The 72089-nt window shown below is 42.5% G+C and overlaps 2 protein-coding genes across 2 annotated transcripts in view; one reads left to right on the top strand and one right to left on the bottom strand.

The window, feature by feature from the left end:
* LOC123771637 (uncharacterized) overlaps positions 1-1345 on the top strand; it is a 751293-nt gene extending 749948 nt beyond the window's left edge. Inside the window, exon 9 of the mRNA XM_045764252.2 lies at positions 16-1345. Within this exon, the coding sequence (XP_045620208.1) occupies positions 16-149 (134 nt within the window). The 3' untranslated portion in view covers positions 150-1345. The remainder of the gene's footprint in view (positions 1-15) is intronic.
* Positions 1346-49030: 47685 nt separating this feature from the next.
* LOC138356985 (nucleolar protein dao-5-like) lies at positions 49031-64958 on the bottom strand. The gene is made up of 2 exons (XM_069313516.1): positions 63212-64958; positions 49031-49563 (listed from the first exon to the last, which is right to left on the bottom strand). The coding sequence occupies exons 1-2, from the start codon at positions 64956-64958 to the stop codon at positions 49031-49033; spliced, it is 2280 nt and encodes a 759-aa protein (XP_069169617.1).
* Between the last annotated feature and the right edge of the window lie 7131 nt (positions 64959-72089).

The following is a 72089-nucleotide window of genomic DNA, read 5'->3' as shown; positions in this document are numbered from 1 at the left end:
CTCCCTTACACCCAGGTGACGCTCCAGCAGCGATGCAAGTATCGGGGACAAGTCGCCGGGGTCCAGACCAGCTGCTGCGACTGTTGCTGGTGGTGGTGGTGGTGCTGTGGGGGACCACCACCACTGTCCTCCCCCACCACATGTTGTGATAGACATGTGGGTGAGTGCGGTGGCACAGGACGGGACAGCTTCTCCTTGATCCACAACTGGCTAGTGTACAGTAGCTTTTAGAGACACATGTTGTGAAAATCAATTTTCCGTGTATATACTGAGGATTCGGGACAGACATTGGAGTCAGTGTATATAGTACATATCACATCTATAACTACTAGCATCCTAAACTTGTGTAAATAGAGTGAGATATATATAAAGCCAAATTCACACAATGTACAAAAGTTCTTCAATAGAAGAGTAGAGAAACTACCAAAGAAAATAATGTAAACTAGCATATGTAATTAGGAATAGTAAAATATCAAAAAGGTAAACTTGCAAAATGTAATTATTGAACAACTGTATGAATAGTCCAAATGTGGTTATGTTGTGACAGGATGGAGACATTGTTTATGTCAAGACCTTAATTGAAAGAAAACGCAAGTGTAATGGTATATAATTAATGTGATAAATACCCAATAATACATGTATATGGTTCCTGCAGGGCATAGGTCTCCAATCTTTTAAAATTTCAAAGCCTCAGTCATATTGATGCAGCATTGTTCAAGTTAGCTTGGGAGTGTTCAGTATGAACACCCTGACAAGGGCATGCGAGGATCAAACAGCTGTCATCAATTGTAAAGACCTAATGAACGAGTACGGAATCAGTGAACAAACGCGGGCACTATAGTAACGTGATTGGCGAGATACGGGATGTAATTGTGTTGATTAGGATTAATGGTGGTCCTTAATCTACTTGATAACAATGAAGTGATCGCAATGTCTCCCCCTATGATGTTTTCTTTATATAAACAACTTTGGTGTCAATCAATTTTGGCTCAGTTCTTTAACGCGAAGAACATTGTTTTATCGGTAACTTCCATGATTATCAGGACTATGTTAACCATTGCTCCTTTGGCCGTCACTGGCTCATCACTACAACAATCTACTGTGTTACTCTGGCCTATATTTTCTGGATCACGTAGTGATGGTCATTATTTTGTCTACTGTGACCTTTACTGTGATGGTAAGTACTACGGCGGCCGCTGTTGTATAGGCCATCACTGTCCTGGCCACTGTTATCTCAACTACTGCTGTATTGACATCTTGCAATGAGAGTGACATCATCTATTTGATCATTTATCACGCCCTCGAATTTGACTTAAATTTAGCTACTGGTAGAATATATTAGTATCAGCAATGTTTACCTCGAGCACCGCTGCGATGTCCACCATTATATAGATCAACACTATTGAGTCTGGTCTCTATTGAGTCAACAGTATAGATTACTATTTAGTGACTGTTACTCCGTCGATCAATGCTGAAGAGACCATTGTCTCTCTGACCACTGTTTCCTTGGTCTCTGTTGTAATGAATACTTAAATGGCAGCCACTGTTTCCTTGGTCTCTGTTGTAATGAATACTTAAATGGCAGCCACTGTTTCTCATAGACGCTGTTGTGTCAAGCAGAACTGCAACGACAGTAGCTAGTTCCGATACACTTCTTATGAGAAAATTCACAGGAGCCGTAATGGGGATTCGAACCTATGCACTGGGTGTTTCCAGGAGCAGAGGTTCGAATCCTTATCACGGCTGCTACGAATTTTCTCACTGATGCATCACGTTAGTGTGATTATTCTCTGTGTATCACTTATTATCTTCCGCAGCAGAGAACAGCACCCTGCCATCGTCTCATTAATCTTGACCACCTGTGTTCACCTAGTTGTGCTTGTGAGGGTTGAGCTCTGGCTCTTTGGTCCCGCCTCTCAACTGTCAATCAACTGGTGTACAGGTTCCTAAGCCTACTGGGCTCTATCATATCTACATTTGAAACTGTCTATGGAGTCTGCCTCTACCACATCACTGCCTAATGCATCCCATCTGTTAACTACTCTGACACTGAGAAAGTTCATTCTAACGTCCCTGTGGCTCATTTGGGTACTCAGTTTCCACATGTTGCCAGTGCGCGAAGCACCTGGTTAGGGCAAGTAGTTCGAGAAAGAACCGGACAGAAGGAGTAAATCCATTTTGCCGCTCGTTAATAAGGAGAGTGTATGTGGAGTGTGACTTCCCGAGCCCATCGTCGCCCTCAAGATAATGTCAGTCTTCAGAGTATCGAGATCGTATATAAGGAAGAGTTTACCTGGGAATATCTCATCATCCTGAATGTGTTGTACGTGATCATGTGTACCTGACGCTTTAAACTGAGTGACAAGACTCAATAATTATATTAATAATAATTATATAAGAAGTCATGTTTGAAGATATTAGTAATATATCTGCATCCCTGTTAATTAATCTCTTTCTACCTTTTTCTCAGACTTTATGTATCTATCTCTTTCTTTAACATATCTCTAGACGGTTTCAGAGGATTATCTATCTTCTTGCTGTCCAGGAAACTGGTCCACGTCTGATGAGGTGAATCTGGACAATGGTAGCGTCTTGACTACTAATGTACTATTGATAAGCTACTTTTGGAAGTCTTATACCTCTTCCAGAAGTCTGGCATAGGACGGGAGACAAGACAGACACGGTAGTGGTAAATACTCGAATTGGATCGTCTTGTGGATCATAAGCAGATTCGCAAGTCGAAGCCTCGAAACAAATCCTCCTTAATTCTTTAGTTTTTTGGTGGTTTAGCAGGAGAATAGCTAAAGAGAGTTCTGTCTGAATCCACGTCACATGCAACACATTAATAAACTTAATATTTTCTAAGTCAAAAACTTGACACGTGTCAATTAGAGACTTTTACACGGATTCCCGTAGCTGAACCTAAGCTTTTGCCATCACAAAACACACACACGCGCGCACACACACACACACACACACACACATCTGTGTGTGTGTGTGTGTGTGTGTGTGTGTGTGTGTGTGTGTGTGTGTATTACTCCGAGTGTGTACATACAAATCGGTTCTATTGACCAACTAACAAAAATAAGGCAAGAAAGAGAAGGGTGGGCAGATTGCATTTTTTTGGACTGTCAGAAAGCCTTTGACACAGTACCCCATAAAAGACTGTTTCAAAAGTTAGAGGAACAGGCAGGAGTAAAAGGTAAGGTGCTCCAGTGGATAAGGGAGTATCTAAGCAACAGGAAACATTGAGTAACTCTGAGGGGAGAGGCATCAGAGTGGCGAGATGTCACCAGCGGAGTCCCACAGCGCTCTGTACTTGGACCCATTATGTTTCTAATATATGTAAATGATCTTCCAAAGGGTATAGACTCATTCCTCTCAATGTTTGCTAATGATGCAAAAATTAAGAGAAGAATCAGAACAGATGAAGATAGACAGAGACTACAGGATGACCTGGACCAACTGGAGGAATGGTCTAGAAAAGGGCTGCTAAAGTTCAACTCAGGAAAGTATAAAGTAATGAAATTAGGCGAAGGGTGCAGAAGACTGAACACAAGGTACCATCTGGGAGGTGAAATTCTGCAAGAGTCAAACAGAGAGAAAGATCTGGGGGTTGCTATCACACAGCACCTGACCCCAGAGGCTCACATCAAAAGATAACATCAGCCGCATATGCTAGGTTGGCCAACATAAGAACTGCCTTTAGCAACTAGTGTAAGGAATCATTCAGGACACTGTATACCACTTATGCCAGACTAATCCTGGAATATGCAGCTCCTGGCTGGAGTCCGTATCTAGTTAAACACAAGACAAAGTTAGAGAAGATGCAGCGGTATGCCACCATACTTGTCCCGGAACTGAGAGGTATGAGCTACGAGGAAAGGTAAAAGGAGCTAAACCTCACGTCCCTGGAAAACAGAAGAGTACGGGGAGACATGATAACCACCTACAAAATTCTCAGGGGAATTGACAGGGTGTACAGAGACAAACTCTTCAGCACGGGTGAAACACGAACAAGGAGACACAGGTGGAAACTTAGTAGCCAGATGAGCCACAGAGACGTTAGAAGAACTTTTTTTAGTGTCAGAGTAGTTAGTAAATGGAATGCACTAGGAAGTAATGTGGCGGAGGCTGACTCCATACACAGTTTCAAATGTAGATATGATAGAACCCAGTAGACTCGGAAATCTGTATACCAGTTGATTGACAGTTGAGAGGCGAGACCAAAGAGTTTGAGCTCAACCCCCGCAAGCACAAACAGGTTAGTACAAATAGGTGAGTTCATAGGTAGGGGGTGGGCCTCGCGGCTGAGTGAACAGCACTCGGGGGTCGTGTGCTGTCTACGGTCGGAAGTCTACAAGATGACCTAGACAGACTGAAGCAGTCCAACAAATGGCTGCTAAAGTTCAACCCGAGTAAATGCAAAGTAAAGAAACTAGGCGGTGGAAACAGGAAGCCAGACACAGGATACATAATAGGAGATGAAGTACTTAATGAAACGAACAGAGAGAAAGATTTAGGAGTTGATATCACACCAGACCTATCTCCTGTAGCCCACATAAAAAGGAATACGCCTGCAGCATATGCGAGGCTGGCTAACATCAGAACAGCGTTCAGGAACCTGAGTAAGGAATCATTCAGAATCTTGTGTACCACATATGTAAGACCAATCCTGGAGTATGCGGCCCCAGCATGGAGCCCGTACCTTGTCAAGCACAAGACGAAGCTGGAAAAAGTTCAAAGGTATGCCACTAGACTAGTCCCAGAACTAAGAGGCATGAGTTACGAGGAAAGGCTGCGGGAAATTGCACCTTACGAAACTGAAAGACAGAAGAGTAAGGAGAGACATGATCACTACCTACAAAATCCTGAGGGGAATTGACAGGGTAGACAAGGATAAACTATTCAACACTGGTGGTACGCGAACGAGGGGACACAGGTGGAAACTGAGTACCCAAATGAGCCACAGGGACGTTAGAAAGAACTTTTTCAGTGTCAGAGTAGTTAGCAGGTGGAATGCATTGGGCTGTGATGTGGTGGAGGCTGACTCCATACACAGTTTCAAATGTAGATAAGATAGAGCCCAGTAGGTTCAGGAATCTGTACACCAGTTGATTGACGGTTGAGAGGCAGGACCAAAGAGCCAAAGCTCAACCCCCGCAAGCACAAATAGGCGAGTACACAGGTAGGGTCTGGGCCTCGCGGCTGAGTGGACAGCACTCGGGGGTCGTAGTTCGAATGGCCCAGATTCGATTCCCGGCGGAGGCGGAAACAAATGGGCAGAGTTTATTTCACCCTGAGGCACCTGTTCACCTAGCAGTAACTAGGCACCTGGGAGTTAGCAAGCTGCTTCCTGGGGATGTGTGTGTAGGTGCATGTGTGTAAGAGAAATATATGTAGCAGACATAATAGAGGAAACATAGATTGGCTAGAAAGGCGGGGTCCAAGAGGCTCTATCAACTGCATTATGAGCAGTCTTAGTAGGGAAAGATTCCAGAAGCAACTAACCGCTGGCCAACAGGAATTTCCAACTTTTCCTAATCACTACTGAAGCTCAGAGGAATTAATGATCCACGTCCACGTCATATAAATTGTCATCTACACTTCCGGGAATATATATATATTTAATACCACCGTACTGCGGTTAACAATTTAAATGTATAATATGTATACCATCTTGAGTGGTAGAAGCCCGTGTACACCTTTTCAGTCAACACAGAATTGCAACGATTTGTATAATTTCTTACGAATAAACATTAGAGCGAAATATAAATCCAAAATTATGCGAGATAAAGCAAAACAAAACAAAACAGGAAACGATGAACCCACTTCGGAGGAACGAGAAACAGACGATACAATATTGGGTACAGTAATGAGGAACTTTCTGATACAGTTTGTTGCTTTGAAACTATAAGAAGTAGTGAAGACTTTTCTGCAATAATGGCTCTGGTGTTCACACAAGTTGGGAATTTTGAAGATAAATTTTGAAGATTTTTGAAGATTTTGAAGATAAATTTTGAAGATATGTTTCATGAAATATCACAAGGGGGAAAGCAGCTATTTCTTGCATTATTAATTCTGTTTAATGCATTTATTTATTTAAGACGTTGAGGGGAGGCGGGTGCAGGCACAAGGTCACCATAAAACTAAGGTCAATTTAATTAGGGTAAATTAGGGTATTAAAAAATAAGAGTAGAGTAAAATTTGGGTAAATAAAAATTAAGGTAAATTTTTTTATCCCTAGATGGAATAAATTTGCAATTGAGTTCACGGTTGAACAAAACAGAACTTGATATATAACAATACCAGAATATTTCCAGAACATGGCCATGGATAAAAAAGTTTAGACTCGTTTCAACAACCTAAATTTGAAATATATATATATTGAAGATATGTTGCACGAATATATATATATATATATATATATATATATATATATATATATATATATATATATATATATATATATATATATATATATATACAACGGAAGGGAGTACCACCTCTAGCTGGAAGAAGGGGGACCCATAGCCTCGGAGGAAACCACGCATAACGCATTAGAGGATATATATATATATACATTATATATATATATATATATATATATATATATATATATATATATATATATATATATATATATATATATATATATATGTCGTACCTAGTAGCCAGAACGCACTTCTCGGCCTACTATGCAGGGCCCGATTTGCCTAATAAGCCAAGTTTTCCTGAATTAATATATTTTCTCTAATTTTTTTCTTATGAAATGATAAAGCTACCCATTTCATTATGTATGAGGTCAATTTTTTTTTATTGGAGTTAAAATTAACGTATATATATGACCGAACCTAACCAACCCTACCTAACCTAACCTAACCTATCTTTATAGGTTAGGTTAGGTTAGGTAGTCGAAAAAGTTAGGTTAGGTAGGTTAGGTAGTCGAAAAACAATTAATTCATGAAAACGTGGCTTATTAGGCAAATCGGGCCTTGCATAGTAGGCTGAGAAGTGCGTTCTGGCTACTAGGTACGACATATATATATATATATATATATATATATATATATATATATATATATATATATATATATATATATATATATATATATATATATATATATATTAAATTAATAACTTCCAATTGACAAGGTACAAAAACATAATTTCAGCCCATGATTTTAAAGACTATGTCGAATAGTAAAATTAAGAAGCAAATATAATTAGAAAAAATAACAAGGAATTAAACTGAAGAGAACCAAAACATCTCCAAAAAAGCAAGGTATGAATAATCAGATACAATTGTAGATGTCTGTAAATAATGTGTGAATGACATAGTTACTAAAGCAAAGGACCAATCTAAGCTTCTGGCCGACCAAATCAGGAGAAAATATATAAATGTTTATGAAGATCATCTAACCAAAAGAAAGATGGAGGACTCGCAGGCAACGCCATCGTGAACATTATGCTAATGAAGCCCTTAATGAACAAGAAAGGGGGAGAGAGGGGAGAGATATTTAATTCAAGACCAGTAAGGAACGCGAGACATTAATTATGAAGAAAATCACAGGACATCTTGAGAACAGTCGCTGATCGACACACTGCTCACTCAGACCATCAGTTCAACAGTCATAAAGAGAAATAAAATAAGACATTAATTAACATATTGATTAATATTAAAAGTGAAAAAAGCTCAACAGATAAGGTCAAGGATGAAGTAAAATTAACTATTTTCAAGACCAAAAGAAACAAACTTCAATGTTTTATTGGACTACTATTCATACAAACGTCATAGTGTTATTGACCCACCTGACTAGATATATCAGTGTCTTATTGAACCACTACAGCTATAAACATTACTGTCACACTGAGCCACTAAACCCGCTAACTGAACCAACAATCATTACTCTCTTACTGAACCAAATATGTATATGATCCAATATAATTGGAGCCAAAAAACTGCAAGCACTGAAAAAAGCGCTGCAAGCAAAAAACTACAAGTCTTACGCCACCACCAGACATGCAAGCAAAAATCTACCAGTCTTATGCTTGCAGGGCTGGTGGTGGCATAAGTCTAATGCAATCACCAGACCTGCAAGCATAACGTCTCATGCAACCACCAGACCTGCAAGCATAACGTCTCATGCAACCACCAAACCTGCAAGAATAAGTCTAATGCAATCACCATACCTGCAAGCATAAGGTCTCATGCAACCACCAGACCTGCAAGCATAAGGTCTCATGCAACCACCAGACCTGCAAGCATAAGGTCTCATGCAACCACCAGACCTGCAAGCATAAGGTCTCATGCAACCACCAGACCTGCAAGCATAAGGTCTCATGCAACCACCAGACCTGCAAGCATAAGGTCTCATGCAACCACCAGACCTGCAGTCACTGGTATTTCAACTACCAATTTAGTCAACCAGCAAATAATTTATTGCTTAACGAGACCAGTAGACCTGAAAGATTCGCTGACTGAAAGGTTTGGTTCTAGTAACCTCTTGCAAGAATGTGAAGAACAACATGAGCTTTCATCTCACAGCTCTCATCTCTCAGCTCTCTTTCCACAGCTCTTCCCACAGCTCTCTTTCCACAGCTCTTATCTCACAGCTCTCATCCCACAGCTCTCTTCCCACAGCTCTCTTCCCACAGCTCTCTTCCCACAGCTCTCATCCCACAGCTCTCATCTCACAGCTCTCATCTCACAGCTCTCATCTCACAGCTCTCTTCCCACAGCTCTCATCTCAAAGCTCTCTTCCCACAGCTCTCTTCCGAGAGCTCTCATCTCACAGCTCTCTTCCCACAGCTCTCTTCCCACAGCTCTCATCTCAAAGCTCTCTTCCCACAGCTCTCTTCCCACAGCTCTCATCTAACAGCTCTCTTCCCACAGCTCTCATCTCACAGCTCTCTTCCCACAGCTCTTTTCCGAGAGCTCTCATCTCACAACTCTCTTCCCGCAGCTCTCATCTCACAACTCTCATCTCAAAGCTCTCTTCCCACAGCTCTCTTTCCACAGCTCTCTTCTCACAGCTCTCTTCCCACAGCTCTCATCTCACAGCTCTCATCTCATAACTCTCTTCCCACAGCTCTCTTCTCACAGCTCTCTTCCCACAGCTCTCATCTCACAGCTCTAATCTAACTGCTCTCTTCCCACAGCTCTCTTCCCACAGCTCTCATCTCACAGCTCTAATCTAACAGCTCTCTTCCCACAGCTCTCTTCCCACAGCTCTCTTCCCACAGCTCTCTTCCCACAGCTCTCTTCCCACAGCTCTCTTCCCACAGCTCTCATCTCACAGCTCTCATCTCACAACTCTCTTCCCACAGCTCTCTTCCCACAGCTCTCTTCCCATAGCTCTCATCCCACAGCTCTCATCCCACAGCTCTCTTCCCACAGCTCTCTTCCCACAGCTCTCATCTCACAGCTCTCATCTCACAGCTCTCATCTCACAGCTCTCTTCCCACACAGAGCATCGAAGGTGTTTGTGAGATGAGTAATGCGTGTTCTCTCAGACGCCGTGAACGCGTTAATTTTGTACACATACACACTCCCTTTAGCGATCAACATTAATAGTTGTATATATAATTCTAGAGATCGTGAACACTTATACCTGTTGTATATACATTGTTCGCTGTGAACACTTATACCTGTTGTATATACATTGTTCGCTGTGAACTCTTATACCTGTTGTATATACATTGTTCGCTGTGAACACTTATACCTGTTGTATATACATTGTTCGCTGTGAACACTTATACCTGTTGTATATACATTGTTCGCTGTGAACTCTTATACCTGTTGTATATACATTGTTCGCTGTGAACACTTATACCTGTTGTATATACATTGTTCGCTGTGAACACTTATACCTGTTGTATATACATTGTTCGCTGTGAACTCTTATACCTGTTGTATATACATTGTTCGCTGTGAACACTTATACCTGTTGTATATACATTGTTCGCTGTGAACACTTATACCTGTTGTATATACATTGTTCGCTGTGAACTCTTATACCTGTTGTATATACATTGTTCGCTGTGAACTCTTATACCTGTTGTATATAAATTATTCGCTGTGAACAGTATTACCTGTTGTATAATAAACATTGCTCCTGTGAACATTAATACCTGTTGTATATACATTGTTCGCTCTGAATAATATTACATATTGAATATACATCTTTCGCTGAGAATAATATTACCTGTTGTATCATAAATATTGCTCCTATGAACATTAATATATGTTGTATATACGTTGTGAGCTTTTTCAACATGCAGTTTAAATGTGTTCATGTTAGTGTATTAAATCTGTATAAATCATTCATTTACAGCTTAATATTGACTGTATGTTTTGTTAAGTGTATTTTGAGTTCCAGAAAACATGAAGTGAAATTAACATTTAAATCCTGGATTTTTTTCGGTCGAGGGGAAGGGGGGGGGGGCGTTTCTTTAGAGGGGGGGGGGGAGGGAGGGGTTTTTCAAAATTAGCACTGAAGATAATGAACATTACACTGTATTGTGGGGTATGTGAACATTACGTCTAGCTCTGGGGTATGTGAACCTTACGTCTAGCTCTGGGGTATGTGAACCTTCCGTCTAGTTCTGGGGTATGTGAACCTTACGTCTAGTTCTGGGGTATGTGAACCTTACGTCTAGTTCTGGGGTATGTGAACCTTACGTCTAGCTCTGGGGGTATGTGAACCTTTCGTCTAGCTCTGGGGTATGTGAACCTTACGTCTAGTTCTGGGGTATGTGAACCTTACGTCTAGTTCTGGAGTATGTGAACCTTCCGTCTAGTTCTGGGGTATGTGAACCTTACGTCTAGTTCTGGAGTATGTGAACCTTACGTCTAGTTCTGGAGTATGTGAACCTTACGTCTAGTTCTGGGGTATGTCAACCTTCCGTCTAGTTCTGGGGTATGTGAACCTTCCGTCTAGTTCTGGGGGTATGTGAACCTTCCGTCTAGCTCTGGGGTATGTGAACCTTACGTCTAGTTCTGGGGTATGTGAACATTACGTCTAGTTTTGGGGTATGTGAACCTTACGTCTAGTTCTGGGGTATGTGAACCTTACATCTAGTTCTGGGGTATGTGAACCTTACGTCTAGTTCTGGGGTATGTGAACATTACGTCTAGTTTTGGGGCATGTGAACCTTACGTCTAGTTCTGGAGTATGTGAACCTTACGTCTAGTTCTGGGGGTATGTGAACTTTACGTCTAGTTCTGGGGGTATGTGAACCTTATATCTAAAATGCAGTGCATAGAAACTTTGCATTTTGTTCTGTCAAATTGAATCCTTGCAATTATTTTTTGGGAAATGATATTTACGTCTTGTCATTATAATACATTTATTTATAAGATATGAGAATCTTACAACTACTTTTGGCATGAAGGAGCCATCAATTTAGTTGCAAAGAATAAAACGATGTCCTTTATCTCTGGACTTTGGGAACCCTACGTATGGTTCTGCCGGAAGGAAACCTGACATTTTCTTCTGGCATTTGGGAAATTAACTTCTTGTTCTGGGAAATGAGAATATTTTAACTTTTCATTTGGTGGACTTGGGACTCTTGCGTCTAGTTCATGGGAATGAACTAGACGCCTTAACCAAGCGATCTAGGGACCATCTGTCCCACAAGAGGCCTCAACCAAGCACTCTAGGGACCATCTGTCCCATACGAGACCTCAACCAAGCACTCTAGGGACCATCTGTCCCACGTGAGGCCCTCAACCAAGCACTCTAGGGACCATCTCTCCCACAAAAGGCCTCAACCAAACACTCTAGGGACCATCTCTCCCACAAGAGGCCTCAACCAAACACTCTAGGGACCATCTGTCCCACAATAGGCCTCAGCTACCCTCCCTCCCCCCCTCTCAGTGTCTTAAAGATTACATTATCAATAGTTATCTCGCAGCCAATCTTGTCTTTCCTTTCTTGCAGTAACATATTTACACACATGAAATAGCATCATCCTAGGCATGGTGTTGAATTTTATTGTTGGTTATATGTATGAAACCTTCAAGAATTTAGATGGTAAAGTGGCTAAACTCTTCCATTCTTTCCCGAACTTGCAACCAAATGTTGTTCTTGTTCGTGATGAGATGTCACATTGTGTTGCTGACGTCATGCTGTGTTTGGAAAAAGTGTTTTTATGAGAATGGCTTTTTTTTCAACTGTAAACATGTGCTTTTCTTGTGCTGAGTCTCCAGTGGAAAGTTGCAAGACAATGTGATGGAAACATAATTTTCAGCATTTGTAAAACAGTTCGTTACTGTTACAGAGTTGATCTGTAACAGCACAATGACCTGGAGTTCCTGTTACTGTGTAACAGAGGACTTGCTGTGACACAAGGACTTATTGAGTTTTAACTATATTGCTGTGACCGAAGTTGCCAGGCTCCAGGTATATTGCGCTCCAATGTGTTACGGGGTTCATGGTGCCTTGCAACACCTGTTACAGGACTCCTGGTGCCTTGCAACACCTGTTACAGGACTCCTGGTGCCTTGCAACACCTGTTACAGGACTCCTGGTGCCTTGCAACACCTGTTACAGGACTCTTGGTGCCTTGCAACACCTGTTACAGGACTCTTGGTGCCTTGCAACACCTGTTACAGGACTCCTGGTGCCTTGCAACACCTGTTACAGGACTCTTGGTGCCTTGCAACACCTGTTACAGGACTCTTGGTGCCTTGCAACACCTGTTACAGGACTCTTGGTGCCTTGCAACACCTGTTAAAGGACTCTTGGTGCCTTGCAACACCTGCTACAGGACTCCTGGTGCCTTGCAACACCTGTTACAGGGTTCACAGAGCGCCACTCTGGAGCTCGTTACGGGCGTCGAGGTGACGATGGTAGAGCTGTTAGCATGCCACAAATTGGCTGTTCGCCGTTTACATCTCCCACACTCCCCATTCCACCAAGGTACGTGGCGACATTCCACCAAGGTACGTGGCGACATTCCACCTAGGTACGTGGCAACATTCCATCAAGGTACGTGGCTACATTCCACCAAGGTTCGTGGCAACATTCCACCAAGGTACGTGGCGACATTCCACCAAGGTACGTGGCAACATTCCACCAAGGTTCGTGGCAACATTCCACCAAGGTTCGTGGCAACATTCCACCAAGGTACGTGGCTACATTCCATCAAGGTACGTGGCAACATTCCACCAAGGTACGTGGCAACATTCCACCAAGGTACGTGGCGACATTCCATCAAGGTACGTGGCAGCATTCCACCAAGGTACGTGGCAACATTCCATCAAGGTACGTGGCAGCATTCCATCAAGGTACGTGGCAACATTCCACCAAGGTACGTGGCGACATTCCATCAAGGTACGTGGCAACATTCCACCAAGGTTCGTGGCAACATTCCACCAAGGTACGTGGCAACATTCCACCAAGGTACGTGGCTACATTCCACCAAGGTACGTGGCTACATTCCACCAAGGTTCGTGGCGACATTCCACCAAGGTTCGTGGCGACATTCCACCAAGGTACGTGGCAACATTCCACCAAGGTTCGTGGCAACATTCCACCAAGGTACGTGGCTACATTCCACCAAGGTACGTGGCAGCATTCCACCAAGGTACGTGGCAGCATTCCACCATGGTAAGCATCAACATTCCACCATGGTAAGCATCAACATTCCACCATAAAGAGCATCAACATTATACTAGGATACTTGTCAACATTCCACTGGGGAACGATGCCAAAGTTCTATCAAGGTGAATTGAATGTTTAAAAATGTATAAATGGCACACAATCGTTCGTGATAATGTTCCACATTCATGTCACGTCATACTATGAGAACGGTAAACATGGTACAATATTATCCGGCGCAGTTTGTTCATGATGAGACTCATGTGCTGGGGAATGTGTCCCATTGTACAGAAGAATGTGTTTACACTATTCTAGAGAATGTTTCCCATTGTATAGAAGAATGTGTTCAAATTATTCTACAGAATATGATCCCATTGAACAGAAGAATGTGACCTCTTTGTACAGGAAAATGTGTCCATACTGTGTTGGAAGGAGGGTCCCCACTGTGCTGGAGAATGTACCCGCACCAGGGTGGAGAATGTGTCTCCACTGGAGTAACTGAGAGACAATGGCCAGCATGAAGCGTTCATGTATCCATCCTAACACATAAAAGTCATGTTTATCTCTATGTGTTCCTTGGGTAACGTTGTGTTCCTTGGGTAACGTTTCGTATCAGAAGATCTTATGTAACTAACAGCAAATGTTATAGTTGTTTTTAGCGATAAATAAAGGTTATTATTACCTATTTAGTGTCAATATTTTCCTTTTTTTATATTTCCTATTTAATGTTGTGCAACAGAAGTTCAGATTCATAAGGCTTTATATAATCTGTGGGCCCAGCTCGGAGACGCTGCCAGCCAGGTCAATGTTGTTGGTAATGGTTTATGAGGATGTTTGTGTTTCTGGCTACGATGAATTGTTTTTTGAGATCTGTGTCAGAAGGCTAAGTTAACTCATCCTACTATGGGGCAAGCACGCACGCACGCAGGCGCACGCACGCAGGCGCACGCACGCAGGCGCACACACACACACACACACACACACACACACACACACACACACACACACACACACACACACATACATACACACACACACACACACACACTGTGTGATGTCCTTGCACATCACGCAGAAGTGCAAGGATGCAGCAAACAAGTTTGTCCCAGTCCAAAAGGAAAACAGTGAAATGAAGATGAGAATCCCATGGTTTAATCAGAGATGTAGGCTAGGTAAGCAGCAAAGTAAAAGGGCATGGAGAAACTATAGGAATAACAGGACACTTGAGAGCAGAGAAAGATACCAGAATGCCAGGAATGAATATGTCAGGATGAGAAGAGAGGCAGAAAGTCAATATGAAAATGACATCGCAAGCAAGGCAAAGACTCAGCCTAAATTGCTGCATAGCCACATCAGGAGAAAAACAACAGTAAAGGAACAGGTTATGAAATTAAGGATAGGGGCAGAAGGATTCACTAAAAACGACAAGGAAGTGTGTGAGGAACTGAATAAGAAATTCCAGGAGGTCTTCACCTTAGAGCAAGGAGAAATTCCAGAGATAAGAGGTGGAATAGCTAATCAGGAACCACTGGAAGAGTTTGGGATTACCAGCAGGGAAGTAAGGAAGTGTTTACTAGAGTTGGATGTGACAAAGGCTATAGGCCCAGATGGAATCTTCCCTTGGATACCAATGGAAGGAGCAGAAGAACTGTGCCTAACGTACGTAAGTCGTAGACGACTTACGTACCGGTCAGGGTGTTGTAGGTGGCAGAGCAGCATCCTCACTGCGATCCACTAAGACTTCTCCCTCTAAGGCTGGAGGTTTCGTAGGTAAGGGAGCCGGTCGGCCGAGCGGACAGCACGCGGGACTTGTGATCCTGTGGTCCCGGGTTCGATCCCAGGCGCCGGCGAGAAACAATGGGCAGAGTTTCTTTCACCCTATGCCCCTGTTACCTAGCAGTAAAATAGGTACCTGGGTGTTAGTCAGCTGTCACGGGCGGCTTCCTGGGGGTGGAGGCCTGGTCGAGGACCGGGCCGCGGGGACACTAAAAAAGCCCCGAAATCATCTCAAGATAACCTCAAGATAACCACTCTCCATAGTGTATAACAAATCACTGGCAACAGGGGAACTCCCAGAAATTTGGAAAGCAGCTAACATAAGTCCCGATATACAAGAAAGGGGGATAGACAGGAGGCACTGAATTACAAGCCAGTGTCCCTAACCTGCATACTATGCAAGCTGATGGAAAAGATTGTGCGAAGAAAGCTAGTGGAGCATCTGGAGCGAAAGAACTTTGTAACACAGCATCAACATGGGTTCAGGGATAGCAGGTTCTGCCTCACAGGGTTACTTGAATTCTACGACCAGGCAAGAAAGAGAAGGGTGGGCAGACTGCATATTTTTGGATTGTCAGAAAGTCTTTGATACAGTGCCACACAAGAGGCTAGTGAAAAAGCTGGATTGAAAAGGAAGGTACTCTATTGGACAAAGGAGTACTTAAGCAACAGGAGACAACGAGTCAGTGTGAGGAGTGAGGTCTCAGATTGGCGAGACGTTACGAGTGGAGTCCCGCAGAGGTCAGTCCTTGGACCTATATTGTTTCTGATATATGTAAATGATCTCCCAGAGGGTATAGAATCGCTTCCTTCAATGTTTGCCGATGATGCAAAAATTATGAGGAGGATTGAAACTGACGACGATAGTAGGAGGCTACAAGATGACCTAGACAGACTGAGTGAATGGTCCAGCAAATGGCTGTTGAAGTTCAACCCGAGTAAATGCAAAGTAATGAAACTAGGCAGTGGAAACAGGAGGCCAGCTACAGAATGCAGAATAGGAGATGAACTACTTAACGAAACGGACAGAGAGAAAGATCTAGAAGTTGATATCACACCAAACCTATCCCCTGAAGCCCACATAAGAAGAATAACGTCTGCGGCATATGCGAGGCTGGCTAACATCAGAACAGCGTTCAAAAACCTGTGTAAGGAATCATTCAGAATCTTGTACACCACATATGTAAGACCAATCCTGGAGTATGCGGCCCCAGCATGGAGCCCGTGCCTTGTCAAGCACAAGACGAAGCTGGAAAAAGTTTAAAGATATGCCACTAGACTAGTCCCAGAACTAAGAGGCATGAGTTACGAGGAAAGGCTGCGGGAAATGCACCTTACGACACTGGAAGACAGAATAGTAGGGGGAGACATGATCACAACCTACAAAATCCTCAAGGGAATCGACGGGTAAACAAGGAAAAACTATTCAACACTGGTGAAACGCAAACAAGGGGACACAGGTGGAAACTGAGTACCCACATGAGCCACAGAGACGTTAGAAGGAACTTTTTCAGTGTCAGAGTAGTTAACGGATGGAATGCATTAGGCAGTGATGTGGTGGAGGCTGACTCCATACACAGTTTCAAATGTAGATATGATAGAGCCCAGTAGGCTCAGGAATCGGTACACCAGTTGATTGACAGTTGAGAGGCGGGACCAAAGATCCAAAGCTTAATCCCCGCAAGCACAAATAGGTGAGTACAAATAGGTGAGTACACACACAAACAATACTTACATACATCTGATATTTACCCTAAATGTGTGGGATATAAGGAAAGTTAAGATGGAAGCACCCTTGGGAATGAGCGACGACAGTGTATTAAACTTTGAGAACCTGGTAGAGCTAGGAAGTATCTCCCCCCCCCCCAAAAAAAAAAGAACTAGGAAACAAAAGACTGGCATACTGAAAGGGGAACTATGAGGAGATGTGACGTTTCCTAAGGGAAATACCTTGGGACACAGACCTCAGAGCTAAGTCTGTACAAGATATGATGGACTATGTCACCCAAAAGTGTCAGGAGGCAGTAAACAGGTTCATCCAGTCCCAAAGGGAAAAATCCGAGAAGCAACAGAAGAATCCATGGTATAATAGGGCATGTATGGAAGCAAGGGGACTGAACAAAAGAGCGTGGAGGAACTTCCGGAGTAACAGAACACCAGAAAGCAGAGAGAGATACCAGAGTACCAGGAATGAGTATGTTAGTGTGAAAAGGGAAGCAGAGAAAAATTATGAAAATGATACAGCAAGCAAAGCCAAGAATGATTCGATGCTACTCCACAGTCATATCAGGAGGAAAACAACAGTGAAAGAACAGGTAATGAAATTTAGAACAGGTGAGGACAGGTATACAGAGAATGACAAAATGGTGTGTGAAGAACTCAACAAGAGGTTCCAGGAGGTCTTCACAATATAACAAAGTGATGTCACTGTGTTAGGAGAAAGGGAAGTAAACCAGGCGGCCTTGGAAGGGTTCGAAATTACAAGAGAGGAGGTCAAGAAACACCTGCTGTATCTGGATGTTAGAAAGGCAAATGGAATACATTAGGCAGTGATGTGGTGGAGGCTGACTCCATACACAGTTTCAAGTGTAGATATGATAGAGTCGAATAGACTCAAGAACCTGTACACCAGTTGATTGACGGTTGAGAGGCGGGACCAAAGAGCCAGAGCTCAACCCCCGCAAGCACAAATAGGTGAGTACAAATAGGTGAGTTGACACACACACACACACACACAGACACAGTCTCTTACCCACCCCCTGTTCCCTCCCCCTCTTACCCACCCCCTGTACCCTCCCCCTCTTACCCACCCCCTGTACCCTCCCCCTCTTATCCACCCCCTGTACCCTCCCCCTCTCCCCCACCACCCCAAGCCCTCCCTCCTCCACCAATCTCCCCGTGCCAAGTCCCCCCAGCTCCCACTCACCCCAGATCCCAAAGGTCCCCCCCAGCAAAGAAGCAGAAGAGAGTCAGTTTCAGGGTGATGTACTCGAACATAGATGGGATCACAAGCAAGACAAGTGAACTAAGGGAAAGAGCACAAGAAGTTAACCCAGATGTAATCGGACTCACTGAAACAAAACTCTCTGGAATCATAACGAATGCCGTGTTTCCCCAGGAGTACACAGTAATAAGGAAAGAGAGGGAAGGTAGGGGAGGAGGCGGAGTGGCCCTACTCATGAGAAGGGAATGGAGTTTTAAGGAGATAGCCATCCCGGGCTGTGAGGAGTTCAGAGACTACATAGCAGGCACCATAACAATGGGAGGACCAAGAATAGTAGTAGCAGTAATATACAACCCTCCACCAAATGACAGGAGACCCAGTCAAGAGTATGAAAACAACAACATGGCAATTAACACTATAATTGAGAGGGCAGCCTCTGCTGCCTGTAGAAATAGATCCCACCTGCTCATCATGGGCGACTTCACTCAAGAAAAGATTGACTGGGAGAACAAGGAACCGCATGGAGGCGAGGATACGTGGAGAGCCAAACTATTGGAGGTGGTGACAAGCAACTTTTTAACCCAGCATGTCGGAGAACCCACAAGGATGAGAGGCAATGACGAACCAGCGAGACTCGACCTAGTCTTCACTCTGAATGACTCTGACATAAGAGAAATCTGTTTTGAGGACCCAGTAGGAATGAGCGACCACAGTGTACTGGTGTTTGAGTACTTGATTGAAGAAGGGTTATTGAACTCGAGGAGGGACACCGAAACCAAAAGGTTAGCATACCGAAAGGGAAACTATGAGGGGATAAGAAAATTCCTAACAGATATAGCATGGGAAACAGAGCTCAGGGAAAAGACGGCCCAAGATATGATGGATTACATCATGCAGAAGTGCAAGGACGCAGCAAACAAGTTTGTCCCAGTCCAAAAGGAAAACAGAGAAATGAAAATGAGAAACCCATGGTTTAATCAGATGTAGGCTAGCTAAGCAGCAAAGTAAAAGGGTATGGAGAAACTATAGGAATAACAGGACAGTGGAGAGCAGAGAAAGATACCAGAATGCCAGGAATGAATACGTCAGGATGAGATGAGAGGCAGAAGGACAATACGAAAATGACATCGCAAGCAAGGCAAAGACTCAGCCTAAATTGTTGCATAGCCACATTAGGAGAAAAACAACAGTAAAGGAACAGGTTATGAGATTAAGGATAGGGGCGGAAGGATTCAATACAAATGACAAGGAAGTGTGTGAGGAATTGAATAAGAAATTCCAGGAGGTCTTCACCTTAGAGCAAGGAGAAATTCCAGAGGTAAGTGAGGGAATAGCTAACCAGGAACCACTGGAAGAGTTTGAGATTACCAGTGGGGAAGTAAGGAAGTGTTTTCTAGAGTTGGACGTGACGAAGGCTATAGGCCCAGATGGAATCTCCCGTTGGGTTCTAAAGGAAGGAGCAAGAGAACTGTGCCTACCACTCTCCACAGTGTATAACAAATCACTGGCAACAGGGGAACTGCCAGATATTTGGAAAGCAGCTAACGTAGTCCCGATATACAAAAAAAGGGGATAGACAGGAGGCACTGAACTACAGGCCAGTGTTCCTAACCTGCATACCATGCAAGCTGATGGAGAAGATTGTGCGAAAAAAACTAGTGGAGCATCTGGAGCGAAGGAACTTTGTAACACAGCATCAACATGGGTTCAGGGATGGCAGGTCCTGCCTCACAGGGTTAATTGAATTCTACGACCAGGCAACAAAAATAAGGCAAGAAAGAGAAGGGTGGGCAGACTGCATATTTTTGGATTGTCAGAAAGCCTTTGATACAGTACCACACAAGAGGCTAGTGCGAAAGTTGGAGATGCAGGCTGGAGTGAAAGGGAAGGTACTCCGGTGGATAGAGGAGTACCTAAGCAACAGGAGACAACGAGTCTGTGTGAGGGGTGAGGTCTCAGATTGACGAGACGTCACAAGTGGAGTCCCGCAGGGGTCAGTTCTTGGACCTATACTGTTTTTGGTATATGTAAATGATCTCCCAGAGGGTATAGATTCGTTCCTCTCAATGTTTGCCGACGATGCAAAAATTATGAGGAGGATTGAAACAGAGGATGATAGTAGGAGGCTACAAGATGACCTGGATAGACTGAGTGAATGGGCCAACAAATGGCTGTTGAAGTTCAACCCGAGTAAATGCAAAGTAATGAAACTAGGCAGTGGAAACAGGAGGCCAGGCACAGGATACAGAATAGGAGATGAAGTACTTAATGAAACAGACAGAGAGAAAGATCTAGGAGTTGATATCACACCAAACCTGTCTCCTGAAGCCCACATAAAGAGAATAACGTCTGCGGCATATGCGAGGCTGGCTAACATCAGAACGGCGTTTAGGAACCTGTGTAAGGAATCATTCAGAATCTTGTACACCACATATGTAAGACCAATCCTGGAGTATGCGGCCCCAGCATGGAGCCCGTACCTTGTCAAGCACAAGACGAAGCTGGAAAAAGTCCAAAGGTATGCTACTAGACTAGTCCCAGAACTAAGAGGCATGAGTTATGAGGAAAGGCTGAGGGAAATGCACCTTACGACACTGGAAGACAGAAGAGTAAGGGGGGACGAGATCACAACCAACAAAATCCTCAGGGGAATCGACCGGGTAAACAAGGATGAACTATTCAACACTGGTGGGACGCGAACAAGGGGACACAGGTGGAAGCTGAGTACCCAAATGAGCCACAGAGACGTTAGAAAGAACTTTTTCAGTGTCTGAGTAGTTAGTAAATGGAATGCACTAGGAAGTGATGTGGTGGAGGCTGACTCCATACACAGTTTCAAATGTAGATATGATAGAGCCCAGTAGGCTCAGGAATCTGTACACCAGTTGATTGACGGTTGAGAGGCGGGACCAAAGAGCCAGAGCTCAACCCCCGCAAGCACAAATAGGTGAGTACAAATAGGTGAGTTCACACACACACACACACACACACACACACACACACACACACACTGAACGTAAAGAAACTTGAAATATACGACCTAGTGTGGGTACTAGTTTCTGTCTTCCAAGTGTCATAAGACCACACCGCCAATCCCCAACCCTCCCCACCATACACCACCCGCCAAACATACACACACATACTCACACTCTCATTCCATTTCCCCCCTCTCTCCCTCGCTCTACCACGCTCTTCCTCGCACTCTCTCTCTCTCTCTCTCTCTCTCTCTCTCTCTCTCTCTCTCTCTCTCTCTCTCTCTCTCTCTCTCTCTCTCTCTCTCTCTCTCTCTCTCTCCCCTTCTCTCCCTCCCTCCCTCTCCCTCCCTTCTGCCACTGGCTGACCCTCCTCCGTACCACCCCCTTTCACCATACACACACACACACACACCTTCCACCCTCCACTCCCAAACCCTCCCCCACCCTCCCGCCAACATCACTCCTATCCCCCCCCCCCGCTCTGACTCCCTTGTCTTCTCACACACTTCCAACTCTCACACACTTCCAACTCTCACACACTCCCAACTCTCACACACTCCCAACTCTCACACACTCCCAACTCTCACACACTCCCAACTCTCACACACTCCCAACTCTCACACACTCCCAACTCTCACACACTCCCAACTCTCACACACTCCCAACTCTCACACACTCCCAACTCTCACACACTCCCAACTCTCACACACTCCCAACTCTCACACACTCCCAACTCTCACACACTCCCAACTCTCACACACTCCCAACTCTCACACACTCCCAACTCTCACACACTCCCAACTCTCACACACTCCCAACTCTCACACACTCCAACTCTCACACACTCCCTCTCACACACTCCCTCTCACATACTTTCACTCATACACACTCGCACTCATACACTCCCACTCATACACTCCCACTCATACACTCCCACTCACACACTCCCACTCACACACTCCCACACTTCCACTCACACACTCCCACTCACACACTCCCACACTTCCACTCACACACTCCCACTCACACACTCCCACTCACACACTTCCACTCACACACTTCCACTCACACACTCCCACTCACACACTTCCACTCACACACTTCCACTCATACACACTCGCACTCATACACACTCGCACTCATACACACTCGCACTCATACACACTCGCACTCATACACTCCCACTCATACACTCCCACTCATACACTCCCACTCATACACTCCCACTCATACACTCCCACTCATACACTCCCACTCATACACTCCCACTCATACACTCCCACTCATACACTCCCACTCATACACTCCCACTCATACACTCCCACTCATACACTCCCACTCATACACTCACACACTCCCACTCACACACTCCCACTCACACACTCCCACTCACACACTCCCACTCACACACTCCCACTCACACACTCCCACTCACACACTCCCACTCACACACTCCCACTCACACACTCCCACTCACACACTCCCACTCACACACTCCCACTCACACACTCCCACTCACACACTCCCACTCACACACTCCCACTCACACACTCCCACTCACACACTCCCACTCACACACTCCCACTCACACACAGACACACACACAAAACAAAAACATGGTTAAAGAGATCCTGAAAGAGGTAAGGATGGAGGGAGCTGAACAAAATGTTGAAAAGGTTTTCAGGCTTGGAAAGTACAACAAGGGCAGAGACCGAATGATAAAGGTGGTTTTCATGAGCGAAATCGTGAAAGAGGAACTGTTAGAAAGGAAGTGCTGTCTAACAAATGTAGAGAAGTTCAAAAGAGTATTCCTGCAGAGGGACATGACAAGGGAAGAGAGAATGCAGGCAGCAGACGCGAGGAAGGAGCGCAGAGAGAGAGAAAGGTATCAAGGAGCCACACCCCCGATCCTTACAATCCCAGAGGGGAATGGGGAACCCTCCTCAAACAGTGCATTAGCCACAGGGAGTGCTGCACCACCCCCACATTCTACCCAACAGACACCCTACCTGCCCCATTCCCTGACAGCCCCCCACTAAGTACCCACCTAAGGCACCCTCCCCCCACCCACCCCTCTCCTCCCACTCACCCCCCTCCTCCCACTCCCCCCTCCCCCCAGGACCTCCCTTCTCCCCCATCCCCTAAGCCCTCCCTTCTCCCACATGCCCTCCCATCTCTCCCACCCACAAACCCTCCATTCTCCCCCACCCCACCAAAGCCTTCCCCTCTCCACCACTCCCCAAAACCCTTCCCTCTTCCTCAACCACCTCAGCCTTCCCTTTCCCCCCACGCCCCCTAAGCCCTCCCCACTTTATTGCCCCCCAAACCCCCCTTTCTCCCCCATCCCCCCACCCCCCCAACCCTCCCCCTCTCACCCACCCCCCCCAACCCTCCCCCCCTCACCCACTCCCCCTACCCTCCCCCTCTCCCCCTCACCCACTCCCCCTACCCTCCCCCACTCCCCTACCCCCCCCAAGCCCTTCCTCCTCCACCAGTCTCCCCGTACCAGATCCTCCCAGCTCTCGCTCACCCCAGACCCCACAGTTCCCCCCCGAAGGAGAAGCAGAAGAGAGTTAGTTTCAGAGCAATGTACTCGAACATAGATGGGATCACAAGCAAGGCAAGTGAACTAAGGGAAAGAGCACAAGAAGTGAACCCAGATGTAATTGGACTCACTGAAACAAAACTCTCTGGAATCATAATGAATGCCGTGTTTCCCCAGGAGTACACAGTAATAAGGAAAGAGAGGGAAGGTAGGGGAGGAGGCAGAGTGGCCCTACTTATGAGAAAGGAATGGAATTTTAAGGAGATGGCTATCCCGGGCTGTGAGGGTTTCAGAGACTACATAGCAGGCACCATGACAATAGGAGGACCAAGGATAGTAGTAGCAGTAATATATAACCCTCCACCAAATGACAGAAGACCCAGTCAAGAGTACGAAAACAACAACATGGCAGTTAACACTATAATTGAGAGGGCAGCCTCTGCTGCCTGTAGAAATAGATCCCACCTGCTCATCATGAGGGACTTCAATCACGGCAAGATTGATTGGGAGAACAAGGAACCGCATGGAGGCGAGGATACGTGGAGAGCCAAACTACTGGAGGTGGCGACTAGAAACTTCTTAACCCAGCATGTCAGAGAACCCACAAGGATGAGAGGAAATGACGAACCAGCGAGACTCGACCTGGTCTTCACCCTGAACGACTCTGACATAAGAGAAATCAGTTTTGAAGCCCCAGTAGGAATGAGCGACCACAGTGTATTGGTGTTTGAGTACCTGATTGAAGAAGGGTTATTGAACTCGAGGAGGGATACCGAAACCAAAAGGTTAGCATACCGAAAGGGAAACTATGAGGGGATAAGAAAATTCCTAACAGATATAGCATGGGAAACAGAGCTCAGGGAAAAGACGGCCAAAGATATGATGGACTACATCACGCAAAAATGCAAGGACGCAGCAAACAAGTTTGTCCCAGTCCATGAAGATGAGAAACCCATGGTTTAATCAGAGATTTAGGCTAGCTAAGCAGTAAAGTAAAAGGGCATGGAGAAACTATAGGAATAACAGGATAGTGGAGAGCAGAGAAAGATACCAGAATGCCAGGAATGAATATGTCAGGATGAGAAGAGAGGCAGAAAGACAATACGAAAATGACATCGCAAGCAAGGCAAAGACTCAGCCTAAATTGCTGCATAGCCACATCAGGAGAAAAACAACAGTAAAGGAACAGGTTATGAAATTAAGGATAGGGGCAGAAGGATTCACTACAAACGACAAGGAAGTGTGTGAGGAACTAAATAAGAAATTCCAAGAGGTCTTCACCTTAGAGCAAGGAGAAATCCCAGAGATAAGAGAGGGAATAGCTCACCAGGAACCATTGGAAGAGTTTGAGATTACCAGCGGGGAAGTAAGGAAGTGTTTACTAGAGTTGGATGTGACAAAGGCTATAGGCCCAGATGGAATCCCCCCTTGGATACTAAAGGAAGAAGCAGAAGAACTGTGCCTCCCGTTCTCCATAGTGTATAACAAATCACTGGCAACAGGGGAACTGCCAGAAATTTGGAAAGCAGCTTAGTCCCGATATACATGAAAGGGGATAGACAGGAGGCACTGAATTACAGACCAGTGTCCCTAACCTGCATACCATGCAAGATGATGGAGAAGATTGTGCGAAGAAAGCTAGTGGAGCAACTGGAGCGAAAGAACTTTGTAACACAGCATCAACATGGATTCAGGGATGGCAGGTCCTACCTCACAGGGTTACTTGAATTCTACGACCAGGCAACAAAAATAAGGCAAGAAAGAGAAGGGTGGGCAGACTACATATTTTTGAATTGTCAGAAAACCTTTGATACAGTGCCACACAAGAGGCTAGTGAAAAAACTGGAGATGCAGGCTGGAGTGAAAGGGAAGGTACTCCGTTGGATACAGGAGTACCTAAGTAACAGGAGACAACGAGTCAGTGTGAGGGGTGAGGTCTCAGATTGGCGAGATGTTACGAGTGGAGTCCCACAGGGGTCAGTCCTTGGACCTATACTGTTTCTGATATATGTAAATGATCTTCCAGAGGGTATAGATTCGTTCCTCTCAATGTTTGCCGATGATGCAAAAATTATGAGGAGGATTGAAACTGAGGACGATAGTAGGAGGCTACATGATGACCTCGACAGACTGAGTGAATGGTCCAACAAATTGCTGATGAAGTTCAACCCGAGTAAATGCAAAGTAATGAAACTAGGCAGTGGAAATAGGAGGCCAGGCACAGGATACAGAACAGGAGATGAAGTACTTAATGAAACGAACAAAGAGAAAGATCTAGGAGTTGATATCACACCAAACCTGTCTCCTGAAGCCCACATAAAAAGAATAACGTCTGCGGCATATGCGAGGCTGGCTAACATCGGAACAGCGTTCAGGAACCTGTGTAAGGAATCATTCAGAATCTTGAACACCACGGTACGGCCCCAGCATGGAGCCCGTACCTTGTCAAGCACAAAACGAAGCTGGAAAAAGTCCAAAGGTATGCCACTAAACTAGTCCCAGAACTAAGAGGCATGAGTTACGACGAAAGGCTGCGGGAAATGCACCTTACGACACTGGAAGACAGAAGAGTAAGGGGAGACATGATCACAGCCTACAAAATCCTCAGAGGAATCGTCCGGGTAAACAAGGATAAACTATTCAACACTGGTGGGACGCGAACAAGGGGACACAGGTGGAAACTGAGTATCCACATGAGCCACAGAGACGTTAGAAGGAACCTTTTCAGTGTCAGAGTAGTTAACGGATGGAATGCACTAGGCAGTGATGTGGTGGAGGCTGACTCCATACACAGTTTTAAATGTAGATATGATAGAGCCCAGTAGGCTCAGGAATCTGTACACCAGTTGATTGACAGTTGAGAGGCGGGACCAAAGAGCCAAAGCTCAACCCCCGCAAGCACAAATAGGTGAGTAAAAATAGGTGAGTACATCCCTACACACACACACACACACACACACACACACACACACACACACACACACAGGAAGGAGGAAGCGCAGGGAGAGAGGAGCAAACCAGGAAATCACAGCCCTCAACACAACAGTCCCAGAGACAAGAGGGGAACCCACGACCAGCATCGCAGCAACACCAGAGGGGGGGGGGCAACACCACCACCCCCCTCAGCATAGAAACCCTCCCTTCCCCTCACCCTACCTGCCCCCACCCAACCCTCCCTCCCCTCACCCCATTCTGACCCTGTCACCCCTTCCCCATTCCCGTCCTCTTCCCCCTCCCACCTTTCCTCTCCTGTCTCCCCTCCTCCTTCATCCCATACCCTCCCTATCCCTCCTCCCCCCTCACCCGTATCCTCCATGTCCCCCTTATCTCCTTAACCCACACCCTACCTGTCCCCCCTTCCCTTTAACCACCATCCCCCCACCCCAAAATCCTCTGAGACCCTGCAAACCATCTCACAGATCTTCTCACCCACCGAACAGCTTCCCACACCAGCAGAACGCTCACCAAGAAAGCGACAAGAAAATGAACAGAAGAAAGTGAGCTTCAAGGCAATGTACACTAACATAGAAGGGGTTACAAATATAACAAGTGAATTCGGAGAATGGGCACTAGAAGAAAACCCAGATATAATAGCACTCACAGAAACAAAGCTAACGAAAACTATAACAAATGCAGTGTTTCCACAGGGCTACTATGTAGTGAGGAAAGAGAGAGAAGGGAGAGGAGGAGGTGGTGTAGCTTTGCTACTAAGAGAAGGTTGGAGTTTCGAAGAGATGGTAATTCAGAACTGTGAAGGTTTCAGAGACTATATATCAGGGACCATAGCAACTGGAGGACAGAAAGTTATAGTAGTAGTCATATATAACCCCCCACCGAATGACAGAAGACCCAGACAGGAATATGATAGAAACAACTTGGCCACCATTAATATAATAGAGAGAGCAGCTTCTGTGGCTAGCAGGAACGGATCCAAACTACTAATCATGGGAGACTTCAACCATGGGAAGATAGATTGGGGGAACAGAGACACACATGGAGGCCCAGACACATGGAGAGCTAAGCTGCTGGATGTGGCAACAAGAAACTTTCTAAGTCAACACGTCAAGGTACCCACAAGAACGAGAGGAGGGGATGAACCAGACTTGCTTGATCTGATATTTACCCTAAATGAGTCGGATATAGGGGAAGTTAAGTTGGAAGCCCCCTTGGGAATGAGTGATCATAGTGTATTGAGCTTTGAGTACCTGGTTGAGCTAGGAATTATCACCCCCAAAAAAGAACTGGGAAACAAAGGGCTGGCATACCGAAAGGGAAATTATGAGGAGATGAATAAATTCCTATGGGATATACATTGGGACACAGAACTCGGAACCAAGTCCGTACAAGACATGCTGGACTATGTCACCCAAAAATGTCAGGAGGCTGTAAGCAGGTTTGTCCCAGCCCGACAGGAAAAAACAGAGAAGCAAAGGAAGAATCCGTGGTTTAATAGGGAATGTAAGAAAGCAAAGGAGCTGAACAAAAGGGCATGGAGGAACTTCCCTAATAACCGAACACCAGAAAGTAGAGAGAGATACCAGAGAACCAGGAACGAGTATGTTAGTGTGAGAAGAGCAGCTGAGAAAGGGTATGAAAATGATATAGCTAATAAAGCCAAGACCGAACCAAAGCTACTACACAGTCACCAGTCACATCAGGAGGAAGACAACAGTGAAGGAACAGGTGATGAAACTTAGGGTGGGCGAGGACAGGTACACAGAGAATGACAAAGAGGTGTGTGAAGAACTCAACAAAAGGTTCCAGGAGGTCTTTACAATAGAACAGGGAGAAGTCACTGTTACGGCCCTCTCGGGACGCAACGGGGTTCTTACTCTGATGTTGTTAGAGGAAGTTGTATCCGGCCCCAAGCCAGTAGTGGCTATCAAGGGATGTGATCCGTGATGCAAGTAACTTAAAGGGGAAGGGAAATAAAGGCAAGAACTTAAGATTATAATTATTAAACCATCACCAAATAAATAATATAAGATTACACAGGGGGAAGGGTATTAACACTGTACACAATCGTCTTCTCCTGAAGACTCTGGATCCAAGCTCTCGGTGCTAAGTCCTCGGTGTTTTCGTGGCCTCACAACGAATCCTTTGAGATTGCTGAGTCTACCCTGGCCACAGGTCAGCCAAAACACAGGTCCACTGGGGGCACCGCCGTGGAGGCCGTCAACCACAAGTCCAGCAGGTCTGCTGGCAGGTTCTGGATCAGCAACGCTGGTCAGGCCACTCCACGAGCGATACTAGGGTAACGCCCTAGTCAGGAGCCTCGTGTGATACCACAAATCACTCTCCTGTCCTCAATACCCCAGTGGATAATCGTCTCCAGCAGTCGGGCCCGGGTAATCCTTCTACTGCCACTCCACTGGCAGGGTAACACCACAGTGTTCTTCCCGGAGGCGACTCACAGCTGCTACAGCAAAGCACAAGGTATGGGGACGGCTGTCTTGGGTAGACTGACTCAACTTCCATCACAGCAGTCCCAGGTCGACTCTGTAAGCAGACACTCATCAATAACTGGGACACTAAAACACCTCACTTACAGGCTCAGACACAAACGCCCACCTATCCACTCCATAGATGGCGCAGTTGTCTGAGCTTCACCTCACCAGAGGTCAGCAGCGGCTGTGTTGTGAGCTGCACAGGACTGGAAACCAGCCCTTGTGGCCAGTACTCGTCGTCCTCACCAGGTGTCGTCGTCCGTTTGGAGGGGGTTTCGGGAGCTGACCCACAGATGGCGTGGTCGTCACTGCTCCGTGCACGGACGCTGGATCCGGGTCCGTAACAGTCACGGAGCTAGAAGAGGTGGCAGCAAACCAGGTGACCTCGGAAAGGTTCGAAATTACAAGAGATGAGGTCAAGAAGCACCTATTGGAGCTGGATGTGAAAAAAAACTGTTGGGCTGGACGGAATCTCACCATGGGTATTCAAAGAGTGTGCAGGAGCACTTTGCTTGCCACTCTCCATAGTGTATAGTAGGTCACTGGAAACGGGAGACCTACCAGAAATATGGAAGACTGCTAATGTAGTACCAATATTTAAAAAGGGTGACAGACAAGAGGCACTGAATTACAGGCCAGTGTCCTTATCTTGTATACCATGCAAGGTGATGGAGAAGATTGTGAGAAAAAACCTAGTAACACATCTGGAGAGAAGAGACTTCGTGACAACCCATCAACATGGGTTCAGGGAGAGTAAATCTTGCCTTACAGGCTTGATAGAATTCTACGATCAGGTGACAAAGATTAAGCAAGAAAGAAAAGGATGGGCGGACTGCAATTTTTTGGATTGTCGGAAAGCCTTTGACACAGTACCCCATAAAAGGTTGATGCATAAGCTGGAGAAACAGGCAGGAGTAACTGGTAGGGCGCTCCAATGGATAAGGGCAATAGGGCAATTGCCCTTTTGCCCTAAGGGCAAAAGGGCAAATTCCTAAGCAATAGGAAGCAGAGAGTTACAGTGAGGGGGTGAGACCTCAGAATGGCGTGAAGTCACCAGTGGAGTCCCACAGGGCTCTGTGCTTGAACCTATCCTGTTTCTGATATACGAATATGAGGGTATAGACTCATTCCTCTCAATGTTTGCTGACGACGTCAAAATTATGAGAAGGATTAAGACAGAGGAGGACAGCTTGAGGGTTCAAGAAGACCTGGACAAGCTGCAGGAATGGTCGAACAAATGGCTGTTAGAGTTTAACCCAAGCAAATGTAATGTAATGAAGATAGGGGTAGGAAGCAGGAGACCAGATACAAGGTATTATTTGGGAGATGAGATACTTCAAGAGTCAGAGAGAGAAAGACCTGGGGGTTGATATCACGCCAGACCTGTCCCCTGAAGCTCATATCAAGAGGATAACATCAGCAGCATATGCCAGGGTGGCTAACATAAGAACGGCCTTTAGAAACTTGTGTAAGGAATCTTTCAGAACATTATATACCACATATGTCAGACCAATCCTGGAGTATGCGGCTCCAGCATGGAGTCCATATCTAGTCACGCATAAGACTAAACTGGAAAAGGTTCAAAGGTTTGCCACCAGACTAGTACCCGAGCTGAGAGGTATGAGCTACGAGGAGAGACTACGGGAATTAAACCTCACTTCGTTAGAAGACAGAAGAGTTAGGGGGAACATGATCACCACATTCAAGATTCTCAAGGGAATCGACAGGGTTGATAAAGACAGGCTATTTAACACAAGGGGCACACGCACTACGGGACACAGGTGGAAACTGAGTGCCCAAATGAGCCACAGAGATATTAGAAAGAACTTTTTTAGTGTCAGAGTGGTTGACAAATGGAATGCATTAGGAAGTAATGTGGTGGAGGCTGACTCCATACACAGTTTCAAGTGTAGATATGATAGAGCCCAATAGGCTCAGGAACCTGTACACCTGTTGATTGACGACTGAGAGGCGGGACCAAAGAGCCAGAGCTCAACCACCGCAAGCACAACTAGCTGAGTACAACTAGGAGAGTACACACACACACACACACACACACACACACACACACACACACACACACACACACACACACACACACACACTGCACTGAGCTACATGCCAGTTTCCCTAACATATATACCATGCAAGATGATGGAGAAGACCGTGAGGAAAAGGCTTGTAGAGCGTCTGGAGGGAAATAGTTTTGAAACACACCACCAACATGAGTTCAGAGATGGTAAATCGTGCCTCACAGGTTTAACAGAATTCTATGACCAGGCAACAAAAATTAGGCAGGAAAGAGAAGGGTGGGCAGACTGCATTTTCCTGGACAGTCAGAAAGTCTTTGATACAATAACCCATAAAAAGCTGTTAAAAAAGTTTTAGCGACAGGCAGGAGTAAAAGGGAAGGTGCTCCAGTGGATAAGGAAGTACTTAAGCAACCTGAAACAGTGAGTAACGGTGAGGGAGGAGACATCAGAGTGGCGAGATGTCACCAGCGGAGTCCCACAGGGCTCAGTACTTGGACCCATCCTGTTTCTAATATATGTAAACGATCTTCCGGAGGGTATAGACTCATTCCTCTCGATGTTTGCTGATGATGCAAAAATTATGAGAAGAATCAAGACAGATGATGATAGACAGAGACTACAGGATGACCTGGACCAACTGGAGGAATGGTCTAGAAAATGGCTGCTAAAGTTTAACTCGGGAAAGTGTAAAGTAATGAAATTAGGCGAAGGGAGCAGGAGGCTGAACACAAGGTACCATCTTGGAGGAGAAATCCTGCAAGAGTCAAATAGAGAGAAAGCTCTGGGGGTTGATATCACACCGAACCTGTCCCCAGAGGCCCACATCAAAAAGATATCATCAGCGGCATGAGCTAGGTTGGCCAACATAAGAACTGCCTTTAGAAACTTGTGTAAGGAATCGTTCAGAACCCTGTAAACTACTTATGTCAGACCAATCGTGTAATATGCAGCTCCAGCCTGGAGTCCATACTTAGTTAAACACAAGACAAAGTTAGAGAAGAGTCAGCGGTATGTCACCAGGCTCCTCCCGGAACTGAGAGAAATGAGTTACGAGGAAAGGCTAAAGGAGTTGAACCTCACATCCCTGGAAAACAGAAGAGTAAGGGGAGACATGATAACCACATACAAAATTCCCAGGGGAATTGACAGGGTGGACAAAGACAAACTTTAGCACGGGTGGGACACGAACAAGGGGACACAGGTGGAAAGTTAGTACCCAGATGAGCCACAGAGACGTTAGAAAGAACTTTTTCCGTTTCAGAGTAGTTAATAAAGGGAATGCACTAGGAAGTGATGTGGTGGAAGCTGATTCCATACACAGTTTCAAATATAAGTATGAGAGAGCCCAGTAGGCTCAGGAATCTGTACACCAGTTGATTGACGGTTGAGAGGCGGGACCAAAGAGACAAAGCTCAACCCCCGCAAGTACAACTAGGTTAGTACACAAGCAGTCAGGGTAGGAAACTTGTCACACATCTGTGAGTTGTTGTTGTTATAGATTCAGCTACTCGGAACAAGTTCCAAGTAGCACGGGCTATGGTGAGCCCGTAGTGGACTTGCCTGGTACAGGAGCGGTGCTGTGTAGTGCTGCTGCTGTAGCGGTGTTATTCTCCCATCTGTGAGAAGGGCTTGGACACCAGACCTTCCCTTCCCACTCCCACACTCTCCTAAACACCGACCCCCCCCCACCTCCCCCTACACGTCAACTGGCTACCATACACTGAGTAACATACTATTTCCCTCCTCCCCCAACCCACTCTCCCTCTCTCTCTCACCCTCTTTGTCTCTGTCTGTCTGTCTCTGTCTCTCTCTCTCTCTCTCTCTCTCTCGCCCTCCCTCCCTCCCCCTCTCTTGCTCTCCCTCTCTCTTTCTTTCCCTCCCTCCCTCTCTCTTTCTTTCCCTCCCTCCCTCTCTCTTGCCCTTCCTCTCTGTCTTGCCCCCCCCCCTCTCTCTCTCTCTCTCTCTCTCTCTTGCTTGCTCTCTCTCTCTCTCTCTCTCTCTCTTGCTTGCTCTCTCTCTCTCTCCCTTCCTCTCTGCCCCCCCCCCCCCAGCTAACCCTATCAAAACATATTAGGGAAAGGGACAAAGGTGGCTGGAGGACACACCAGAGACACAGGGAAAAGTTAAAGGGACCAAATGAAGAAAATGTCAGCCCAAATTTGGCAGTAATTCAGGAAGAAGATGCATGAAATGAAGAATATAATTAACAACCGGCAAAATGAGCTGACATCAGTAATGGAGGAGATCAAATCCCTCACAGAGAAAAAATAATGAGGCTGAGCATCAGATAATCATCCAAAGGGAAGATGAAAATGGTGCATTGGAAGGAAATGCTTCTGTATCTGAAACATTTCCAGAAATACTGAGAAAGAGCTCAGAAGCAATGACCACAGTGAGGAAGGTAGCCATGCAAGCAGCTACCTCCCTCTCGGGAAGGTAGCAAGGTGCACCAGTCAGCTGCTGGAAAGAAAAAGATCAGTGGTAGCTGTAGGCATCAAAGAACAGAAAGGCTCCAAGAGGCAAGAATGGAATAGCAAGGACAGAGAGGCAGTAAATGGAATACTAAAGAGGTTAAAGATGGAAGGGGCTAAACAAAAAATAGAGAAGTTCTTCAGGTTGGGATGTTACAACAAGGACAGAGACCGCCTGGTAAAGGTAGTGTTTGCAAACGAGACCACGAAGGAGGTTATTCTAGAAAAGAAGAGTCATCTGCAGTATGTGGAGGAATACAAAAAAGTATTCCTCCAGAGGGATAAGACGAAGAAGGAGAGAGCCATGGCAACAGAGGCAAGGAAGAAGTGCAGGGAGAAAGGAGTAAACCAGGAAATCACAGCTCCCAATACAACATTACCAGAGACAAGGGGGGAACCCACAACCAGCATCCCAGCAACACCAGACGGGGTAGGCAACACAACCACCCTCCTCTACATAGAAACCCTCCCTACCCCTCACCCTACCTGCCCCCCACTCAAAAGCTCACTCAACCCTCACCCCATTCCGACCACTGTCCCTCCTCCCCCAATCCCACTATGTCCCCCTTTCCCAATTTCTCCCTATCCCTCCTCCCCCCCCCTCACCCCATATCTTCCATGTCCCCCTACCTTCTAACCCCATACCCTACCTGTCCCCCCTTCCCTTGAAACCCCATCCCCCACCCCAGAATCCTCTTAGACCCTGTTAACCACCTCACAGATCTTCACACCTCCATCAGCAGCAAAACGCTCACCAAGAAGGGGACAAAAGAATGAACAGAAGAAAGTGAGCTTCAAGGCAATGTACACTAACATAGATGGGATTACAAATAAAACAAGTGAACTTCGAGAATGGGCACTAGAAGAAAACCCAGACATAATAGCAGTCACAGAAACAAAGCTAACGAAAACCATAACAAATGCAGTGTTTCCACAGGACTACTATGTACTGAGGAAAGAGAGAGAAGGAAGAGGAGGAGGTGGTGGTGTTGCTCTGCTGATAAGAAAAGGCTGGAGTTTTGAAGAGATGGTTATTCAAGGCTGTGAAGATATTAGTGACTACATAACAGGTACCATAGCAATTGGAGGACAAACAAATTATAGTAGTAGTCATATATAACCCCCTACCCAAAAAAAAAAGACAGAAAACCCAAACAGGAATATGATAGAAGCAACATTGTTACCATCAATATCATAGAGAGAGCAGCTTCTGTAGCTAGCAGGAACGGATCCAGACTACTAATCATGGAAGACTTCAACCACAGGAAGATAGATTGGGAGATCAGAAACCCACATGGAGGACTAGACACATGGAGATTTAAGCTGCTGGACGTGGCAACAAGAAACTTTCAAAGTCTACACATCAAGGGGCCGATAAGAATGAGGGGATGAACCATCTATGCTTGATCTGATATTTACCCTAAATGAATCGGATATAAGGGAAGTTAAGATGGAAGCCCCCTTGGGAATGAGTGATTATAGTGTATTGATCTTTGAGAACCTGGTAGAGCTAATAATTAGCTCCGCAAGAAAAGAACTGGGAAATAAAGGGCTGGCGTACCGAAAGGGAAATTATGAGATGAGAAAATTCTAAGGGATATACCATGGGACACAGAACTAAATCCGTACAAGACATGATGGACTATGTCACCAAAAAGTTTCAGGAGACAGTAAACAGGTTTATCCCGGCCCGACAGAAAAAAAACGAGAAGCAAAAGAAGAATCCGTGGTTTAATAGGGCATGTATGAAAGCAAAGGAACTGAACAAAAAGGCGTGGAGGAACTTCCAAAATAACAGAACACCTGAAAGCAGAGAGAGATACCAGAGAACCAGGAACGAGTATGTTAGTGTGAGAAGAGAAGCTGAGAAAAAGTATGAAAATTATATAGCTAATAAAGGCAAGACCGAACCAAAGCTACTCCATAGTCACACCAGGAGGAAAACAACAGGTGATGAAACTTAAAACGGGCGAGGACAGGTACACATATAATGACAAAGAGGTGTGTGAAGAACTCAACAAGAGGTCCAGGAGGTCTTCACAATAGAACAAGGAGAGGTGGCAGTAAACCAGGCGACCTTGGAAGGGTTCGAAATTACAAGAGATGGGGTCAAGAGGCATCTGTTGGATCTAAAAGGGAGAAAGGCTGTTGGCCCGGATGGAATCTCACCCATAGGTATTGAAAGAGTGTGCAGGCCCACTTTGCTTGCCACTCTCCAAAGTGTATAGTAGGTCACTGTAGACGGGAGACCTACCTATTTAAACCTACCTGAAATATGGAAGACGGCTAATGTAGTCCCAATATACAAAAAGGGTAACAGACAAGAGGCACTGAACTACAGGCCAGTGTCCTTAACTTGTATACCATGCAAGGTGATGGAGAAGATCGTGAGAAAAAACTAGTAACACATCTGAAGAGAAGGGACTTCGTGACAACCCATCAACATGAGTTAAGGGAGGATAAATTTTGCCTTACAGGCTTAATAGAATTCTACGATCAGGTGAGAAAGATTAAGCAAGAAAGAGAAGGATGGTCGGAGTGCATTTTTTTTATAGTCGGAAAGCCTTTGACACAGTACCCCATAAAAGGCTGATGCATAAGCCTGAGAAACAGGCAGGAGTAACTGGTAGGACGCTCCAGTAAATAAGGGAGTACCTAAGCAATAGGAAGCAGAGAGGTACTGTGAGAGGTGTGACCTCAGATTGACGTGAGGGCACCAGTGGAGTCCTACAGGGCTCTGTACTCGGACCTATCCTGTTTATGATATAGGTAAATGATCTCCCAGAGGGTATAGACTCATTCCTCTCAATGTTTGCTTACGACGCCAAAATTATGAGAAGGATTAAGACAGAGGAGGACAGCTTGAGGCTTCAGGAAGACCTAGCCAAGGTGTAGAAATGGTCGAACAAGTGGTTGTTAGAGTTTAACGCTAGCAAATGTAATGTAATAAAGATAGGTGTAGGGAGCAGGAGACAAGATACAAGGTTTCATTTGAGAGATGAAATACTTCAAGAGTCAGAGAGAGAGAGAAAGACCTGGGGATTGATATCACGCAAGACCTGTCCCCTGAAGCCCATACCAAGATGATAATATTGAAGCATATGCCAGGTTGGCTAACATAAGAACGGCCTTTAGAAACTTGAGTAAAGAATCATTCAGAACTTTGTATACCACAAATGTCAGACCATTCTTGGAGTATGCGGCTTCAGCATGGAGTCCATATCAAGTCAAGCATAAGACTAAACTGGAAAAGGTTCAAAGGTTTGCCACCAGACTAGTAACCGAACTAAGGGGTATGAGCTACGAGGAGAGACTATGGGATTTAAACCTCACGTCACTGGGAGACAGAAGAGTTAGAGGGGATATGATCACCACATTTAAGATTATCAGAGGAATTGATAGGGTAGATAAATACAGACTACTTAACACAAGAGTTACACACACTAGGGAACACAGGTGGAAATTGAGTGCTCAAATAAGCCATAGAGACGTTAGAAAGAATTTTTTCAGTGTCAGAGAAGTCGACAAATGGAATGCATTAGGAAGTGATGTGGTGGAGGCTGACTCCATACACAGTTTTAAATGTAGATATGATAGAGCCCAATAGGCTCAGGAAACTGTACATTAGTTGATTGACAGTTGAGAGGCGGGACCAGAGAGCCAGGGGCCAGATTCATGAAAGCACTTACGCAAGCACTTATGGACGTGTACATCTTTCCTCGATCTTTGACGGCTCTGGTTAAATTTATTAACCAGTTTACAAGCATGAAAACTTCCCATTCAACTATTGTTATTGTTATAAACAGCCTCCTGGTGCTCCGGAGCTCATTAACTGTTAAATAATTAGAAACAAAGCTGCCAAAGATTGAGAAAAGATGTACAGATTCGTAAGTGTTTGCGTAAGTGCTTTCGTGAATCTGGCCCCAGAGCTCAACCCCCACAAGCATAACAAGGTAAGTACAACTAGATAACTGGGTAAGTACACACACACACGCATGTACAATCAATGCCTCAAGCCCACAAGTGCTTTCGTGAATCTGGCCCCAGAGCTCAACCCCCGCAAGCATAACAAGGTAAGTACAACTAGGTAACTGGGTAAGTACACACACACACGCATGTACAATCAATGCCTCAAGCCCACTTATGACCATGGCGATGGTCACCTAGTATTCACAACTAGGTGAATATTTAAGTTGACCAGGGAGGGAGAATGACTGAGAAACATAACCGCACACTGGGACGGGGGAGAATGGAGGATATTACCTGTGACTGGATCAACCAGGTATTTGGGAAATTCAGACGAGAACTGAGGGGAATGAATAATACAGAGCCTCCGGAGTGAGCTAGGGAAAGCCAAGGAAGAGATAAGGAGACTCCGAGAAAATCCAAATTCGAACCAGTACGAGGCAAGCAACCTCCTGGAAACAGAGGATGAAGCTCATAGAGGGCTCCTTCCAGGGACACCCTCGTTAGCAGAAATGCTGCGAAACAACCCAATTACCAAGGCTGCTTTAGAGGAAGCAGCTACTTCCCAGGAAGCTGCAAAGTGCTCTACACAAATGCTGGAAAGAGAAGGAGCTGTTATAGTTGCAGAAACCTGAAGGATACAACAAGGAGGAATGGAGAAGGAAAGACCGAGCAACTGTGACAAAAATCTTGGAGGTCTGGAAATGGTAGAGGCTAATGGCAACATAGAGAAGGAGATGAGTCACAATAACGTGGCTGAAAAATGTTGACCAAACCACAAACTAGAAAGTGAAGAGGCGACGACGTTTCGGTCCGTCCTGGACCATTATCAAGTCGATTGTGATGAGAGGAAGTTGTTGTTGTTGTTGTTTAGATTCAGCTACTCAGAACAAGAAGTTCCAGTAGCATGGGCTATGGTGAGCCCGTAAGTGGAGGATCTTTGGATCTTTCGGCTGCGGAGATGGTTGCTGTTAGGAGAGTTGTCTAGTTCCCAACTCTTTTAGCAGCCTTCTAGCGCGGCTGCTAGGAGAGTTGGGAGCTGGAGAGGGAATTATCTCTGTTTGTGCCGCCTGGGTCATGGGTTTTTCTGGAGTCTGTTGAATTCGACCTCATGGTCGTCCTGGTGGTAGTCTCCAGAGTGGTAGTGGAGGCAGTGAGACTTGCGCCAGGGGCTATGATGGGGGCCAGGCCATTGGCAAGTTATAATATATTCAGTTCACTGACAAAACGGTGGTTGTCTGGTCCGGCAAGCCTTTCCGCTAGTCTAATAAGACCAGGAATAATGCCTGCACGTGATGCAGGGGAATGCGGAAAAGCCTGTAGGCATTGGGTCCCCATTGTGAAGGCTGGGTCGTCTGGTTGGAGGAGAAACTCTTTGGTAAGGCTGGAAAGTCTTCTATCCGGTTTGTGGGAGCTGAGGTGGTGGGGTGAGCACCTGGGGCTCTGGTCGCGGAGGCAGAAGGGTTGTTTCTCTTGGCTTCACCTGGCCTTGATGTTTCCCTGTCTGCGGAGGCAGCGGTAGGAAATTGCGGGTGATTGCATTCACAGAGCAAGCAGCAATGGGCTGTTGTTTTGCACATGGAGTAGTAATGGTCCAGTGTGCACAGGCTGCACTTCTGGACAGGGTGCTGACACTTGTTGATGGGGCCGGAGAGCTCGTAGCACTTGAAGCACTGCTGGATCTCATGATATCGTTCTTCTTTTGCTTGATGGGGTTGTATTTGTAAGCCGAAGCAGTAGAAACCTTGTGTGGCAGCCTGGATGGCAGCAGGTATGGTGGTGAAAGTAATCTTCATTGATGATTTGTCGGTGCTGCAGAACTCTAAATTAAATACACAAAGGTTCGGATTTTCGTCCTCGATATTGACCATGATATTATGTTGCGGTCGGTCAGCGATCCACTGGCTGGTCCTGCTGACAAAAACAGTTCTTCCGGGCAGGAACTGATGTGGGTGGTGAGGATGTAGGTGGTGTCCCTTGCGAAGTATGGCATCGTTGGTCACGAGTTTTTCTAGCTCTTCCTCACATAAAAGGAAGAACACGATATCATCACCTTCCTGACTAATGTCAGTGGGTGTGATGCCGGTAACGTCCTTCAGAACCTTAAGAATATTGCTTCACCCGAAAGCATGACCATCAAGACGGGTAGCTCTAACCTTTAGATGTCTGGGTCACATTGTAGCCACACCCTTAACGAGTAGCAGTGTTAATGTGTGTCTGGAAGAGGAAGGAGGCAATGGAAATAAATAAGCAAGAGAGAGATGAGGAGAAGGAAATCTTAGAGGAAGAAAAAGCAAAGCAACAAGAATGGAAAGTAAGGTGTAATGAAGGGAAGGGAGGGGGTAATAATAGGAACAAGAAAGGAATCGTAAGAGAAAACAAGGGAAAGTAAAAGAAGAAAGATAAAAGGAAGGGGGTAGGCTTATGTTAGGTCACATTTGTTAAAAAGTTTAAAACATTTGAGTATATACTGTGAAAGGGAAGAGTCAACAGCAACAAAGCCAGGACTCAGGTTCATGTTGGATATGTTGTGTATAAGAGCCGATTCGACAAGACGGCGTCTGTGTAGAGTAGAGGCGGGAAAGATTATTTTGGAGGAAGATCAATCAATATGATGATTAGAATCTCTAACATGTCTCAGTAGAAATCCATGTTAGAATCCCTAACATGAATCCCTAACTTCCATTCTTGTTACCTTGTTTTTTCTTTTTCTATGATTTCCTTCTCATCACATCTCTCTTGCCTATTTATTGCCATTACCTTCTTCCTCTCATCAGCAACATGGTCAGTTGAGCCCACACCCCCATAGCGACCACTAAGGGGTTCAAATTGATCTTAAGTTAGATCTACCCACTCCACCTCCACCTCCATCAGAAGCATGAAACTATTTGCTTTAACAAAATGGGACCGATTTCAAAACCTTATTTCAGAGTGGCAGAGAAACTATGATGTTGTTCCCGAGGACATTAAACAGACAGAACAAGATATTGTCAAAGCAATTCAAAGTGCAGACAACCACTCAAACCCACTTAAAAAAACAGTCAACCAGACACCATATAGATCACTGGTACTATTGCGAACACGTAAAAGAACTCAGTCATACACTCAACAGCACAAGGAAGCTATACAAAAAGCAGCCTAGTGACCGTAATAGGACCTTACTTTTACGGTTAAGGAACATATGAATCGAGAGACCAGGCTGATAAAAGAACAAAAGTGGCTGAAATGGTGTTCACATCTGAATGAACACACCTCTCTTGGAGATGTGGCAGCAAATCCACCGGGCCAAAGGAAATAAAACACCTAAAGCCCCACACCCTAAGGATTCGCATCAGGAAGCTGAAGTACTGGCAACCAGGTTTGCAGAAAGAGCAGCTTGCAATCAGCTTCCACCAGATATATTAACAGTGCAGAGAGGATTAAAGAAAGAAAGGTGGCACGGAATCCTTACAGTATGTGCAGAAGTCTCTGACACTAATACCCCCTTTCAAATTGGATGAACTCAATCGGGCTAAGAAAAACTTCAAGGATACATCCCCAGGAGACGACAAATTAACCTATAAAATTATTAGAAACCTCGGTCCAGAGCGAGACACTGGTTAATGAATTTAGCCTGGACTTCTCAAGCTAGACCTACAGCTTGGAATATAGCAGAAATAATGCTGATTCCAAAACCCAAAGATCCAGCTAATCCCAGGCCCATCTCTCTCCAAAGCTGTGCAGCCAAGACGGCTGACAAAATGGCACTCAACAGACTTGAGTGGAAAATGCCTAAACTGCACCATGATATGTATGCCTATAGAAGAGGGTTTGACACAGTGGAATGTATAACAACTCCGTTAGCCCACTTGAATGACAGACCAGGAATACTGATATTTCTTGACCTCGAGAAAGCCTTTGAACTGGCTTGCGCCCCAGCTATTCTCTGCTGCCTCATCAACAACGAGGTCATAGGCGACCTGCACTCCTGGACCAAAATCTGTCTCATTAGCAGAGAAGCAAGAGTAAAACTTCATGGCACAGTCTCTGAATACAAAATACATGAAAATGGTACACCGCAAGTAGGTATTCTCAGCCCTCTTCTCTTTAACTGTTTAATGGAAAGAATAATGAGGTTGAAACTCCCAAAATACTGCAGGTTACTAAACTACGCGGACGACTTTGCCAGCATCATAAATGAGAGAGATGCGGCGCGCCTTGCACCTAAATGCTTAGACTGCATCAGTGAAGAGGCAAAGCAGATTGGTATCAAACTCAGTCCCACAAAGACAAAAGCCATGTCCATAAAAATAGCGAAGCCCAACATCCAACTCACAGTACAGGGTCTACCAATTGAATGGTTGGACACCTATCAGTATCTATGAATAATCCTGGACACACACAAGAATGTTAATGCTGAGGTCACTTAAGAGAGAGAACTGCAGCCCAGACGGCAATCCTCAGGTCGCTAACCTCCCTCTCTGGAGGAGCCAATCTGCAAGTCCTTCGCACAAACTATGTGCAGGCAGTCAGATCAGTGATTGACTATGCCGCACCTGCACTCACAAGTCTATCAATTAACATTGGCAAAAGCTTGAAGTTGCCCAAAACAATGCTATGAGAGCTGCCCTGGGAGCCCTGATGTGGACCAGACTTGAAAGGAACCAACCCATATAGGTGGAGGAAAGCTGGATCTCACGTTTGTCTCCTCCAGTATTTATGAGTTGTGTCACTGGTCAGTTGATCATGTTCTGACTAGTGACCACTTTGCTACAAAAACAGTTATTAATATAGCACTACCTCCTAGACCTCCAGCTCCCGAGCCCGGATGGGACTTTATCAAAGCAGATTGGACGAAATTTCAGGAATCTCTCGAAACTTGGCACCAAAACTACACTCCTCCTGACAACACTGAAGAAATGGAAAAAGATTTAGTAAATGCAGCAAATCACGCCATTCCCAAGAGGAAAACAATTATTCCGACAACATTAGGACCATTGGTAGAACTGTGATAGAATCAAATAACTACATAACAGACTAAATTGTGCACGAAAGAATTTCAGAAGAGATAGAACTGAAACTAATCTAGGACTTCTTAGAGCTGTCCGAGATCATGTGCACGAAGAAACATGCAAAAATCAAAGAAGAAAAACGGCTCGAGTGGTGTGCCAAGCTAAATCCCCATACGTCCTTGGGCGACATTGGAGGCAGATCAACAAGGCCAAAGGTAAATCGCCTCCTGCTCCGCCGCACCATGTTCATCCAGAGCAAGAAGCAGAAAGACTAGCAAATTTATTTGCTTCATGAGCCAGTTCCACTCAACGTCCTCAAGCAACTATGGCTCACAAACAAAGTCTTCAAGCAGTAAGATGGAAAAAAGATGATGCTTTAGCCTTACCTGACGAACTAGACCAACCTTTCGATCTGAAAGAACTCAGAAACGCTACAAGGAAAAACTAAAAATACAGCTCCAGGTGAGGACAAAATCACTTACAACATGCTAGCCAAACTAGGAGAAAAGGGTGAAGATGTCTTCTTGAATCTCATCAACAAAGTATGGGTGACAAGAACCCGACCACTCTCTTGGAACAGTGCAATTATAGTTCCCATTCCAAATCCTAAAAACCCAGGAAATCTAAGACCAATCTCATTAAGAAGCTGTCTGGCCAAAACTGCAGAAACAATGACTCTTAATAGAATTGAATGAAAAGTCAATCCAATACACCAATATATGTTTGCTTACAGAAAAGGTGTTGAAACCAAAGAATGCTTTACCTCCCTCTTGGATCAAATCAATGACAAACTTGGAACCTTATTTTTCTAGACCTAGAAAAAGCCTTCGAGTAATCCAGTGCTCCAGCTACACTGTTCTGCCTTGTGGATAAGGAAATCAAAGGGACACACTCTTGCCTTTGCCAAAGGAAGTCTGCTCAACCGAGAAGCTAAAGTCAAATTCCAAGGAAAAACATCGACCTCAAAGAGGCTGGAAAATGGAACTCCGCAGGGAGGAATACTAAGCCCCTTCCTCTTCAACTGTCTCATGGAACAGTTCATGAACCTCAAGTTACCAAAAGCCAAACTGCCTAAATATGCAGACGACTTTGTGGTCATCATCAATGGTAATGTGGGAAAACTTGATTCATGTAAATCATTTAATTAATAATATTTTCGATAGCTATGAAGGACCACCACTTTTTGAGAAAAAGTGGAAAACTGGGTAGAGCAAGTGGTTAGATATTAACTCTATGAACTAGTGTTCTATAGATGTTCTTAATTAATAATACATTGAAATATTAAAGGAACTATATTATGAGCCAAATTCACTCGCCCAAAATGGGGGTTTACATGCGAAAAGATTAATATATCCCAAGCATGATTTCAGTGCTGGATCGTCACTGAAGTGACTAAATAGTTAGAAAATATATAAATGTAAATTATTTAATTACTAATTGAAATATTATATACATAGTAAATGAAAGGCATATGTATAAGTAATAATCATGAAAGCAAATCAAAGAGTTAGTAAAGTTGGTAAGTATTTCACGTATTTGTAATTAATTAGGGAAGTAAGGAATAATGACAAGTATTAATGTCACTGATGAAAGCATTAAGGTGCAATATAATTTTGCATAACGCAAGTCAGCTTATTAAGACTGCGTAAAATGAACGAAAGGAATATTATATTGAATTATTTTACATTATAATATTTTCGACTGTAGTTAATTCACCTAAATGAGCGAGATCAGTAAAGCAGTAATATGCTATATAAATTAAACAACTAAATAAAGGATTATCTTTAGTAGAGGAATATAATTAACTGGTCTTTGTTTAGATTCAACTACGTGGAGAGAACTTCATGTTTCAACATGCTGCTACCTCCCTGGCGTCACGGAAACTGTAGGAAGGATTGGGGAAAATACTGCGTCGCAATGGAAACATTAATTGGATTAATTCTACAAATTAGTAATTACTGTGGTTAATACAGTAATGATGTATTATTATTATACAAAAATTATGTATTAGTGTTGGATAATTTCCATATGCACTGTGGTGCAGTAGTCATTCTGACTAATGGTATAACTAATTTTCTAACTAGTTAAAGAAAATATAATATTAGAGAAGTGAAAAGGTTATTAATTAAATCAAGGAAGACTTGGAGTCGACAGTGAGATTAGTAGCCTAGTCATTCTGACTTATAAGCTAATTGAATTACAGCTCACAAGCTTATCACTGGAAAACTCATTAATACATCCTCAACTTTAGATGAGAAATTAATTTTACTAAATCAGTCACTATGAGTAGTCAACTGTATGTGATTATGAGTACAGATTCAGCTGATACTCAGTTGACAAAATAATGTCGCTAATACCTACCTAAATAGGTGGTTGAATTTTTCTAACCTACCTAAGTAGAGTGCTTAGCTAATTGTAACAACCTGCTAATTCTTAGTAATGTCACTCTAGCTGAATGGTGAGCAATAATTATTGCAAGGTTATCATTGTGAGCAGTAATGTACTCGGATTAACATTGTGAGCAGTAATGTACTCGGATTAGCATTGTGAGCAGTAATGTACTCGGGTTAACATTGTGAGCAGTAATGTACTCGGATTAACATTGTGAGCAGTAATGTACTCGGATTAGCATTGTGAGCAGTAATGTACTCGGGTTAACATTGTGAGCAGTAATGTACTCGGGTTAACATTGTGAGCAGTAATGTACTCGGATTAACATTGTGAGCAGTAATGTACTCGGGTTAACATTGTGAGCAGTAATGTACTCGGATTAACATTGTGAGCAGTAATGTACTCGGATTAACATTGTGAGCAGTAATGTACTCGGATTAACATTGTGAGCAGTAATGTACTCGGATTAACATTGTGAGCAGTAATGTACTCGGATTAACATGGTGAGCAGTAATGTGCTCGGATTAGCGCAGGAGCATTAGAATGTTCAATTATCACGACGAGCAGTATTGTGCTCGAATTCTCATGGATAACAATAAAGCGCTCAATTATTACCCTAACTCATGGGTGAGCTGTGGAATGAGCTCATTAAGCATGTTAGGTTACAATGCTTAAGGTTTAATGGTAATGCATTAAACGATAGGAAACCTAAGGTTACTGGAAATTTTATTATTCTTACGATTAATCCCTATTTGAAGATAATTTGTAACGTTTTCCCAACCTAAACGTTTCACTGTTTATTTGTTCTTTGTAGGTTCACTTACACATTGGTAAGTTTGCAATTTTGCTCATGCTGCGCTCTTATAGTAATAAGCAGAAACGAAAGATAAACAACTCAAAAAAAATTTGATGCCAATATTTTCACTAGTTCCTAGTGCTGAAAACGTTGAATAAATAAGGTTTTCTTGGCAAACCTTAAGCACAGGTATAGTGGACCTTCGTCCTGGTGAATTTGCAGGTGTAGAAACTTCTTGATGACTTAGTCTAACTATTAAATTCATGAAATGCTGGGTGCTAGATTATCTCCCCTAATATGATTAATTTGCATGAAGGGTGCTAGATTCTCTAGCCTAATATTATTAATTACCCAGGGAGACTGAGCGTGGTCAATTATTACTTGTCGAGAATAATTCTAGGTCTGCAGTGGATTCAATATCTTGGTCACTGACATGTACCTGTTTAGGTTACAGACCACTGATTTGCCACCGAGAGCTATGAAACATCTCGGCGAATACTAACTGTACCAGGGTCAATCTGGATTTATTACTCAGCTGGGTTTCTCATTTAGCTTGTTGCTGGAGAATTAATTTATGGTTGATTAATTTATGTTATTATTGGCAGGCATAGGCTTTTTCAGGTTTAAAAGTACCTGTCAGTAAGTAGCTGTTACCACCCTTGAGACTAAACAAGGTTCTTCTCCCCGCAGTGCAATAAAGAAAAATAATAAATCGGCCTTGCCAACAACTGTCTAGGGGTAAATATACATCACTGCATAAAATGGAGAACAATATATTTATGCTAAGGGGGACAAACTTAATAACACTTAAATGTATAATAGCCAGAAATATTCTTCAGCATGCAATATCATAGAATGAAATTAATTATTGAGACATGAGCAATATCACCAGAACATGGATTAATCAATAGTAATACTCATATCATCTAACCAGATAATTAACATTTATATGGGCTAAAATAACAGTGACCAATGACTTAACTTAAAACATGACTCCTCTCGAATACAGCTGCCACGCTTCTGCCCACGCCTTGGTCCGCAGGCCAAGCGTCTACCAAAAAATCAACTAACCGTCCACACAAACATTGTGGAAATTCTAATAATAAAACGCAGTACTAATATTCAAAACATTGTTAAACTAAAGAGTAGTAAACACTGGTACAACATTCCATACAATAATACGGAAACCAAATATGGGAATAAATCAGGTAAAACTATAAACACTCGATTGACAACAATGTTCCCACACTGGCCATATCCAAATATGGTCAACCGCCCAAACGGAGAAACTACATGAGAAATTAACACCAAAAGCCTCACACAATATAATGTAACTCAGGCACACTACTGCATGCTATAATATATATATAACATACAAAATCTTATATCATACAACTGGATGCTATATTAAAGAACAAGACAATAAAGTAATATGAGAATCAAGAGTAATGGCAGAATCCTAGTGAGATTCGTAACAGTAGCCACCTGCAGATTGGAGCATATTCAGGCCCAATCGTTTTACATGCCCAGTGATGAACAGGTAGTAGTAGTCTGCTCCTGGGGGAAGGAAAACCCTGATTTTAAACCTCCGCTGCCTTGCGGCCATACCCCTTTTTTGGGTAAGGCTTCAGGAGTCAACCTCGAGGAAAAATCCGGAGTTGGAGCCCCTAAGGCAGTTCGTTGTTGACGTCGACCTCGTTCTGGCAGCTCCTGCGACGTTGCTGGAACCATGTGTATTGGCATTTGCCTTTCTATTGGATAATTTCAGCAACGTGGAGAAGGGGGGGGGGGGGACCTGCTGCATGGGTAACAACTTCTCCATATCTACCTACCCAGGCTTTGCGCCCTGTCAGGGCGCAACTCCATTGTCTTTAGACTGACGGATGCCTACTGCCTGAGTCTGCTCCTATTAGTAAATTCACATTATTAAGGCGGTCAGACATTAACATGTTGTCAGCCAATTTAATTCCATGATCCTGCAAGAACTTGGCTGTATACCTTAGACCCTTAATATTAAGGTCAAATGGTATTTGATCTACAACTATGGCTTGGATAGCCTTGGCATAACCACCTAGACGTACGAGCTGTTGAACTACTAAATATTCTTGGGTTCTCGATTTATCATGAACCCGGACAGGTTTAATTTTACCTGTGTGATTGGTTTTATATTAAGTGTCTCTGCCGCTTTCTGAGTAATGAAAGTTTTCTGGGATCCTTGATCAAATAGTCCACGAGTGGTAATCTTGGTCCCTTTATTCTTTACTTGAAGTTGGGCAGTGGGCAAGGTTGCATACACTTCAGACCCTAGTGATATTACGCTGTAACTTCTCGCACCTTGCAGCACTGTACTTGTGTAGATTCTCTACTTCCCATTCTAGGATTGAAATATTTTTTTTTTTTAAATTTGCACAGTACAGCATGATGTTTACCCCTTCTAAATCTATTGCAGGTGTTCGGTGGGGCTTCACAGCTGGGAGTATTATGCGGTTTGAGACACCTAGTACATTTGTGTAACTGAGTCATCTGACTCGTGTGTCTCTATTAGAATAATTAGTACATTTGTACAAGGAATGTTTTTGATTACAAAACAAACATAATCCCCATCCTACAGTTCATTTAGGGGTCACCGGTTTAGGTGCAACTGCAGGTTAGGAAGGTTTTGCTGTTTGCATTTGCCTGTTGTTTTGATTCTTCCAACTCGGGGTGGACGTGTTTGGTTAACTCTTTTGAGTAATTGTTGTACTCTGGGGAGCAACTTGGACTCTAACAGTTAGACTCTTAGATCTCATGTAGGGCTCGTACGTCTTACTGATGAATCAATGTTTGACCTGTTGTTATTACATTGATTAGTAGTACCCTTGTTACCAAATGACTGTGTCACTTTAGTAGTTTCAGGTAAGGAACCTAATATGGGTACAGTTTCTGTGGATTCAGAATAGGCATTAAGTGCCTGGTTTGCTTGATTATTAATTATATTATGCAAACCTGCAAATATATACTGCATTGACAGGACATTACCATTCTGGTATGTATATAATTCATTGAGTACCTCACCAGACAATTTTCTCTGGATGATAATTTTAGTTATTCACTCAGCAATGGGGTGATCCACCTCCTTGCTGAAGGAATTTAACAGTGACTCAAGCTGAAAACTAAAAGCTTGTAAGGAGTCAACTGATTGATCTGGTTGAGGTAAGTCTAGTAATTGGTGTACGAGATTTATGATAGTCTTCTCATTGTCAGCACTTCCTTTAGAGAGCTGGATGGCTTGATTGATGCTAATGAGTTCAGCATCAACTCTAGGAGCCTGGTGTGAGCAATTAAGACTATCACAAATTTTGCTTAAGGCTTCTTGTTTAGCCTCAGCTTTAATTACAGCTTCAGCCTTTATTATAGCTTCAGCTGCCTCTTCATCTTCTGTTTCAGTTCCACTGTCTGTTGCAGCTTCACTTGGAGTTTCATCTGCAGCTTCACTTGTTTCTCTGGGTTCATGTGAGAGACTGGTTAATTCAGTAGCCTCATGTATTGAATTTATAGAATCCAGTGAATATTGAGATGATCTGTCTGAAAATTGATCAGACTCTGTGAATGAATCATTATGCGAAGTTGTATTAGATGAGACTGTAGAAAATTAAGGTTGAACAATTATGGATCCAGTATAAGGATCTAGTTTAATTAGAGGAATCTCCTCATTTTGAGGTAGCTCGTGTATTTCATTTGAGCTGAGTGCTTGCTTGGGTATAGGTAAACTATAAAAATGTCCTGCTCCAGCAGGAACATTTGCTATTGCAAGCATTTTGTAATAATGATCTAACTTGGCCTGAATTTTGTCTTCATAGTCAGAAAGGTCAGAGTCAATTAGACTCAATTCGTCTGGGTCAGTATCACTGACAAGGAGTATGTTCCTATAAGACTCGATTATATCCTTTACTTGGTCATATTATTTTGCTAGCCATGTTTGTGGAAACTCTTAGCCTGGAAATATTAACTGGGTTAGTTCCTAACCAGTCATCACATTTGTAAAATAGTCGTGATAAGTGACTTTCAAAACCTTTCAAGATTCTCCGAGTTGTTTCTGGAGTAGCCATGTCAGCTATGGGTTTGAGCCTTATACGGTTTATATAGCTACTTGGAAAGCTATGGTACTTGCTCATATATGTAGCAGGTATGGTTATTAACAGCCTAATATATTCTTGAATAAGCTGATTGTAATTTACCTCGTTTTGAGGTTAGCTACCTACCTAAAAGGAGGAACTAAGATTTGAGTAGTACTTGAATATCACTATGGGATTTCCTCGGCTTAGCTCTTCATTATCGACTTTGGATGGATATAGTGACATTCAGTAACACTCAAAGAATACATGAAATAATGATAAATGCTATTAATAGTTATGGTCCCACCCTACTTAGGGTCAGCACAATCTATATAAATAAAAATGGAAATGTTCGTTTGTTCATAATCGATAATCTCCGAAAGTTCTTCACCGATGCATTGAAATTTTCACACAACGTTCCATTCGCATCCAAGCAAGTTTTTATACTTGGCCCTCTCCTCTTTCTCAGCTACATTAATGACCTTCCAAATGCCTCCCAACACCTCAAACCAATTCAGTTTGCTGACGACACAACCTTCATTTACTCCAGTCCTGACCCCCTTGCTCTAAATGCCACAGTAAATACTGAGCTAAATAAAGTCCATCTTTGGCTAACTGCCAACAAACTCACCCTTAACATTGACAAAACTTTCTTTATTCTGTTTGGCAATAAATCCTCTAATGAAATAAATCTCAAAATAAACAATACCCAAATTTGTAACAAATTAGATGGCAAATTCCTTGGCATTCTCATTGACCACAAGCTGAATTTCCAGGGACACATTCTAAATATATCAAAAAAAAGTTTCAAAAACTGTTGGCATTTTTTCTAAAATCAGATATTATGTACCCCGCCCTGCCCTGGTGACTCTCTATTACTCCCTCATCTATCCATATCTCAACTATGGTATTTGTGCTTGGGGTTCTACTACCCAAAATCATTTACGTCCTCTAATTACTCAACACAAAGCTGCTATTAGGACAATATCCAACTCTGTCCCCAGACATCACTCGGTACCCCTACGCAAATCTCTGAATATGTTAGATATTAAGTCACTGCACATTCTCTCATGTGTATTATACATATATAAAACGCTGAACTGTAATGCCAATCCTGACCTCAAAAGCTTCATAGAAGGTTGTAACAGAACCCATGAGCACCACACCAGAAATAAATACAGTTTTGATATTCCTAGAGTACGGCTTAATCAAACTAGAAATGCTCTACAAATCAAGGGACCCAGAATGTGGAATGACCTTCCCAACCATGTTAAAAACTGTACCTCTCTCAACCTGTTTAAGATAAAAACGAAGCTATACCTAATAAATTCCCTGTAACCTACCTTACCCCTCTATTGTCAACCAATGTCTGTTCTTTTTTTAAATGGCGCTGTTTGTCGACAGAATTGTATTTGTGCTGCTTTTTCAGCCATGTTCCCCCCCTTTTTATCTCTTTTTTTATTTGTTCTCAACTCATTTTATTCTTTATGCTCAATTAGTATTAAGCTTTAGTCATTTAAGTTTTTCATGCCCGAAACGCTTTGCGTAATAGTGGCTTTAGGCATTGTATGTAATAGCCCTCTATAAATCCATCACTCTTTGTAAAATCTCTTGTATATATGTACCTTACCAAAATAAACATTTGATTTGATTTGATTTATATACATACTATATAGATATCACATCTGTGATGGTAAAAACATGTTTCTTTTTTTAAACTGTGTTTTTCCATGTGTTTTCATGTGAGGGAAATGTTCAAAACCTCTTTACCGATTTCTTTGAAACTTTGACACAATGTTGCATTCGAAATAGGCGTGTCTTTTTATATACCTACTATATACATGCTTCACATGTGACAGGAAAAAATGTGTTTTTGAAAAACAGCGCCATCTGCTGGACGTAAGAGCAACACATGCTGTAATCTCCGAAAGTTCTTCACCGATTGATTTGAAATTTTGACACAATGTTCCATTTGAACACGCGCGTGTTTTTATATACCTACTATATAGATAGCTATATAGACAATATAGATAATTGCCCCTGTGACAGGTAAAAACGTCCGTTTTTGAAAAACAGCGCCATCTGTTGCACATAAGACCAACACACACTATACTCATTATGTTACGATTCCATTTCAATGTTTCCGATTTCATTGATATATTGAATTTTCATAGATTTCGATTTATTTTCATTTTGATTTAACTATTTTGTGTGACATTACATTGGAATTGAGCTGTTTGTTTACCATACTGTTCATTTTGCGAGTACAGTTTTTTTTTTCATTTCGTTTTTTTAACTTTTTTCTTATATTTCAGTGATGGGTAAATCTGGGGCCAGATTCACGAAGCAGTTACCCAAGTACTTACGAACGTGTACATCATTCCTCAATCTTTAATGGCTTTGATTACATTTTTAAACAGTTTACAAGCATGAAAACTTGCCAATCAACTGTTGTTATTGTTATAAACAGCCTCCTGGTGCTTTGGAGCTCATTAACTGTTTAATAATTGTAAACAACGCTGCCAAAGTTTGATAAAAAGATGTTCAGCTTTGTAAGTGTTTGCATAACTTCTTCGTGAATCTAGCCCCAGATCATTTGATGTTCTCAATTTTCTGATGGGAACATCAGATCATTTGATCATCAGACGAGGGAGTGGAGAATGGTGGGAAGGACGTGGGGATAGGGGAGGGGGTAATAGTGGGGGAGGGGTAATAGTGGGGAAGGACGAGGGGAAAGGGGAGTTGGGGACGAGGGGACAGGGGAATGGAGAATGGTGCTGAGGACACGGGGATAGGGGAGTGGGGGATAGTAGGGATGATGGGGGAGGGGGATGGTAGGGAGGACAAGGGGACGGGGGAGTGGGAGATAGTGGGGAGGACAAGGGGACGGGGGAGTGGGAGATAGTGGGGAGGACGAGGGAATGGTTAGGAGGGTGAGGGGATGCTGGAGTGGGGGATCATGGGGGGGGGGGAAAGGGACAAGGGAGTGAGGAATGATTGGGAAGATGAGGGGATGGGGGAGTAGGGAATGGTAGGGAGGAAGAGGGGAGAGAGGAGTGAGGAATGGTTTGGAGGACAAGGGGAAGGGGGAGTGGGGGGGGGGTGAATGGTGGGGAGGACTGGGTGACAGGTGAAGGTTGCTGTGGCTCAGCAACACACATGCGTTGCTGAGCCACAGCAACGCGTGGCCGGGTACATCTAGTGTTAAATAATAATACATCAGTACTGTCTAACATAGTACTAGTTAGGTAATAATTCTACCTATTAATGCAGCTAATGGTTAAGGCTGAATTTGTACAAATCTCTGTACAATTGCAGTCAAAAATATCCTACCTCTGCTGGGTTGGCATAACTACAATAAATGTGGTGCAATAATGCTTAAAATAGTGCTATGTTTTGGGGGATTTTTGTAATTTTATATAATATATACACTTGTAAGAAATACGTGTATAAGAAATTTAATGAACACAAGTTTATAAATTGTGTTTGGCAAGTATTCTACTGCCGTAAATAATGTTTAACACCTGACTACTTCCTAATTGAGGAATACAATGTTGTCAGGGATAGTAATGATTAACGAATTTATGAATAATAATAATGAATATATAGATCTGTAGGAGAAAATTCTGTTAAAGTGCCTGATTTTCGAAAGCTGATTTCAATAGCCTAAGAAATTTTTTGGGTAAAATAGATTGGAATGTCTTGGGGATGGAGTGTGGGCTAGACGTGAACCCAGCGACCAGTGACGGAAAAGGGGATTTCGATGTGGATTCAAAATATAACCTATTTAAAAATATTCTAAGCAAAGCCCAGGAAAATAGTATACCATATAAATTGAATAGATCGAATACTAATGATCCAAAGTGGTTAACAAAGGACCTGAAGAACTTTATAGGTAAAAAGAGAGCGTGGTACAAAAGAACATAAGAACGTAAGAACATAAGAACAAAGGTAACTGCAGAAGGCCTATTGGCCCATACGAGGCAGCTCCTATCTATAACCACCCAATCCCACTCATATACATGTCCAACCCGAGCTTGAAATAATCGAGGGACCCCACATCCACCACGATACGCGGCATTTGGTTCCACAAATCAACAACCCTGTTACTGAACCAGTATTTACCCAAGTCTGTCCTAAATCTAAACTTATCCAATTTATACCCATTGTTTCGTGTTCTGTCTTGTGTTGATATTTTTAATACCCTATTAATATTCCCCCTGTTATGTCCATTCATCCACTTGTAAGCCTCTATCATGTCACCCCTAACTCTTCGCCTTTCCAGTGAATGCAACTTAAGCTTTGTTAATCTTTCTTCATATGAAAGATTTCTAATTTGGGGAATTAACTTAGTCATCCTACGCTGGGCACGTTCAAGTAAATTTATATCCATTCAGGCGCAGATAGTCTCAGTGAGAGGGTGTGTTAACCGGAGCTCCTGAGTGTTGTTATATTATCATAGCAATATGGAAGTTTTAGTGAAGGTCCTGGTGACTCTAGTGGGAGCCCTGAGGACAGAGTTGGACTCTCTGCGGGAGGAGGTGCGTCAGCTGAAAGAACAACGAGAAGTAACGAAGGAGGAGATCAGTAGTAAAGGGACCTCGTCTTGGAGAGTTGTGAAAGACAGGGGCCTTAAGAAGACTTTGATAAAGCCGCCTTCAAACGTCATAGCAACTTCTAATTCATTTGACGTTTTGGAGGACGAGTGCTGTGGTGAGACTGCGGATCGCGAAAAAGGGAAAGCAACGAAGAGCAAGGAAACGCAGGCCCCTCAGAGAGTAAAGGAAGTACCTAAGCAAACCTTAGTTGTGGGAGATTCCCAGATAAGGTATTTGGATAGAACGTTTTGTGCTAGAGATAGGGGGAACAGGTTAAGGGTTTGCTATCCCGGAGCTGGCATTGGTGATATTATAAACAACGTGAATGATATTATGGCTGGAAATGAGAAAAATCCCATTATTTGCATTAGTGTGGGAGGAAATGATGTTGGTCGAGTTAGGAGTGAGGAACTGATTAAGAGGTATAAAACAGCCATAGAATTAGTTAGGAGCAAGGGAGGAATCCCGATCATATGTGGGATTCTTCCAAGAAAGGGAGTGGGAAATGAATGGATATCGAGGGCACTTGGTGTCAATTGTCGGCTGGAAAGATATTGTAAATCAAATGCAATATCTTTCATAGACAACTGGGAACACTTCTATGGAAGAAATGAAATGTATGCTCGTGATGGGGTGCATCTATCGAGAGCTGGGGTTGTTGCTGTTGCGAACTCGTTGGAAGTGGTTAGAAGTGTTTGGGTTTAAACTATTAGTAGATAGAGGTATGGGAATTGATTTGGAGGAAGGAGGTAATAAAAGTATGTGTTTGTGGGAGAAAGGAATTGGCAAAATGATCAGAGAAAGAGAAGGGCCTCAAAATAACAATTCACTTAGGGTATATTACACTAACAGTAAAAGTCTAAGAAATAAAATTAACGAATTAAATGCTCTTGTCTGCACAGAAAAAATAGATATTATTGCACTTACCGAAACGTGGATGAATGTAGAAAATAGAGAACTATTAGCTGAATATCAAATAAATGGATTTAAACTATTTCACACAGACAGATATATTAGACGAGGAGGTGGAGTAGCCATATATGTTAGGGACAATTTGAAATGTAGTCTCAAAGAGGGAATCAAAATTGAGCCACACACAAACTATTTGGATAGAATTAAACGAAAAAGCTAATAATATTATAATAGGAGTTATATATAGACCACCAAATTTAAACATAATGGAAACAAAGCACCTACGGGATGAAATATCTAGAGCATCTAGATCTAACAGTATTAATGTCATGGGTGACTTTAATTTTAGCGGAATTAACTGGTTGAACAAAACAGGGAATAGTGAAGCAGATTTTCTAGAATTAATTGACGATTGCTTTCTTACGCAACACATTAAGGAACCAACACGGGAAAATAATATTTTAGATATAGTGTTAACTAACAGGGAAACCCAAATTAATGACATCGAAATTATTAGTATACTAATGACCCAAAGTGGATAACAAAGAATTTGAAGAACCTTATAGGTAAAAAGAGAGCTTGGTACAAAAGGATTAAAAATGGGGAGGTCACTTTAGAACAGGAATTCGTACAACTGGTTAGAAATGTTAAAAAAGAGATAAGGAAAGCAAAAAGAAACTATGAAGTTCGCATAGCAGGGCAAGCAAAGACAAATCCTAAAGGGTTTTTTCAGTTATATCGTACTAAGACTAGGGAAAGGATAGGTCCATTAAAAACTGAGACAGGTCAAATAACAGATAGTGATGAAGAGATGAGTAGTATTTTTAATAAATATTTTGTATCTGTATTTACTAAAGAGGAACTTAACAATATGCCTTCAGCCGAACAAGTCTATGTGGGTGGGGACGAGGACAGGTTGACGAGTTTAGCAGTTACCAGGGAGGATGTTCTTAAACAAATAGTAAAACTCAAACCAAACAAATCCCCAGGGCCGGATGAAGTGTTTGCTAGGGTGCTTAAAGAATGCAAAGAGGAGCTTTGTGACCCACTGTCAACCATATTTAATAAATCAATAGAGTCAGGCAGAGTGCCAGAGTTTTGGAAAGTTGCTAATGTGATACCAGTTTTTAAGAAAGGAGATAGATCACTTGCGTCTAACTATCGACCAATTAGCCTAACGTCTATTGTGGGAAAGTTACTCGAATCTATAATAGCAAATAAAATTCGTCTTCATCTTGAAAAACATAAATTAATAATTGAGTCGCAACATGGTTTTATAAATGGCCGTTCATGTTTAACAAATTTGTTATCTTTTTATTCTAGCATTGTTGAGGCAGTTGATAGTGGTAAGGATTGCGATGTTGTATACCTTGACTTTAGCAAAGCTTTTGATACAGTGCCACATGAAAGACTGATTAAAAAAATAGAGTCTCATGGTATTGGGGGTGCTATATTAAGCTGGATTAGGGCATGGCTATACCAAAGGAAACAGAGAGTTAGTATAAATGGAATCAAGTCAGAGTGGGAAAATGTTGTAAGTGGAGTGCCTCAAGGCTCTGTCCTGGGACCTCTGTTGTTTATAATATATATAAATGATTTAGATTCAGGTTTGAGTAGCAACATTTGCAAATTTGCCGATGATACGAAAATCGGTAGGGAAATTAATTCGGAGGAGGACTCACTATCACTTCAAGTTGATCTAGATAGGGTTTTGAAATGGTCAAAGGATTGGCAGATGCAGTTTAATGCTGATAAATGTAAAGTTCTGAGGTTAGGTAATGATGATAGAGTTACTAGATACGAGCTAGATGGTGTTGTGATTGCGAAGTCGGATTGTGAAAGGGATCTGGGAGTTATGATTAGTAAGAATTTAAAACAAAAGGATCAATGCATAAATGTTCGTAATAAGGCAAATCGGACACTTGGATTTATTAATCGCAGCGTTAGTAACAAGACACCTGGTGTGGTTCTCAAGCTATATCTTGCTCTAGTTAGGCCCCATTTAGATTATGCAGTTCAGTTTTGGTCGCCATATTATAGAATGGATATAAATTCACTTGAACGTGTCCAGCGTAGGATGACTAAGTTAATTCCCCAAATTAGAAATCTTTCATATGAAGAAAGATTAACAAAGCTTAAGTTGCATTCACTGGAAAGGCGAAGAGTTAGGGGCGACATGATAGAGGTTTACAAGTGGGTGAATGGACATAACAAAGGGGATATTAATAGGGTATTAAAAGTATCAACACAGGACAGAACACGAAACAATGGGTATAAATTGGATAAGTTTAGATTTAGGAAAGACTTGGGTAAATACTGGTTCAGTAACAGGGTTGTAGATTTGTGGAACCAATTGCCGCGTAACGTGGTGGAGGTGGGGTCCCTCGATTGTTTCAAGCGCGGGTTGGACAAGTATATGAGTGGGATTGGGTGGTTATAGAATAGGAGCTGCCTCGTATGGGCCAATAGGCCTTCTGCAGTTACCTTTGTTCTTATGTTCTTATGTTCTTAGGGAGTGAGCTAGGGCACAGTGATCACAAAGAAATCAGATTTAGCATAGAATGGAATAGACCAGTAGGAGAAAATTCTGTTAAAGTGCCAGATTTTCGAAAAGCTGATTTTAATAGCCTAAGAAATTTTCTGGGTCAAATTGATTGGAAAGTCTTGGGTATGGGGTGTGGGCCGGTCTTGGAGCGAGACATGAACCCAGCGATAGGTGACGTAAATGGGGATTTCGATGTGGATTCAATATATAACTTATTTAAGAATATTCTAAACAAAGCACAGGAACGTAGTATACCATACAAATTGGATAGATCGAATACTAATGACCCAAAGTGGATAACAAAGAATTTGAAGAACCTTATAGGTAAAAAGAGAGTGTGGTACAAAAGGATTAAAAATGGGGAGGTCACTTTAGAACAGGAATTCGTACAACTGGTTAGAAATGTTAAAAAAGAGATAAGGAAAGCAAAAAGAAACTATGAAGTTCGCATAGCAGGGCAAGCAAAGACAAATCCTAAAGAGTTTTTTCAGTTATATCATACTAAGACTAGGGAAAGGATAGGTCCATTAAAAACTGAGACATGTCAAATAACAGATAGCGATGAAGAGAGGAGTAGTATTTTTAATAAATATTTTGTATCTGTATTTACTAAAGAGGAACTTAACAATATGCCTTCAGCCTAACAAGTCTATGTGGATGGGGACGAGGACAGGTTGACGAGTTTAGCAGTTACCAGGGAGGATGTTCTTAAACAAATAGTAAAACTCAAACCAAACAAATCCCCAAGGCCGGATGAAGTGTTTGCCAGGGTGCTTAAAGAATGCAAAGAGGAGCTTTGTGACCCACTGTCAACCATATTTAATAAATCAATAGAGTCAGGCAGAGTGCCAGAGTTTTGGAAAGTTGCTAATGTGATACCAGTTTTTAAGAAAGGAGATGGATCACTTGCGTCTAACTATCGACCAATTATCCTAACGTCTATTGTGGGAAAGTTACTCGAATCTATAATAGCAAATACAATTCGCCTCCATCTTGAAAAACACCAATGAATGAGTCGCAACATGGTTTTACAAATGGCCATTCATGTTTAACAAATTTGCTAACTTTTTATTCCAGCATAGTTGAGGCAGTTGATAGTGGTAAGGATTGTGATGTTGTGTACCTTGACTTTAGCAAAGCTTTTGATACAGTGCCACATGAAAGACTAATTAAAAAAAAAGAGCTCATGGTATTGTGGGTGCTATATTAACTTGGATTAGGGCATGGCTATACCAAAGGAAACAGAGAGTTAGTATAAATGGGGTTAAGTCAGAGTGGGATAATGTTGTTAGTGGAGTACCTCAGGGCTCTGTCCTGGGACCTCTGTTGTTTATAATATATATAAATGATTTAGATTCAGGTTTGAGTAGCAACATTTGCAAATTTGTAGATGATACGAAAATCGGTAGGGAAATTAATTCAGAGGAGGACTCACTATCACTTCAAGTTGATCTAGATTGGGTTTTGAAATGGTCAAAGGATTGGCAAATGCAGTTTAATGCTGATAAATGTAAAGTTCTGAAGCTAGGTAATGATGATAGAGTTACAAGATACGAGCTAGATGGTGTTGAGATTGCGAAGTCGGATTGCGAAAGGGATCTGGGAGTTATGATTAGTAGGAACAAAAGGATCAATGCATGAATGATCGTAATAAGGCGAATAGGACACTGGGATATATTAATCGAAGCTTTAGTAACAAGACACCTGGTGTGGTTCTTAAGCTATATCTTGCTCTGGTTAGGCCCTATTTAGATTATGCAGTTCAGTTTTGGTCGCCGTATTATAGAATGGATATAAATTCACTTGAACGTGTCCAGCGTAGGATGACTAAGTTAATTCCCCAAATTAGAAATCTTTCATATAAGAACATAACAACAAAGGTAACTGAAGAAGGCCTATTGGCCCATACGAGGCAGCTCCAATCTATAACCACCCAATCCCGCTCATATACTTGTCCAACCCGCGCTTGAAACAATCGAGGGACCCCACCTCCACCACGGTACACGGCAATTGGTTCCACAAATCAACAACCCTGTTACTGAACCAGTATTTACTCAAGTCTTTCCTAAATCTAAACTTATTCAATTCATACCCATTTAGTTAACACTAAATCTAAAATGTTATTTACTCGCGTTTTAAATGCTTACTAATCATAACTCCCAGATCGCTTTTGCAATCCGACTTCGCAATCTCAACACCTTCCAGCTCGTATCTTGTAACTATCATTACTTAACCTCAAATCTTTACATTTATCAGCATTAATATCTTTTGACTTTTGCCTATTTAAAAACTGCCAAACTTTTGACCACTTAAAAACCCTATATAGATCAACTTGAGGTGATAATGAGTCCTCCGTGTTAATTTCCCTTCCGATTTTCATATCATCGGCAAATTTGCGAATGTTGCTCCCCAAACCTGAATCTAAGTCATTTATATATATAATAAACAATTTGTTTTTGCAGTTATCGATTCGAGTAACCTTCCCACATAGACGTAAGCTAACTGGTTGATAGGTTGGCGCAAGTGATGTGATCTACCTCCTTTTCCTAAAAATTGGTACCACATTAGCAACCTTCCATGTCTCTGGGACTCTGCCTGACTATTGATTTATTAAATTTGATAGATAATGGCTCGCAATGCTCTTCTTTGCATTCTTTAAGCACCCTCGCAAACACTTCATCCGGCCCGGGGGATTTGTTTGGTTTGAGTTTTACTATATGTTTAATTACATTAATTACATCGGCTGAAGGCATATTGTTAAATTCCTCTATTAAATATAGAGATAAAAATATTTATTAAAAATACTACTCATCTGTTCATCATTATCCGTTATCTGATCTGTCTCAGTTTTTAATGGATCTATCCATTCCATAATCTTTGTTCAATATAAATAAAACCTTCAGGATTAGTCTTTGCTTGCCCTGCTATGCGAACTTCATAGTTTCTTTTAGCTTTCCTTTTCTCTTTTTTTGCATTTCTAACCAGTTAATATTCTAAGCAAAGCAAATGAATGGAGTATACCATACAAATTGAATAGATCGAGTACTAATGATACAGAGTGGAAAATAAAGGATCTGAAGAACCTTTTAGGTAAAAAGAGAGCGTGGTACAAAAGGAGTAAGAATGGAGAAAGGAAAATCAGATTAGAAGAATTCATATAACTGGATGGAAATGTTAAAAAAAGATATAAGGAAAGATAAAAGGAACTATGTTCCTTTTATCGTTCGCATAGAAAGGCGAGCATAGACAAATCCTAAATATTTTTTTTAAATTTTAATTTTTTGAACTTTGTTCATATCGAACATAGATTTGGGAAAGGATAGGTCATTTAAAAACAGAGACAGGTTAAATAACGGATAATGACGTAGATATGAGTAGTATTTTTAATAATTTTTTTACAATCTGTATCTTATATTATTTACAAAAGAGAAACTTAACAACATGCCTTCAGCAGAACAAGTCTATGTGGTTGGGGACAAGTACAGGTTGACTAATTTAGCAGTTACCAGGGAGTATGCAAACAAATAGTAAAACTAAAACCAAAAAAATCCCTAGGACCGGATGAAGTGTTTGCCAGGGTGCTTAAAGAATGCAAAGAGGAGCTTTGCGAGCCACTATCTACCATATCTAATAAATCAATAGAGAAAGGCAATGTGCCACATGGTACCAATTTTTGAGAAAGATAGATAGATCACATGCGTCAAACCAATTAGCCTAACGTGTATTGGGGGAAAATTACTTGAATCGATGATTGCAAATACAATTCATCTTCAGCTTGAATAACATAAATTAATAAATTAGTCGCAACATGGTTTTAGAAATGCCCATTCAAGTTTAACAAATTTGCAATCTTTATATTCCAGCATACTTGAGGATAGTGGTAAGGATTGTAATGTGTACCTTGACTTTAGCAAAGCTTTTGATACAGTACTACTGTATCAAAAGTGATTAAAAAGATGGAGACTCTAGGTATTGTTCGTGCTATATTAATTTGCATTAGGGTATTATCCCTACAAAAAACTAAAATAATGTCTATACCAAAGGAAAGAGAGAGCTAGTATAAATCGGGTTTAGTCTGGGTGGGAAAATGGTGTAGGTAGAGTGCCTCAAGGTCCCTTTCTTCTGGAACCTCTATTGTTTATAATATATAAATAAATGATTTAGATTCGGGTTTGAGTAACAACATTTGCCGATGATTAAAAAATCGGTAGCAAAATCAACATGGAAGATGATTCACTATCACTTCAAATTGATCTAAATAGGGCTTTGAAATGGACAAAAGATTGGCAGATGCAGTTTAATGCTGATAAACGTTAAATTTGGAGTATCTTTTGAGATGATATAAAAAATATATGAGCTGGATGATGTTGAGAGTGCGAAAGGGATCTGCTGGAGTTATGATTACTAAGAATTTAAAAACCAAAGGATCAATACATGAATGTTTGTAATAAAACCAATAGGATACTAGGATTTATTAATCGAAGCGTTAGTAACAAGACACCTTGAGCTGTTCTTCAGCTATATCTTGCTCTGGTTAGGGCCTCATTTAGATTATGCAGTTCAGTTTTAGTTGCCGTACTATAGAATCGATATATAAATTCACTTGAACGTGCCCAGCGAAGGATGACAAAATTAATTCTCCAAATTAGAAATCTTTAATATGAAGAAAGGTTAACAGAGCCTAAATTGCATTCACTGGAAAGGCGAAGAGTTAGGGGTGATATGATAGAGGTTTACAAGTGGATGAATGGACCACGAGATCATGTTAGCCCCAACTCTTCGTCTTTTTTCATTGGCTACATTAATCAATGTAGAATCAATGGGATATTTATTGAAACTTCGATGAATTTTTCTGTAGTTTATTTCTCTTGGATTTAGGAATTATTGGGCATGAGCACATTTTAGATGCTTTGTCAGCTTCTCCCTCCGTGTAAAGGAACAGTCACAGAAGGAACATAGGAAAAATTTGTGGGCACCATGGGCCGATTGGTGCCTCTGTAGGTGCCCTTTCGAGGCGACTAAAAGACCGCAAGACGGACAGGAGACAAAAGTTTCTGGCTTAAATAGAGGATATGGTAAACGACGTCTGTCGGCTTTGCTCTTCCAGATATTGCGCGCACTCTTCTTCACTGTGCCATTACTCTCCTTCACTTTGTCCACACTTGTCAAGTCTTCGTCCGCATTCCTTTGGACAACGTCCACATTACTGGCCCCACCAATAACAACACTAACAGGCTCACTGATGAACGCAGAACGAACAGCAAACGACATGGAGGTTTGTATGACATCGTAGGACTTTTCATTGTTTTTCTGTAAGCATGTTTGGCTGCATTCAGCAGGCTGGAACCTGGCAGCCTCTAAGACGGCGTAGGACTCCTTATTGGATTCCTGTGGTACATGGATGGGCTGATTTCTCGACTCCCGTCTAAAACTCCTTAATATCTCGGTTAGGCTAGGAGATACAGCTTTAGACGGGGGATCATTCCTAGGAGCAAAGAGTTCTCTCCAGTCGTAATGGTCCCCGATGTCCTCGTCATTATTGCTGGCTTCTGTAGGGGTTTCCTCTTCCTTCACAAGCAAGTCAAAAAACATGGATGATTTTTCCGGCATCTGTGCCGCGATGTCCTCGTCATTATTGCTGGCTTCTGTAGAGGTTTCCTCTTCCTTCACAACCAAGTCAAAAAACATGGATGATTTTTCCGGCATCTGTGCCGCGATGTCCTCGTCATTATTGCTGGCTTCTGTAGAGGTTTCCTCTTCCTTCACAACCAAGTCAAAAAACATGGATGATTTTTCCGGCATCTTGGATTCCTGTGGTACATGGATGGGCTGATTTCTCGACTCCCGTCTAAAATTCCTTAATATCTCGGTTAGGCTAGGAGATACAGCTTTAGACGGGGGATCATTCCTAGGAGCACAGAAGGAACATAGGAAAAATTTGTGGGCACCATGGGCCGATTGGTGCCCTTTCGAGGCCACTAAAACACCGCAAGACGGACAGGAGACAAAAGTTTCTGGCTTAAATAGAGGATATGGTAAACGACGTCTGTCGGCTTTGCTCTTCCAGATATTGCGCGCACTCTTCTTCACTGTGCCATTACTCTCCTTCACTTTGTCCACACTTGTCAAGTCTTCGTCCGCATTCCTTTGGACAACGTCCACATTACTGGCCCCACCAATAACAACACTAACAGGCTCACTGATGAACGCAGAACGAACAGTAAACGACATGGAGGATTGTATGACATCGTAGGACTTTTCATTGTTTTTCTGTAAGTATGTTTGGCTGCATTCAGCAGGCTGGAACCTGGCAGCCTCTAAGACGGCGTAGGACTCCTTATTGGATTCCTGTGGTACATGGATGGGCTGATTTCTCGACTCCCGTCTAAAATTCCTTAATATCTCGGTTAGGCTAGGAGATACAGCTTTAGACGGGGGATCATTCCTAGGAGCAAAGAGTTCTCTCCAGTCGTAATAGTCCGCGATGTCCTCGTCATTATTGCTGGCTTCTGTAGGGGTTTCCTCTTCCTTCACAACCAAGTCAAAAAACATGGATGATTTTTCCGGCATCGGTGCCGCGATGTCCTCGTCATTATTGCTGGCTTCTGTAGGGGTTTCCTCTTCCTTCACAACCAAGTCAAAAAACATGGATGATTTTTCCGGCATCGGTGCCGCGATGTCCTCGTCATTATTGCTGGCTTCTGTAGAGATTTCCTCTTCCTTCACAACCAAGTCAAAAAACATGGATGACTTTACCGGCATCTGTGCCGCGATGTCCTCGTCATTATTGCTGGCTTCTGTAGGGGGTTCCTCTTCCTTCACAACCAAGTCAAAAAACATGGATGATTTTACCGGCATCTGTGCCATGCTGAATAATAAATTATAAATCTTATGTTACAATCTTCTACGGTATCTATGTGGTTGGGGGACAAGTACAGGTTGGTATCTGTGTGTGGGAGCAAACAAACTATGCCTGAATTTTGATTGATGATGAGTTATATACCCACCTGACTCCCACACCTCACTTGAATGTAGCATCAAAAAACAAATAATAGAGGAATCTGCAGAGGACATATTAGCAGCTCCATATATATATATGGAGCTGCTAATATATATATATATATATATATATATATATATATATATATATATATATATATATATATATATATATATATATAAATACATACGAATCAAGGAATCTTATAAATTCGAACCTAAAAAGAGAAATCTTATGAGGGGAATCTTAAAAGAGGAATCTTATAAGCGATTTAGATTTAAGCAGCAACATTTGTAAATTTGCCGACGATACGAAAATCGGGAGGGAAATATAAACAATAGAACACAAGAACATAAGAACAAAGGTAACTGCAGAAGACCTATTGGCCCATACAAGGCAGCTCTTATCTATAACCACCTAATCCCACTCATATACATGTCCAACCCACGCTTGAAACAAACGAGGGACCCCACCTCCACAACAAAACGCGGTAATTGGTTCCACAAATCAACAACCCTGTTACCGAACCAGCAATTACCCAAGTCTTTCCTAAATCTAAACTTATCCCATTTAAACCCATTGTTTCATGTTCTGTCTTGTGTTGATACATAAGAACATAAGAACAAAGGCAACTGCAGAAGGCCTATTGGCCCATACGAGGCAGCTCCTATTTATAACCACCCAATCCCACTCGTATACTTGTCCAACCCGCGCTTGAAACAATCGAGGGTCCCAACCTCCAGCACGCTACGCGGTAATTGGTTCCACAAAACAACAACCCTGTTACCAAACCAGTATTTACCCAAGTCTTTCCTAAATCTAAACTTATCCAATTTATACCCATTGTTTCGTGTTCTGTCTTGTGTTGATACTTTTAATACCCTATTAATATCCCCTTTGTTATGTCCATTCACATAAGAACATAAGAACATAAGAACAAAGGTAACTGCAGAAGGCCTATTGGCCCATACGAGGCAGCTCCTATTCTATAACCACCCAATCCCACTCATATACTTGTCCAACCCGTGCTTGAAACAATCGAGGGACCCCACCTCCACAATGTTACGCGGCAATTGGTTCCACAAATCAACAACCCTGTTACTGAACCAGTATTTACCCAAGTCTTTCCTAAATCTAAACTTATCCAATTTATATCCATTGTTTCGTGTTCTGTCCTGTGTTGATACTTTTAATACCCTATTCATATCCCCCCGTATTCATATTCACCCACTTCTAAACCTCTATCATGTCACCCCTAACTCTTTGCCTTTCCAGTGAATGCAACTTAAGCTTTGTTAATCTTTCATCATATGGAAGATTTCTAATTTGAGGAATTAACTAAGTCATCCTACGCTGGACACGTTCAAGTGAATTTATATCCATTCTATAATATGGCGACCAAAACTGAACTGCATAATCTAAATGGGGCCTAACTGGAGCAAGATATAGCTTGAGAACCACACCAGATGTCTTGTTACTAACGCTGCGATTAATAAATCCAAGTGTCCGATTTGCCTTTTTACGAACATTTATGCATTGATCCTTTTGTTTTAAATTCTTACTAATCATAACTCCCAGATCCCTTTCGCAATCCGACTTCGCAATCTCAACACCATCTAGCTCGTATCTTGTAACTCTATCATCATTACCTAACCTCAGAACTTTACATTTATCAGCATTAAACTGCATCTGCTAATCCTTTGACCATTTCAAAACCCTATCTAGATCAACTTGAAGTGATAGTGAGTCCTCCTCCGAATTAATTTCCCTACCGATTTTCGTATCATCGGCAAATTTGCAAATGTTGCTACTCAAACCTGAATCTAAATCATTTATATATATTATAAACAACAGAGGTCCCAGGACAGAGCCTTGAGGCACTCCACTTGCAACATTTTCCCACTCTGACTTGATTCCATTTATACTAACTCTGTTTCCTTTGGTATAGCCATGACCTAATACAGCTTAATATAGCACCCCCAATACCATGAGACTATCTTTTTAAATCAGTCTTTCATGTGGCACTGTATCAAAAGCTTTGCTAAAGTCAAGGTACACAACATCACAATCCTTACCACTATCAACTGCCTCAACTATGCTAGAATAAAAAGATAACAAATTTGTTAAACATGAACGGCCATTTATAAAACTATGTTGCGACTCAATTATTAATTTTGTTTTTCAAGATGAAGACGAATTTTATTTGCTATTATAGATTCGAGTAACTTTCCCACAATAGACGTTAGGCTAATTGGTCGATAGTTAGACGCAAGTGATCTATCTCCTTTTTTAAAAACTGGTATCACATTAGCAACTTTCCAAAACTCTGGCACTCTGCCTGACTATTGATTTATTAAATATGGTTGACAGTGGGTCACAAAGCTACTCTTTGCATTCTTTAAGCACCCTGGCAAACACTTCATTCGGCCCTGGGGATTTGTTTGGTTTGAGTTTTACTATTTGTTTAAGAACATCCTCCCTGGTAACTGCTATACTCGTCAACCTGTCCTCGTCCCCACCCACATAGACTTGTTCGGCTGAAGGCATATTGTTAAGTTCCTCTTTAGTAAATACATATACAAAATATTTACTAAAAATACTACTCATCTCTTCATCACTATCTGTTATTTGACCTGTCTCAGTTTTTAATGGACCTATCCTTTCCCTAGTCTTAGTACGATATAACAATATGCCTTCAGCCGAACAAGTCTATGTGGGTGGGGACGAGGACAGGTTGACGAGTTTAGCAGTTACCAGGGAGGATGTTCTTAAACAAATAGTAAAACTCAAACCAAACAAATCCCCAGGGCCGGATGAAGTGTTTGCTAGGGTGCTTAAAGAATGCAAAGAGGAGCTTTGTGACCCACTGTCAACCATATTTAATAAATCAATAGAGTCAGGCAGAGTGCCAGAGTTTTGGAAAGTTGCTAATGTGATACCAGTTTTTAAGAAAGGAGATAGATCACTTGCGTCTAACTATCGACCAATTAGCCTAACGTCTATTGTGGGAAAGTTACTCGAATCTATAATAGCAAATAAAATTCGTCTTCATCTTGAAAAACATAAATTAATAATTGAGTCGCAACATGGTTTTATAAATGGCCGTTCATGTTTAACAAATTTGTTATCTTTTTATTCTAGCATTGTTGAGGCAGTTGATAGTGGTAAGGATTGCGATGTTGTATACCTTGACTTTAGCAAAGCTTTTGATACAGTGCCACATGAAAGACTGATTAAAAAAATAGAGTCTCATGGTATTGGGGGTGCTATATTAAGCTGGATTAGGGCATGGCTATACCAAAGGAAACAGAGAGTTAGTATAAATGGAATCAAGTCAGAGTGGGAAAATGTTGTAAGTGGAGTGCCTCAAGGCTCTGTCCTGGGACCTCTGTTGTTTATAATATATATAAATGATTTAGATTCAAGTTTGAGTAGCAACATTTGCAAATTTGCCGATGATACGAAAATCGGTAGGGAAATTAATTCGGAGGAGGACTCACTATCACTTCAAGTTGATCTAGATAGGGTTTTGAAATGGTCAAAGGATTGGCAGATGCAGTTTAATGCTGATAAATGTAAAGTTCTGAGGTTAGGTAATGATGATAGAGTTACAAGATACGAGCTAGATGGTGTTGTGATTGCGAAGTCGGATTGCGAAAGGGATCTGGGAGTTATGATTAGTAAGAATTTAAAACAAAAGGATCAATGCATAAATGTTCGTAATAAGGCAAATCGGACACTTGGATTTATTAATCGCAGCGTTAGTAACAAGACACCTGGTGTGGTTCTCAAGCTATATCTTGCTCTAGTTAGGCCCCATTTAGATTATGCAGTTCAGTTTTGGTCGCCATATTATAGAATGGATATAAATTCACTTGAACGTGTCCAGCGTAGGATGACTAAGTTAATTCCCCAAATTAGAAATCTTTCATATGAAGAAAGATTAACAAAGCTTAAGTTGCATTCACTGGAAAGGCGAAGAGTTAGGGGTGACATGATAGAGGTTTACAAGTGGATGAATGGACATAACCGGGGGGATATTAATAGGGTATTAAAAGTATCAACACAGGACAGAACACGAAACAATGGATATAAATTGGATAAGTTTAGATTTAGGAAAGACTTGGGTAAATACTGGTTCAGTAACAGGGTTGTTGATTTGTGGAACCAATTGCCGCGTAACATTGTGGAGGTGGGGTCCCTCGATTGTTTCAAGCACGGGTTGGACAAGTATATGAGTGGGATTGGGTGGTTATAGAATAGGAGCTGCCTCGTATGGGCCAATAGGCCTTCTGCAGTTACCTTTGTTCTTATGTTCTTATGTTCTTATCTTGTTCTAGTTAGGCCCCATTTAGATTATGCAGTTCAGTTTTGGTCGCCATATTATAGAATGGATATAAATTCACTTGAACGTGTCCAGCGTAGGATGACTAAGTTAATTCCCCAAATTAGAAATCTTTCATATGAAGAAAGATTAACAAAGCTTAAGTTGCATTCACTGGAAAGGCGAAGAGTTAGGGGTGACATGATAGAGGTTTACAAGTGGATGAATGGACATAACCGGGGGGATATTAATAGGGTATTAAAAGTATCAACACAGGACAGAACACGAAACAATGGATATAAATTGGATAAGTTTAGATTTAGGAAAGACTTGGGTAAATACTGGTTCAGTAACAGGGTTGTTGATTTGTGGAACCAATTGCCGCGTAACATTGTGGAGGTGGGGTCCCTCGATTGTTTCAAGCACGGGTTGGACAAGTATATGAGTGGGATTGGGTGGTTATAGAATAGGAGCTGCCTCGTATGGGCCAATAGGCCTTCTGCAGTTACCTTTGTTCTTATGTTCTTAAGTCAGAGTGGGAAAATGTGGTTAGTGGTGTGCCTCAAGGCTCTGTCCTGGGACCTCTGTTGTTTATAATATATATAAATGATTTAGATTCAGGTTTGAGTAGCAACATTTGCAAATTTGCCGATGATACGAAAATCGCTAGGGAAATTAATTCGGAGGAGGACTCACTCTGGACTCACTGTCCAGAAAGTAAAGGAAGTACCTAAGCAAACATTAGTTGTGGGAGATTCCCAGATAAGGTATTTGGATAGAACGTTTTGTGCTAGAGATAGGGGGAACAGGTTAAGGGTTTGCTATCCCGGAGCTGGCATTGGTGATATTATAAACAACATGAATGATATTATGGCTGGTAATGGGAACAATCCCATTATTTGCATTAGCGTGGGAGGAAATGATGTTGGTCGAGTCAGGAGTGAGGAACTGATTCAGAGGTATAAAACAGCCATAGAGTTAGTTAGGAGCAAGGGAGGAATCCCGATCATATGTGGCATTCTTCCAAGAAAGGGAGTGGGAAATGAATGGATATCGAGGGCACTTGGTGTCAATTGCCGGCTGGAAAGATATTGCAAATCAAATGCAATATCTTTCATAGACAACTGGGAACACTTCTATGGAAGAAATGAAATGTATGCTCGTGATGGAGTGCATCTATCGAGAGCTGGGGTTGTTGCTGTTGCGAACTCGCTAGAAGAAGTGGTTAGAGGTGTTTGTTTGGGTTTAAACTGTTAGTAGATAGAGGTATGGGAATTGATTTGGAGGAAGGAGGTAATAAAAGTATGTGTTTGTGGGAGAAAGGAATTGGCAAAACGATCAGGGAAAGAGAAGGTCCGCAAAATAACAATTCACTTAGGGTATATTACACTAACAGTAGAAGTCTAAGAAATAAAATTAACGAATTAAATGCTCTTGTCTGCACAGAAAAAATAGATATTATTGCACTTACCGAAACGTGGATGAATGTAGAAAATAGAGAACTATTAGCTGAATATCAAATATATGGATTTAAACTATTTCACACAGATAGATATATTAGACGAGGAGGTGGAGTAGCCATATATGTTAGGGACAATTTGAAATGTAGTCTCAAAGAGGGAATCAAAACAGAGCCACACACAGAAACTATTTGGATTGAATTAAACGAAAAAGCTAATAATATTATAATAGGAGTAATATATAGGCCACCAAATTTAGACAGAATGGAAGCAAAGCATCTATGGGATGAAATATCTAGAGCATCTAGATCTAACAGTATTTATGTCATGGGTGACTTTAATTTTAGCGGAATAAACTGGTTGAACAAAACAGGGAATAGTGAAGCAGAAGATTTTCTAGAATTAATTGACGATTGCTTTCTTACGCAACACATTAAGGAACCAACACGGGAAAATAATATTTTAGATTTAGTGTTAACTAACAGGGAAACGCAAATTAATGACATCGAAATAGGGAGTGAGCTAGGGAGCAGTGATCACAAAGAAATCAGATTTAGCATAGAATGGAATAGACCAGTAGGAGAAAATTCTGTTAAAGTGCCAGATTTTCGAAAAGCTGATTTTAATAGCCTAAGAAATTTTTTGGGTCAAATTGATTGGAAAGGCTTGGGTATGGGGTGTGGGCCGGTCTTGGAGCGAGACATGAACCCAGCGATAGGTGACTTAAATGGGGATTTCGATGTGGATTCAATATATAACTTATTTAAGAATATTCTAAACAAAGCACAGGAACGTAGTATACCATACAAATTGAATAGATCGTATACTAATGACCCAAAGTGGATAACAAAGAATTTGAAGAACCTTATAGGTAAAAAGAGAGCTTGGTACAAAAGGATTAAAAATGGGGAGGTCACTTTAGAACAGGAATTCGTACAACTGGTTAGAAATGTTAAAAAAGAGATAAGGAAAGCAAAAAGAAACTATGAAGTTCGCATAGCAGGGCAAGCAAAGACAAATCCTAAAGGGTTTTTTCAGTTATATCGTACTAAGACTAGGGAAAGGATAGGTCCATTAAAAACTGAGACAGGTCAAATAACAGATAGTGATGAAGAGATGAGTAGTATTTTTAATAAATATTTTGTATCTGTATTTACTAAAGAGGAACTTAACAATATGCCTTCAGCCGAACAAGTCTATGTGGGTGGGGACGA

The sequence above is a fragment of the Procambarus clarkii genome, chromosome 75, assembly GCF_040958095.1.
Source record: "Procambarus clarkii isolate CNS0578487 chromosome 75, FALCON_Pclarkii_2.0, whole genome shotgun sequence".
Classification (NCBI taxonomy): Eukaryota; Metazoa; Arthropoda; class Malacostraca; order Decapoda; family Cambaridae; genus Procambarus; species Procambarus clarkii.
This window is presented reverse-complemented; position numbering and strand designations above follow the sequence as displayed.

What these genes read in the sequence shown, in the direction of transcription:
- LOC138356985 (XM_069313516.1), bottom strand. Translation starts at nt 64,958, where the DNA reads ATGGCACAGATGCCGGTAAAATCATCCATGTTTTTTGACTTGGTTGTG. An exon ending in TAATGGCACAGTGAAGAAGA is followed by an intron (nt 49,564 to 63,211) that starts GTGCGCGCAATA and finishes AATTTTCTACAG; the next exon opens with TCTCATCTAATACAACTTCG.